The sequence below is a fragment of the Miscanthus floridulus genome, chromosome 11 (genome assembly GCF_019320115.1).
Source record: "Miscanthus floridulus cultivar M001 chromosome 11, ASM1932011v1, whole genome shotgun sequence".
NCBI classification, from domain to species: Eukaryota; Viridiplantae; Streptophyta; class Magnoliopsida; order Poales; family Poaceae; genus Miscanthus; species Miscanthus floridulus.
This window is the reverse complement of record NC_089590.1, coordinates 88,298,142-88,369,914: the sequence shown is the minus strand read 5'-3', so window position 1 is coordinate 88,369,914 and position 71,773 is coordinate 88,298,142. Positions and strand designations below refer to the sequence as shown.

General features: G+C 49.9%; 1 protein-coding gene and 1 pseudogene across 1 annotated transcript; one reads left to right on the top strand and one right to left on the bottom strand.

Annotated features, from left to right (window-relative positions):
• The first annotated feature begins 19,394 nt into the window (after positions 1 to 19,394).
• Positions 19,395 to 22,714, top strand: LOC136492392 (G-type lectin S-receptor-like serine/threonine-protein kinase B120; annotated as a pseudogene).
• Positions 22,715 to 49,865: 27,151 nt separating this feature from the next.
• On the bottom strand, positions 49,866 to 53,361 carry LOC136491525 (transcription factor bHLH112-like). The gene is made up of 7 exons (XM_066487850.1): positions 52,810 to 53,361; positions 52,128 to 52,656; positions 51,886 to 52,005; positions 51,576 to 51,641; positions 50,885 to 50,950; positions 50,647 to 50,703; positions 49,866 to 50,496 (listed from the first exon to the last, which is right to left on the bottom strand). The coding sequence occupies exons 1-7, from the start codon at positions 53,157 to 53,159 to the stop codon at positions 50,341 to 50,343; spliced, it is 1,344 nt and encodes a 447-aa protein (XP_066343947.1). The 5' UTR covers positions 53,160 to 53,361; the 3' UTR covers positions 49,866 to 50,340.
• Positions 53,362 to 71,773: the final 18,412 nt, after the last annotated feature.

Sequence of the window (71,773 nt, the reverse complement as noted above, 5' to 3'; positions counted from 1 at the left end):
GAAAGATGGAGAATGGCATTGGGGGTTAGATGGTTCAGACTAACCCCGAAATAACCAAGAAACTAATGAAGGAAGGCGGAAGTAGGAAGACAAAGTCCAGCGCGGACAAAGGAAACAAAAAGGACAATCTCACCAGGACCCAGAGCCGGAACCCGATGCTCGCCCGAAACTCTCCATTCAGCGATGACTTTGCTTTGGATCAAGCCATCACTAACGAGCTCGCGCAGCTGGTCTTCGCTTGTTGTTGGAGTCGGCCAAACCTTCTGAGCTGCCCTCATGGCCACGAACTCCTGGTTTTCAATCAAAGACAGGGATGACTCCTCGTCCACGAAGGTCGCCTGAGACTTGCTTGCGGTTTTCTTCTTTCCCATGAACTGGCGGAAGCAAAAAAGGCGCTAAGGAAGATGAAGCTAGAATGATGGTGCTCGGGTGATGGCGACAATGACGGCGGCGGATTTCTGAGAACTAGGGTTTAAAGGCAAGAGCTGGGCGACAAGGGAAAGGAAGATAAAAGGTCTTTAAATAGATTTCTCAGTAATACAAACAGCCCACAAGGCCCGTTAAAACACAGTGTGGGAACGCAACGGTCCATTTACCGACGTAGCTAAAACGACGGAGGGCACGAATCCTCACAACGGTAAAAACCAACGGGCAGATTTCAGACTTATCCGTCCAACGCCACGGCAGGATTATCAGATTGATACAAGAACAACCCATCAAACCAAGAAGAAAGAAAGAAGAAAGAAAGGGCTACCTCACGAGGAACAAAAGAACCCGATTATGTAAGAAAGAACTCGGTAGTCTCATGAACGACAGGGATCACAACAGAAAAGTCAAAGACAACTCAGAAGACAAGATTCGTTACATTACAAGCGACTTCAAAAATAGAAGATTACAAATCTTACAAGACCCAACGAACTCAGCACCACGAAAAGCAAAGTAGCAAAGAGGAACACGGACACGACTAGGCTCTGGAACGACTACGTGTCCCAAATTGCTACTCGGAAGGACAAACCGCCATCAGTTACACTGTTTTCTTCAAAGGACGGACGCAGTGCATCCAAGGCGATAATCGACAGCACGGCAGGGCAACATGGAGCATAGAAGACCGGCAGGCATCTGTCTACCCAAGACCGATGTGATGCTGGATATGGTGTTGATCTGCACCGGACGGTCTCAAGACAGGCGACGAGGATCAACCAAGAACTACCGGATGAAGGAACGAAGCCCACATCACAAGACTTCCTCCAACTACCACCACGTACATCCTGGCACAATGCTGTCGCGGGATCAGCCTACCTCTAATCCCTATCACAAGACTTCCTCCATCTACGACAAGACACACAGAAACTACAAAACATGCCCGGGGGCTGCTCTACTTCACAAACTACCATGTTCATGACCACCAAGGTTTCAACAGAATATCCAATGAATGAAAACAAGCACTCAGGGACAGTATTTATAGACCAAAGGATCGGCGCACATGGACTAGGAGTACCAACAAAATAGGCCTAACAAAGGACACAGTGAAAAGACAGGACACAATAATGGACGACTCAGGCGAGAGGAAGCGGTACTCGAAGATGGGCATATTCGGAAGAATATACCAGCACAGTACAACCCGTGAACAAAAGGCATTTACACTCAACCACCACCATACAACTACATCTGACAACAGCAAAACTATCAAAGAATACGCCAAAACCACGCATCCGAGTTCTTCCTGAACAAAACAACACGGATATACGCTCGGGGGCTTGGCCAGCATCATAGCTTAAACAACACTGAGCTAGGGAGCTCGGCCTTCATTTTCACCTACTTCCGGAGGCTCGGAACCAAAGACAAAGGACCAAGAATACAAGAAACTCAAGACTACAACGACGACACATCAAGACTCTTCATCCGACTTCTTTTCTAAAAATAAGAACTCGGAGAAAGCACGGGGCCGTAGGAGACCCTCCAACTTTTGCAAACAAAAGCAAGAGGCTCGAGGGTTACACTCAGTGAGTGCAATTTTTTGACATAAGCTCGGAGGCTGCTTACCGCAAAACTACTCGGATGATGACATAATCCAAGTCTCGGGGACTACTTCAGAACACAAATTTTCAAACAACATAAAGGATCAAGACCCTCCAACTTTTTGTTCCAAATAGCAAGAGGCTCGGGGGCTACACTCAGTGAGTGCACTTTTTCTTCGAAAAAGCGCACGTCACCAATAGGCTTCCTCAACGCAGACCACTTCAAGACATTACGGCAAAAAGAACCCGGAACAAGCCATGTTCGAGTTCTTTTTGATAAAATTTCAACGAACAATCAGAGCAACTTTAAGACAAGATCCTCCAGCTCCTTGTTCCAAATAGCAAGAGGCTCGGGGGCTACAACCAGATGGATGCACTTTTTCTTCAAAAAGCACTCACCACCCAAAGATCCCAAGAAGCGCTACAAGGTTTCACTCCAGAAAACGCTCGGATGACATTTTGTTACTACTCAACAAGACTAGAAGGAGCAGAGCGAGATTTTCAGAGCTCAACCATGAAGTGCTCGGGGGCTTGTCGATGCGGGACCCACAGGATACCCCGCAAAGTAGAAAGAAGATCTAATCCAACTAGGATTCTTCCCATATAATCGTAGTAGTAGAACTATTAGGTAATCCTATTAAGAAATCTCATTGTAAACCGACTAGGACTCTGGCCTCCTGACTATATAAAGGAGGGCAGGGCTCCTGAGAGAAGGACAATGGGACAACAAAAACACTTGACAATCAATCCAACGCAAAGGCTAAGGCCGACTGGACGTAAGGTTATTACTCGATCTACGATCGAGGGCCTGAACCAGGATAAATCGGCTGTCTCTTGCGTAAACCATCGAGTTCGGCATACGCCGAAGCCCGAACATACTGCCCCGGGTACCCCTGTGGCAGGCTATCGGTGGTGAAACATCGACAAGGCCCTGGAGGAAGTTGGTCACGTGCACGCGGCAACGATGGCGGCCTCCCGAGTCGGCATGGCCACATTAGCCTGCCTCCGATGTACCTAAGGCGAGCACCGACACAAGGGGGTGCTAACTTGAATCGAACTAAGACTAAGTGTAGGGACTTACCACCACACGTGCTATACAACGGCGGCGAGATGACCAGCGATGAATACAACGCCAAATTGGCGATGGCCAAGGCTCGTCCGGCTTGAGGAGAACAGCACCGTCAAGCTTACTGCCTAAGCCACCCACGATCACGAAGCGTTGCGCTGCGGAACCTGATCTAGGCGATTAGGAAGAGAGAAAGAGCGGCGGCTCTGCGCACGGCGCGGATGGAAAGGTCACCCGAGCGAACCACATGACTTAAAATAGGGCGAGACCGACCGGGGAAAGCAGCACGCACACGTGAGCATAGTCGGGAGACGGGAAGGTTTGGCGCGACGTGTATGAATTAGAGCGGCCCGAACCGGACAGAGTTCGCCGCCGTCGGCTAGCGAGTAAAGGCGAGGCAGCGAGGTGTCCATCATCACGGTGACCGGGACCCGATGACCACGACACGGCGGCAGTGGTATATGTCCAAGGCTGGACACGGTAGGTAGGTCAAGCGGTAGAGCGAGCGCCACGAGAGCCGTGCGACGTCGGCCGTTGCCTCCTCATGCCCTGGCGCCCAGCACGGAAACCAGTCACCATCGATGGCTCGCGCTCGCCGCGACAGCAGGGCCAGGACACGCAAGGCCTAGGTGGCACAGCACCGGCCAGCACACGAGCTGCCAACGATCGCCACCCGGCCACGGCGACCCTGACCTCCAGTTCTAAACTGAGGAACGATGCCACACACTCTTTTTAAAGCGGTTCAAAAACCACTTACTAAAGCGACGAAGGCTCAACCAACTACATGAACCTAAAATCCACACCAACAGCTATCCAGCGAAGCAATCATCGAGACTAAAGAGCGACTAGAGAGGGAGAGAGGAGGATGCCAAGGTGATCATGTCGCTTGAGCAATGGCATGTTTAGACCAAGGGTATTTTCGACTTTTCACATATGCAATTTGACACCGTTAGAGCCCAATCTGATGGCAGTGGCATGGAGGTCAAAAAAAAAAAGTTAGAGCAGTGGCGCTGAAGTCCACTAAACTTTTTCAGAGGCTTACAGAAAATTACAATCTTTTTTAATGGCTCACGAGAAATTGGCAATGGCCTCGGCCCCCAATGCCGATGCTCGCCGTGCCCGACCGCGGCAAGCTATTATCCCTTGGGAGTTTGGAGCTCCGCCTGACGGTAACCTGATTCTCTGCATCTCCCTCTTCCGTCCCGGTTTACTTCTCAACCCAGCCTGTTTCCTTGCGCAGACCAGCAGCATATCACTGCTTATTGCAGTTCGGTATCAAATGTCAATTATTCACGTTTTCACCGTGCCGTGCAAGGTGCAAGCCCGGAATTTCCTGTTCATTGATTTCTGTGCAATTTCCAGCTAGCTGGAAGTATCTTTGTAGATTGATGTGGTACTAGCACGATCACACACAAGCCAATGCTTTTCTTGGTCTGTAATTTTCCACAGTAGACCTGTCGCAATGCTGAATAATCCACTGATGGCTGTGCTAGAATGACAGCTTTGACCTATGCGGCGGCGAGTGTCGCATCAGCTATTTTGTCACACGCATCTTGGATTTCTTCGGGCATCGAATCTCCAAACTTGATGCTCTTGCTGTTATCCTATGTTTCTACAGTCAGGAATAACCGAATAAATGTATCCCTTCATCCTCAGTATACACCTGAAATCTGAGCTTCAACATACGACAACCGATGGCACTATCCTCAGTCTAATTTTTAATTAGCGAGCTGGATTGTTCCCCCTTTTCCATGTGAATTTGACAACTGACCAGCATCTGAGTTGGAGGGACAGAAAAGTCTGAGCATCCGTGTCATTTTGTACTCCTTGGAGTTAACTGTCCGAGGGTTCAGTCTTAGCTACCATCGTGCTATCTCCTTCCTGTGTTCTCCACAACCATATACCAACTTGCCAAGGAAGGCCTGCTAATGGCCATGGCTTACCTCCCCATTTTCGTGTTCTTGTTCATGGCCGTCTTATGCCAATCCGATGACAGGCTAACACCTGCAAAGCCACTCTTGGAATGGGACACAGCCATACTGGAGAATAGCCACATGGGGTGGTGTCGGGGACCAATGCTAAGGTATCCGAAGAGAAGGAGCTAATACTCATCAACACTAACTCATCAAGAGCGGTCAAGAACACGACTACATCTTTTGGTGGGCTCCGCCTCGTCCGACCCCCAAGGGTTGGGTACACCTCAGGCTGACTCCCGAGGGTTGGCCCAGCCTTGTCCGACCCCCGAGGGTTGTTTCCGCCTCGCCCGACGTCTGGGGTCTGGCTCCGCCTCGCCCGACCCCCGAGGGTTGTTTCCGCCTCGCCCGACGTCTGGGGGCTGGCTCTGCCTCGCCCGACCCCCGAGGGTTGGGTATGCCTCAGCTGGCTCCCGAGGGTTGGCTCAGCCTCGTCCGACCCCTGAGGGTTATTTCCGCCTCGTTCGACATCTGGGGGCTGGCTCCACCTCGCCCGACCCCCGAGGGTTGGGTACACCTCGCCCAACGTCTGAGGGTTGGCTTCGCTTCGCCCGACGTCTGAGGACTGGCTCCGCTTCGCCCGATGCCTGAGGGCTGGCTCCGCCTCGCGCGACCCCTCAGACGCGGTTCTTAACGGAAACTCACGCCGCCGCCAACCACTAAGGGCCAGAAAGTACTACCCAAGGTCAAACTTCTGGCATTTGTCATTCCAGGGGACTCACATCGCCCATAGTGATGGACACGTGATCACTATGCTGCCCACTCCCTGTACGGCCGCTGACCAGCACGTTGGTTCGCCGCACCGTCCGCCGGGGCGGAGCAGGACATTACTACCCGCTAACAACGCCAGGGCATGGGCGTGTTAGTGGACAGGCGCCCATCGTGGGGCTGTCCCTGTCGCCACCTGCCATGTCAACGGGCTCGCATGGAGGAAAAGAAAGGCCCGACGACCCTAAAGGACTTCTTTCGCCCCTCGTTCTCCTTAGCTCTCCCATTTGTAACTTGTGCTTTCCCTTAGCCTATAAAAGGGAAAGCAAGACGTCCCACTAAGGGGCATCGGTTCACCGCATCGCATATCACACCACATCACAGCAGAACCACAAGCATTGAACCTCGAACACATAGTTGAGTAGCGACCGATCTCTCGGCACCAATTCAATCTTTCCACTAGAGACTTGGAACATGTCCATCTCTCGCCCGTTTGTAATCTCTACTATGAACTTTTCAGTGCTAGTAACACGAGCAGCAGCAACGAACTAGACGTATGGACATTCAGCCCGAACCAGTATAAACCTTGTGTCCTCTTAGCACACTATCCGGGCCAAACGCGCAATAATACAAATTTACTCGGTGTTTACTCGAAACACCGACAGTCAATGTTTTCCTAAACGATATACGGTCTTTACACGGTCGTCCTTCGTTTAGCGTTTAGGCTGTTTACACGGTGTTTAAACGAAGTTAAACGATCTAAACGGTTTTGTACTTTTAAAAAAATACATATAATTATATATGTGCATGTAAAAAATCAAGTATTCTAGCATTTATACATATTTATCCGAGTAAAAATCAATTATTTTGGTATGTATATATATTTATGCATGTGAAAAGAACCAAATATAGATATTTATGCATGTAACATATCAAGTGTACACATTTATAAATATATTGAACTTAAGTATACAAATTTATTCATACAAAACTGAACTAGATTTACCTCGTGTTCGCCTAAACAGCCGTTTGAACAACTGTTTAGCCCGTTTAATGTTGTTTATCTCCGTTCCATTTAGACCATTTTCCCCATTTTTTTGACCATTTAAACGATCAACCGTTTAATTTTCATTTATCCCCTAAACAATACTTTACCATCGTTTACCGTTTACTGGCCATTTAAGCTAACACTGCCGACAGTTAGCGCGCCAGGTAGGGGCCTTTTGCGCGTCACGACATCAACACCAGGCCTCGGATGGCTAATCACAACATCAGCTAGGTCCCAGACACACACATGCACTTCAGGGACCTGGACTTCATCATCATGGTGGGAGGAGAGTTAGCAATGGCTCACGCCGTCATCCAACCTCTCCCCTCCGTTGGACTCGATGCAATCGCCGAGGCATTTGAGGAGCTACGGCTGCATGCATCGGGGGCCCATACCCCTAGAAGCAACCAACTCCTTGACCCACTTGATTGTCACCATAGACAAGTTTACAAAGTGGATAGAAGCTCGGTGGATCTCCGCGATCAAGTCCGAGCAAGCCGTGTTGTTCTTCCTCGACATCGTCCATCGCTTTGGAGTCCCAAACTCCATCATCACGGACAACGGCACACAGTTCACCAGAAGGAGTTCCTCTGATTCTATGATGAATACCACATCCGGGTTGATTGGGCCACCGTCGTGCACCCCCGAATGAACGGGCAAGTCGAGCGCGCGAACGGCATGGTCCTACAGGGCCTCAAGCCTAGGATCTTCAACCGGTTGAATAAGTTCAGCACACGATGGGTCGCCGAGCTTCTCGTGGTACTCTAGAGCCTGAGGACAACCCCCAGTCGAGCAACCAGCTACACATCCTTCTTTATGGTCTAAGGTTCTGAGGCCGTCCTCCCGACCGACCTTGACTATGGAGTGCCAAGGATCAGAGCGTACAACGAACAGGGAGCCAAGGCGTCCCTCGAGGATGCCATGGACCAGCTGGATAAAGCACGCGATGTTGCCCTCCTCCGCTCAGCCAGATACCAACAGGCGTTGTGACGGTACCACAGCCATCGAGTATGGGGACGAGCCTTCAACATCAGAGACCTGGTCCTCCACCTCGTCCAGAGCAACATAGACCACCACAAGCTCTCCCCGCCATGGGAGGGACCATACATAGTTGCGGAGGTGCTCCGTCTAGGTGCCTACAAGCTCAAAACCATCGACGGCGAAGTCTTCGCTAATGCCTGGAACATCGAGCAGCTATGTTGCTTTTACCCCTAATAAACACACACTTTCTCTTATCAGTTTTGTTAACAAACTCCCCAATCTTTTGAGACATCCGACCCCAGCAACGGTAAAGGGTTGGGCCTCACTCGGGGGCTGATATGAGCATATCTGTCCGGTAAATATTCTCTGTGCATGCCCCCCATTTCACATTAATGCCTAGGAGCTAGGTTTACGGGAACAAGCTTTGAGTATAACTGGTCGGACTACGGGAAACCTGCACCCCAGTAGCTACGGTGTCTTTGCTCACCAGCGTGATCAGAATTGGCTCATCCACACTCTGAGCTTTTACAACCTTAACAACAAAAAGGGTCGGAATGCACTAACTTTTTATACAAAAAGGGGAGAAGAGCTAAGAAGCCATTTGCTATATCGAAATTCAAGAGCTTGTCCATTTGTTACAAGTTTCTCCGCCTGGCTTATTTGCCTAACTAAATTCTTGCGCATGATGTTCTCATCCTTTATCTCCGCAGGAAAGTCTTGTCTCAGTAGGTAACACAAGTCTACCGGATGGCTTGGCCACTGCCAAGAAATGGGTAGGGAGCAGACATGATCCCGCTCATATCTAGGAGAGGCTTCCCAAATCCATCACTCTTACCATCGAGGTAAAACCGGTGCCTAGGTCGATCGAACGGCTCAAAGCCGCCGCCGAGAGACAAGCACCTTGACTTTACGCATTAATTTCGCTACTGAGTCTCCGACCCTAGCAATGGCAGGGGGTCAGACATCGCTGAGGGGCTAGCGAGAGTGTCTATTCGCTAGACATTCTCTTTGCCCGGCCCCTCCTTACGTTAAAACTGAAGGCACGGTGTGCGGGCACAAACTTTAAGTAAACCTGGTTGGACCGCTTGGACCCTACGCCCTAGCGGCTACGGTGTTTTTGCTCACCAGTGTGATCAGAGTTTTTGTCTCCGCACCCTGAGCTTTAGCCTCCACCTTCTCAAAAAGGGTTTGGAGGGGCCTACCTGCGGAATCTCCATCGAGGAGAGGCCGATAGGTCACCCAAGTCAATCGAACGGCTCGGGCCACTACCGAGAGATGGATAGGGAGCAGTGGGATACCCCATGTAGGTTGCGTCGGCTCCATCATGAATGTTGGACCCAGACCCCACATGGACATATCCAGTAAGAGCTCCCCAAACCCGTCACTCGAGCCATCGAGGTACCTTTATCGACCCCCACCTTTTCTTTTCCATTGCATGGTTAGTGTGGGGGTATGACCCCGGATACCCATGGCAGACCACATGGGCTGTGCCCTTAGGGGCGGCCCAGCTGACAAGACAAATCCTTGCGGGGCATGATTCTGGTCGGCGCCATCTGCAAGGCATCTAGAAGATATCCTGAAGATACTACGAGATCTATTAGGATATGTATGATCTCAAGATTCCTGTAATCAATTATTACTTTCCGGATATCTCTCAGATCTAACCGACTTGTTACCCTGCTCCCCGGACTATATAAGGCGGGCAGGGACCCCCTCCAAACACATGAAATATCATACGATAGCTAATACAAACCAACAGACCACAGGAGTAGGGTATTATGTCATACTGACGGCCTGAACCTGTCTAACTTGTGTGTCTCTGTTGCCTTCTTGTTCTTGATCTCACGCTCCCCTGCCGATCAATCTACCTTCATGGGATACCCCTCGGAGGACTGCCGACGATATTCTATTGACAGTTGGCGCGCCAGGTAGGGGGGTGTGTGTTGTTTCCTTGTCGAACAAGATGGCTTTTTTCGTAGGCTCTTCGTCCCTTCCGTAGCCTGGCCAGATCTTCATGGTCGGATCCATCTCGTGGGTCATCAACACTAACGGAGTCGGAGAGCTCCTTGAGCCAGCGCAGATCGGTTCTACGCCGACCACCTCCGTACCTGCAATGGTAGATCCAATCTTAGAACCACTTCTGAGGTCGCCTTCATCAACGACCTGCCGCCCGCTTCCTCGCTACCAGAGGAGGCAGCTTGACAATGATGATCCGATCGAATCCATCGATCGGGTCAGTCTAAAGCTCGCCGATTGCCTCTCCATCGCCAAATTGGCCCTGGACACTTTGGTTTAGTGCCGACCACCCTTCGATCCAAATCTATCAGAGGCTGCTCAGAAAACTCTAGGAGTTGCGGCTTTGCCCTTCGGGCTCACCAACGTCGCCGCTACTTACTAAGATGCCCTGAGGGGAAAATCCACCGACCAGGTGGGAAACGCTCATCCGCTCGCCGACCAGCTCGCTATCCAGCCTCCACCAGCCATCAACATGCTACACATAGGCCAGTGCCTCGGAGCGTCCCTCCAAACCACCCCAGAGGAAAATCCGGGCTTCAAGTCTTAGGGTTCTACGGAGACCCTCGCCGAAACCTTCATCGAGCAACTCCTTCTCCCACCCTTCTAGGGTGGCATGATCTTCAACGTTAGCGTCGACAGCCCTCCTCGGAATGGTGAAACCAAGGAAGAATGCCTCACACGTGAGAACCGGAACGTCAATCGCGCGCAGCGACGAGAAAATGAGGCAGCCATTGTAAGGGCCGAGGTTGCTCAAAATAATTGGCTCGACTCACAAGGAAGGCCACTCCCACTCCACCACGACCTCGACGAAGAGTTTCTCTGTGTTGACGGCCATGATGTCTTCAAGACTCCAAGCGCCAATCTGGCAGTGGCCACCAATGAGCTCGCCCGCCTCCCGCAGACACCCGAGCTCGCCAAGGTCGCCGCCATGCTTAAAGCGGCACACTATCAGGTCAATGAGATTCACGAGGATCAGAGACCTTCATGCTCCACAAGCATGATTTGCCAATCAGCTGCGCCGAGATCCAATCACCACCCTAGTCAGAGCCGTTTTGCCGACCAGTCACTGCCTCTCCAGGGGGGAGCTAGGGGACACCATGTCGAACACCATCACCAACACGACCAGGAGGTCGAATAGGACGCTCGAGTGCACCTCAGCAACCTTCAGGATGCACGATGGCGTATCAAGCAACGTCGCTTCGATCACCATGAAGACAAAGTACGCCGTTGCCAGGAGTAAGAGCAGGAGTACGGAAATCTAGACTCAGCTCTTGAGCAAATCGGTGCTGGCAACGCTGTAGCCGACGTTGACCACAACCCCGAAGGGCCCCTAGTGTTTATGAGGGCGCTCCGAACACTTCAATGGCCCCATGGTTTCAAAATCACTGGGGTCAAGCCCTACAAGGGAAGGATGAATCCAACACAGTGGCTACAAGCTTATGCCACCGCTGTCCGTGCCACCAGAGGAGACACTAGCATCATGGTGAACTATCTCCCCATCATGCTCACGCCACCCGCTATGAGCTGGTTTACTAGCCTTGCCCCAGACTCCATCGGATCCTAGGAAGAGCTCAAAAAAGTCTTCACCGACAACTATATGGCTACGTGTACTCGGCCGGACACCAAGCATGATCTCAACCGCATCAACCAGAAGCCGTCCAAGCTCCTCCGCATACATTCGACGCTTTTTCGAGATGAGGAATTCTATTCCCAACATCATGGAAGCTGAGGTCATCACCGCCTTCACTCGAGGACTCCACCATCGTGAGCTTCACTCCAAGTTCAACCGCAAGCCACCCATAGGCATTGGCGAGATGATCACTACTGCCAACCAGTACGCCGACACCGAGGAAGCCGAGGTGCGCTTCAATGAGGATGCAGGCACCCTTTGCCCACCTCACCGCTACGACAACCGCCCTGATGACCGACGCCACAACGACTGCCGCTTCGACGACCACGGTTACCATCGTGACAGCGGCAATGATCGAACAGAAGGACCAAAGCCTAGCCAAAATCGCCGCTGCCGGCTAGACCACATTGTCGCTGCCGTTAGTCAACCGCATGCCAAGCGCAACTATGACAAATAGTACCAAAAGATCCTTGATGGCCCGTGCCCTCTTCACAAGAATGCCAAACACAAGATGAAGAACTGCCTCAGCTTGGCTAAGGAGTTTTAGGACAAAAAGCTAGAAGACGGCGCCAACAATAGAGCCGGAGACCGCCGACCACCTAGGGGCAACAACCATGCTTTCTAGGACCATGACAAGGTGGTCACCATAATCATTCAACCATTCTCATGAATGCATTCATTCATTCATTCACACATTCATCCCGTACATCCAAGCATTGCATATGCAATTGCTGCATCACAATGCTTTGCGTTGCGTCATGAAGCGATAGTCGTCTCATTCAATATGAGCGGCGACCGACTGAGGTTCAAAGGCTAGCCCGCGAAGGGCTCAAGGCCGCCTCGCATCAAATAGAGCCAGGGGAGAAAACCCAAGATGAGCCCTAGCGGCCTTGCCCAACCCTGCTCAGAAGCAGACAGAGACATCTCGACCTTTCTCGTTCAATTCTAACCTCGAGCCATGCCCACATAATCTCCATCGAGGAGAGGCCAACGGGCCACCCAAGCCTATCGAATGGCTCAGGCATCTATCGGAAGGCGGGTTAAGGAGTAGTGTAATGCCACATGAGGGCTCTGCCGACACCGTCAGCGAATGATAGACCTAGATTCCATTTGAACATGGCCGTTAGCGAGCTCATCGAGTGCGACACTTGAGCCATCGAGGCAAGTGTCATTAGCTCAGTCCCTCTGGTTGTGGAACCCGAGGATAGGGTGACACATGAAACACGGCTGACCCCTACCAAGCCCCATGGGGCTTGGGGGCTCGAGCTGCCTGATCCTAGATTAGAAGACCAGGGTTTGAAGGCCAGCCCACGGAGGGCCCAAGGCTGCCTCACGTCGAACAAGAGCCAGGGGAGAAAACACAGATGAGCCCCAGTGGCCTTTGCCCGACCCGCCTAGAAGCGAACAGAGTCATCTCAACCTTCTTTTTTGATCCTAACCTCCAGCCGAGCCCATAGAATCCGCATTGAGGGAGCATCTGTTGGAAGGCGAGTTAAGGAGCATTGGAATACCACATGAGGGCTTTATCGACCCCATCATGAATGACGGACCCAGATTCCACTCGAACATGCTTGTTAGCGAGCTCACCGAGCGCATCACTCAAGCCATTGAGGTGAGTGACGTTAGCTCAACCCCTTTGGTTGCGAAAACCTCGGACGGGGCGACAATCACAAAGATGAACCAACCCTCGACCGAACCCCTACTACACATGGGGGCTCGAGGAAAGTTGGACTTGTAAGGAGACTAAATGCGTGGTCGCAGAACGATAGTTCAGATCCTAGGGAGGGGGTACGTGCGAATACAAGAGATGCTTTTTCCTACTAGTTTCGCTATCCTCTCCTCGATCTTTAGTGACACCCGACCCCAGCAACAAGGTGACGGATCTCACTCGAGGGCTGATAAGGGTATAAATACACCCTTTTCTGAAATAGTCACCACACCTGGCCTCTTCCTCATGTTAAACCTAGAGGCAAGGTCTGTGGAAATGAACAACTTAGCAAGCCTAGTTGGACTGCAAAGAAACCTACGCCTCGACGGCTATGGTGTCTTTGCTCACCAGCATGAACAGAGTTTCCCTCCTACACCTTGGGCCTTACGGTCTTAACGAATGGAAGGGTCGGAACGAGTAAGCTCCTTTTTCGCACATAAAAAGGGAGGAAAACAAATTCAATCAAACGAAACAAAATAACAAGTTTGTTTTTTACGATACACAAGGGTCGGCACTTGTCCGCTGATTACAATAATGATCATCCGACCTACTTGACTAACTAGCCCCTTTGGGGGAGAACTATGTCTTCTATCCTATATGCTATGTCCCACGAAAGAGGAGCCACCGCCGTCTCTATTTCATCTAGCTCATGGGCTTCGTAGCCAGACACGAAGCCGAGGATCATAGTCTCTAGGTCAATGTTATCTGCGTAGTGGGAACAAGCAATTGCAAAGGCTTGGTTGACCCCGGCGCGAAGGGCACCCCTCTCGAGTTGGCGCACCCGTGCCGTGATCTCGATGGCATGAGCCGCGAGCGAACTGGTCCCCTCCGATCACACTACCTCTAGGTTGTTGCAGACCACTCTGAGGGCTACGCTCAGGATACCAAGCTCATCACTCTCTGCCTAAAGGTTTCTCCTTGCCTCGGTGAGGTTCGTGGCCAGCCTGATAGAGACACCCTCGGCCTCTAGCCTCTAGGTTGTTGTGGTTCCAAGCTTGGCCTGGAGGGAGCCAATCTTCTACTGCGCGTCGTCGCGCTCTCGGACGGACTGGTCGCGCTCCTCATGGACCATGCCATGCTCTGAGTGGAGCCTCTCTATGGTTTGGAGTAGCTCATCTCACTCCTTGTGTAGCTAAGTGACCGCCTCGGCATCTAGACTCACCCTCTGCTCTAGGGCCATGAGCTTCTCCTCGGCTCCCAGCTTCAGCTTCCGCTCCCTCTTAGCCTCGGCTAGAAGGTCGAGGATCTACCGGTAGGTCTCGGTGTCCCTCTAGAGTAGCTCATCCTGCTCCCTCCTGACTTTGGTAGCCTCCTCGTCATCTTGCTGCGCCCTTGCTGACAGGGCCTCGAACGCCCTCTTGGCCTCGTCCGCATGCCGATGGGCCTCGACCTCCCGCAGATGGAGACTGTTTGCCTCCTCGGTAAGGGGAGTCAACTCGAGTACCCTCTATCGGGCATCAACAAGCTAGGCGGTCACATCCTCGCGTAGCCATGCCTCTTTGATGAGGTGGTCCCAACTCTCCTTCTGCTGCGAAGAAACCGAGATTTCTCCCTGCTGTGAGCGATAAGGGACTGAAAGGAGATGAGGGTCAGAACACAAAAAAATACATAAAGGAAGAAGAGGGCGAGAGGCAAGATCAAGCGAATACCCGGCCAGTGGAAATGATGACTTCGCATAAGGTGCCCCTAGCATGGTCTAAGGCTTCTAGCGTGGCCACAATCCCCATGTCGAGGCTCTCCCACTCCATGCTCTCGACGGCGTTGTCGAGGGTGAAGAGTGTCGATGTCGGGTCCTGTGGATTCGTCCACCAGAGCAGAGGCTCATCCTATGCTGGCGAGTGGCTCCCTCCTGACGTTAGGGCCAGGGACGATTCCCCACTGGTCCTCTCCACCACCACTGTGACGTTCGGGGACCCCTCGGCCGTGTCCCCCTTCGTTCGGCCCACGTCGGGTGCCGTTGCTTGGGCCGCCTATGGCGCGGGTCGCACCGCTGCCTCAGGTGCTGCCATGGTAGCATCCGGCTATGGCCCACCCGTCACAGCCGCTGCTGCCACCGCCTGCATTGGTGGGGCCTCATTTGGCTACATCATCCCCACCGGGGTTGGCGCTAGGAGCCTGGTCGGAAGCTCCGTCTGCCCTATCATCGGCAGTGGTATCACCCCCCATCGCCAGTTGCTCAACGACTTCTAAGGGCGTCCTTTGAGCCCCTGCGCCCGCTTGTCCCGCCGAGGGCACGAGCGCCACCGTGGACGGCGCCTGACCACCCGGCGACGTAGTCACACCGACGTCGCTCCCACCGAAAATGGGTGCGACATCAACTGATGGCTACCGCCTCACTTGAAGGGCGATGCTCTTCTTTGGCACCAGAACCAAAGGGTTGTGCTGCCTCATGATGCTGCAAGAAATAAAAGGCATAAGTCATGATAAAAATAGAAAAAAATAGAGAAACATAGAGGAGCTGGTGACTTACATCGGCGCTGTTGGGCGGCAAATATGTTTGGGGGGCAAACCCCTAGACCCTTGCCCCACCTCATCGGGGCGGGGCCATTTTGAGCCTGCCCCCTACTCCCGAGTAGAGGGGCTCGCTTCCCTTGCATCTTGGGGCATGACGGTGGAGCCACCCGCCTCCGCTAGCACCTCGGGCATGGCGGCAGATCCGCCCACCCCTGTTTGCCCCTAGGGTAGGCCAATGGTCTGGCCCATCTTCGCCGGTCCCACGGGTGTGCCCTCCCCTCCATGGAACGAGAAGGGTCATGACCCCTATAAAGACGAGTAGATACCTGTCAGCACATCCTCGCTCTCTAGGTCATTATGCTCGGTGTTGTTGACTACCTCATCATTGTCTTCCTCATCATCATCGTCGTCACTGACGGTGTCCTCCCCTCGCTCCCGCGCCCGCAATCTCTTCTGCCTCTTCTTCCTCTCATCCTCATTCACCTTCCTTAGCCGCTCGGCCTCGGTGCGATTCGCCTCCCTCATGGATGGATCCCTCGGCAACAGAGCTGGGTGATCCATGAGGACGAGGTCCCTCAGCTGATCCCCCAATCTCAATGTTAGTATCAAGGGGTAGGGAGTTCAATTGAAGAGGAAGCATGAGGAGGGAAAACTTACAAAGATGATGTAGCCCAGTTCCTACCGCATCGAAGGGTGCCCCAGCACCGGATACACAAAATCAAGGGGAGCGCTCGCGTCATCTCGTGAAGGCTCCATCGCCTCCTTGATACGCTGCGTGACTTTAGAGGGGGACAACGCTCCCTCGACAAGCACCGTCACATCGAATGATGCATCGGGTGCCACCGCGTACAGCGGAAGCGCACGCCTCATCAATAGCGCCACCCTCCTCCTATGGTAGGCCCCGATGATGCCTAACCCCTTTAGGCCCCTCTCCTTCAAGATTTGAATGGCAGTGAGGTGGCCCCAGATCTTCTTCTTGTCCTTCTCTGGGACACCCCACTTCCTTCACGAATCCGGGGCCTCTTCGATTAGGCGCCTGATGAACTTTGGCAGGGAGGCGTCTACATCGTTCTTGAGATAAAACCAATGCGAAAGCCACCCCTTGTTGGAGGTCGATAGACGCATTGATGGGTACTCGCCGACCCGATTGTTCTAGAGGTGGATGCCGGCGCATCCCATCGGCGTGTTCAGCTCCTGCTTCTTGTCTCTCTTCTTCTGAAGGGTGATAACGAAGAAGTGCCACCACAGATCAAAGTGGGGACTGATCCCTAGGAATCCCTCACACAGGGCGACGAACACCGCCATATGCCGGATTCCATTGGGATTGAGGTGCTGCAACTCGATCTTGTGGTAGTGCAGCAGCCCCCAAAGAAACCTGTGAGCTGGGGTGGTGAGCCCGCGCTCATAGAAGTGCGTGAATGACACGATGTAGCCGTCGGGTGGCGACGACACGTCCTCCTCACTAGGCAGCAGCCACTCCTCGGCCGTGGTCCACGCGTAGAGAAGACCGTGGCGGACAAGGCCCTCCATGCGCTAGAAGGTGATGTCAGAGCGGCACCACGGATCCATTAGAAGATAGGGGTGGGTGGATGCAAGCTCGATGGCGGCTGGGATGCGGAGGCAGGAACACTAGGCGATTGGCGATGGAGGCTATAGATGTGAAGGCAAGGAGGCAAGGTATGAAACCCTGGGGGTGAACCCTTTGGTTTTATAGGGGCAACGGATATGAGGAAACCAATTGTCCGCCTATATCTTCGAGCCTAACACGATCTACCATAATGTCACGCCACGGGATATGCGCACGCAATCCCTATCCTTTCCGTCGAAAGACTCGCTGGACATTTTGCCTCCTCGGGTGGACCAGGACTCGTTACGAGTAAGAGGAATACGGATCAAAAATGCCTCTACGGCCCGTCTGGGCCCAGGAGTTCGAAGACTGGCCCATCAACTGATTTGACAGCCGTCCCAGGCACCCTTACAATAAGGGATGGAAAGGGATGGGCCCCCGCAAGCGGCCAGTACTTAGGCACACGAGCATCATGGGCATCTCGGCCCTCGATCAAGTCTCAGCCAGACTAACCCTGACCAGATCCCCATGAACGGGATGTCAGGACCCCAATCGAACTATCTAGCTAACAAACCATCAAATCTTACGGCCACACCCACAAAGGGTCTGACCTCAGCTAGAAGGAATCGCCGTCCCCAGGACACGCCGTGGGCAACAAAAGAAGGCTAGGGCCCTTAGAGTCCCCCCTTTCAAAAAAAAAACCACCAGGTGTGCCCGCGCGCACCCACTGGCAATTCAAAAAACCCTCCGAAGGAGTATTCTACTCCTCCGCAGGCTCGGGGGCTACACCCACTGGCAATTCGAAAAAACCTCCGAAGGAGTATTCTACTCCTTCGCAGGCTCGGGGGCTACACCCAACGGGTGCGCTCGGGCGCACCCACTGGCAAGTCAAAAAATCCCCTAGGCAATTCTACTCGAATCGCTCGAAGGCTCGGGGGCTACTGTCGGGGACCAATGCTAGGGTACCCGAAGAGAAGGAGCTAATACCCATCAACACTAACTCATCAAGAGCGGTCAAGAACGCAACTACATCTCTTGGTGGGCTCTGCCTCGTCCGACCCCTAAGGGTTGGGTACGGCTCAGGCTGACTCCCGAGGGTTGGCTCAGCCTCGTCCGACCCTCGAGGGTTGTTTCCGCCTCGCCCAACGTCTAGGGGCTGGCTCCGCCTCACCCGACCCCTGAGGGTTGGGTACGCCTCGGCTGACTCCCAAGGGTTGGCTCAGTCTCGTCTGACCCCCGAGGGTTGTTTCCACCTCACCCGACGTTTGGGGGCTAGCTCCGTCTCGCCCGACCCCCGAGGGTTGGGTACGCCTCGGCTGACTCCCGAGGGTTGGCTCAGCCTCATCCGACCCCTGAGGATTGTTTCCGCTTCGCCCGACACCTGAGGGCTGGCTCTGCCTTACCCGACCCCTCAAACGTGGTTCTTAACGGAAGCTCACGTCGCCGCCAACCACTATGGGCCAGAAAGTACTACCCAAGGTCAAACTTCTGGCATCGTGCAGGGAGCGATCACATTTCAGCATGACCCGTCCCAACGACATGTCATTCCAAGGGACTCACATCGCCCACAGTGACGGACGTGTGGTCACTATGCTGCCCACTCCCTGTACGGCCGCTGACCAGCACGCTGGTTCGCCGCACCGTCCACCGGGGCGGAGCGGGACGTTACTACCCGCTGACAACGCCAGGGCATGGCCATGTCAGCGGACAGGCACCTGGCGTGGGGCTATCCCTGTCGCCACCTGCCATGTCAGCGGGGCCCGCACGGAGGAAAAGAAAGGTCCGATGACCCTGAAGGACTTCTTTCGCCCCTCGTTCTCCTTGGCTCTCCCATTTGTAACATGTGCTTTCCCTTGGCCTATAAAAGGGAAAGCAAGGCGTCCTACTAAGGGGCATCGGTTCACCGCATCGCATATCACACCGCATCACAGCAGAACCACTAGCATCGAACCTCGAACACATAGCTGGGTAGCGACCGAGCTTTCAGCACCCATTCAATCTTTGCACCAAAGACTTGGGACCTGTTCCTCTCTCGCCCGTTTGTAACCCCTACTACGAACTTTTCAGTGCTATTAACACGAGCAGCAGCAACGAACTGGACGTAGGGACACTCAGCCCGAACCAGTATAAACCTTATGTCCTCTTAGCACACCATCCAGGCCAGACGCGCAATAATACAAATTTACTCGTTGGTGTTTACTCGAAACACCCACAAGTGGTGAATTGGTACATGGCATATTCCAAAACAACACAAGCTTCATGATGTACCAAACAATTGTCGATACAGGAAACGGGTATTATCTGCAACTGACTGTGCCTGATTGGTCACCTAGCATACGCTTAACTTTGGATTACACAGGCATGTTCACTTTCCGAAGATGGAACAACAACACGTCTTCGTGGATAATCTTCAACCAATTCCCTAATCCATCCTGTGACAGGTATGCCTCTTGTGGCCCATTTGACTACTGCGATGCCACAGAATCTGTTCCAGCATGCAAGTACCTTGATGGGTTTGAGCCCAATGGTCTTCATTTTTCCAAAGGATGTCGGAGAAAGGATGAGCTGAAATGTAGTGATAGAGATAGATTCTTAACCTTACCCACCATGAGAACTCCTGATAAGTTCTTATACATCAAGAACAGAAGCTTCGACCAATGCACTGCAGAGTGTAGTCACAACTGCTCATGCACAGCATATGCTTATGCTAACCTGCAAAATATTGACACGACGCTGGATTGGTCGAGGTGCTTGGTTTGGATGGGGGAACTTGTCGATATGGAGAAATTTAATAACGATTTTGGTGAGAACCTGTATCTTCGGAGTCCCAGCTCACCTGGTATATACTTTTCCTTGTGCACTTATTCATTTTATAGTCTCATCAATGTTCGCGATGGGTTGCCAATTCACATATGGATTACTAAATATACTAGTGCTACTAAATCATGCTGCAGTGACACTTGCCTGTAATTGATGCTGCCTCAATCAGTCTCAATTCTACGCAAGACCATCTAGGCACCAATGCTTTCCCTTGCTACAGTTGCAAATTGTGTAAGCAGCGCTCTTCAAAAAAATTGAACCACACTAGCCACAGTTTTCACTTTTGTCATTGTATATATGATCAGTCTTCTTGTAGTCCTGTTCAGTATCACCAGCTAAGTCTGCCTATTGTCCATGCAAAAGGTGCCATGTTCTCCAATTCTCTATTCTACTTCAGGACCATGTCACATGTCATTTAATTCATCAGAGTATGAAGATTTACCAATTCATCTAAGGTTTTTAATACTCATGTACCTGTATACTACCTTGTGTTGGGGAAATGCCCCAGCCCCCCAGGATGTCTAGACAGTGTATAGTTGCACCACAGAGTGGACAGTGACCCTCAAATACCATGGCATATTAAAGGAAAGAAACTCCAAGATACCCTCATATATGTATATTATAATGAAACCCCTAGGAGTAAGGTGGTAATTCATCCCATCCCTTCTCTCTATAATGCACCCTCCAGAGGATAAGGGGGTTTGATACCTTTTATCGCAATTCAACACTCTCATACTCTCTTAGCTCCTCTCCTCACACTATCTCCATGCTTGGAGGGCTCTCGGTGTTATCGTCTGTTAGGGGTTTTTTATTCCCTAAAACCTAGTTTGATGCTTGCAGAACAGCAGAAGCACCAGAGCTTCAATTAATCTCAAATGATCACAAAGCAATAACTCTAGTTTTAGTGTTGGAAATAATTTTAGATTTGGTTAGAATGAAAAAAAATCATGGAAAACCACTTTCAAGAATTGTGTGGTGATAGATTTGAGTTTTGACAATGTTATTCTCTTTGTGGACTACATTTGTGCAGTTAGTAAGAAGAAGAGCATTGTATTGAAGATTGTACTCCCGGTTATGGCTAGTTTGCTTCTTCTCATAACATGTACATGGCTTGTATTCAAGTCAAAAGGTAGGATACTACTTCACTTTTCAGAGTGCAGTGTTAATGAGGTACTCATAAAAAAGGATACTGATATCAATATGTCCATTCCTGCCAGGCAAACACAAAAGCAAGAAAAGTCAGTATACACTGCTACACTTGGATGCTTCCAACAGGTTTGAGAACGAAAACTTGGAATTTCCATCAATTGCCTTAGAAGACATCATCATTGCGACAAACAACTTCTCTGATTATAACATGCTTGGAAAAGGTGGCTTCGGAAAAGTTTACAAGGTAATTAGAAGTCTTAGCTTGATAATTTCAGTAGAAGAAATATTGGTTATCTGGCTCAATCGACAAACGGTGACCTCATGTAGGCAATGTTGGAAGGTGGCAAGGAAGTAGCTGTCAAAAGGCTCAGTAAAGGTTCTACACAGGGGGTCGAGGAATTTAGAAATGAAGTAGTTCTGATTGCCAAACTGCAGCACGGAAACTTAGTTAAACTTCTTGGTTGCTGCATTCATGAAGATGAGAAGTTACTGATATATGAATACTTACCAAACAAAAGCTTGGATGCCTTCCTTTTTGGTACGTTCTGATTTCATTTCACATATTACGAAACAATTTTAGACTAACTGAAATTATGACTCACAATACATCATTTCACACTAATCTTGGAAGATGTTGCAAGAAAATCTGTGCTTGATTGGCCATCCCACTTCAAAATAATTAAAGGTGTAGCACGAGGACTTCTTTATCTCCACCAGGATTCAAGATTAACGATAATTCATAGAGATCTCAAAGCAAGCAACATGTTGTTGGACACAGAAATGAGTCCCAAGATATCAGATTTCGGTATGGCCAGGATTTTTGGTGGCAATGAGCAACAGGCAAACACTACTCGAGTAGTTGGAACATAGTAAGTAATTCGTCCACAAGCCAATGTTTAACATGATAAATATATATATATATATATATATATATATATATATATATATATATATATATATATATATATATATATATGTAGTTTAACTAATTCAAAATGTACATCCCATTTCTTTTCTTCTCTGAAATGGTTCAAACAGTGGTTACATGTCTCCTGAATATGCTATGAAAGGCTCATTCTCTGTCAAGTCTGACACCTATAGCTTTGGTGTTCTACTGCTGGAGATTGTAAGCGGCTTAAAGATCGGCTCACCCCATCTGATAATGGACTCTCCAAACCTCATTGCTTATGTAAGTACAGATGAATTCCTGACTATTGAACATCTCAAAAACTCTTTTGGTGACTTGACCAGAACTCAGTTTCATTGGTTCAGGCATGGAGCTTATGGGAAGATGGAAATACAAGGGAATTTGTGGACTCATCGGTTTTGGAGAGTTGTTCACTTCAGGAAGTTATACGATGTATTCACTTAGGTCTTTTATGCGTCCAAGACAATCCAAATGCGAGGCCACTCATGTCATCCATTGTGTTCATGCTAGAAAATGAAACAGCCCCACTTCCTACCCCCAAAGGAACCTGTATATTTTACTATTAGGAATTATGAAACCGATCAGTCAAATCAATACATGCGAAGATCGCTGAATAACATGAGTATCACAACTCTAGAGGGGCTTTAAATGTTTAGTTTCATTGTTCGTTATTTTGGTAAACCTTTTTACTGTGTGCTGCTGTACAATTACACTAGCCGTTCAGGTTTGTACACAGAAAATGTTCCATTAAATATGTTGTACACCATCGGTGGTTGTATTAATATATTATCGAGATTGTAAAGTTCACTAGTTTTTACAACTGTTTCCGCATGTCAAATGGAACACGGCTATCTGATCATGTGTGTATCACTCACTACTCACTAGTCACTCCTCTGCTGTTGCTTTACCTGTAAGAATTTCCTGCTTCTTGGATTTATCTGGCAGTCAATGAGTGTGAAACTATGAATCGGTGACTTCTATCACAAGAAAGCTGGTGAAAATTTCTTTGTTCTCTCTGAATTTGCAAGCAACCATCATCGTTTTTACTGCTACACATCTTATTATGAAGAAATGAGCATTGTATGGCGTACAGTTCTTTTATCGTAATCTGGTGCTAGGATGTGAGTTTATTTCCCTATTGTTACACTGTTTTTATTCATGCTGAATGCCCCTGTTAACAACTCTCCTGCTGCAGCAATGGGCAGAGAAGGGAAGCAGAGGAAGGAGAGGAACAGCGCAGTTGGGTTCAAGTTTGCTTTGTATCCGCACGCAGGCGGTGGGCTTGGTCTGAAGACGACGATGCGGCGACGGATACAAACGGGTTAGCTCTTCTAGTCTTCTGGGCCTTCTTGCTCGTGACGACGCCAGCCCAACACTCGTACCTTCCTTCCCGCGCTTCCTACCATCATCAGACAGGTGCTGGCTGCTAACAGGCAAAGTCGCAAAGACACTTCCACTGAATGGTCGTTGGCAGGATACAGTCATCTGCAGTCACTGCAATCGCTTCTATGAATCGCTACGATAGTTTGTGTCGGGTCGTGCAGTGTTTTTTTTTTTTTTTTTTTTTTTTGTAATTACGACTCTGGGTAGCTTGTGTTCACTCCTTCACGGTAATGGTTCACTCTTCTACCTCTTAATTGAAAACGTGCAATAGCACAGTCGCGAAAAAAAACTTAGAGCCAGTCTAAGTGTCGGTGCAGAAAGTGACCAATAAGTAAATATTTGTAGTTTTATCGTACGTTATGATCGGATGTGGCCTAGCACTCAATGACACAGGGTTTATACTGATTCAAGCAACGTGCCCTACGTCCAGTTTGAGTCGGTCGATGACTTTATTCCTGAGCCCAGGTGCTCGAAGTTTACAGTGGGGTTAAAAAAGAGAGGAAGAAAGATGGGGTACAAGAGGTCCGGTCGGACTCCGGTCGGAAGGGCCGAGAGTGACGGGAGCCCCGCTATGAGCTAAGTGTTCAAGCGTGTGCTTGTGGTTCGAGCCTGACGGTTCTGTGGTTGTGTACTAGTGAACTTGATCGATCTGATCAATCTAGATCAACTTGAATCTGTTGGGAGATAGCGCATCCTCTTTTATAGATGAAGGGGATGGCCTTACAAGTGAGAGGGAGAGAGTACGTATGCTACTGAGTCTTGTTGCCACGTCAGCGGGTACAAGATGATGGTAGGCCCCCACAATACTGTTGATGTCAGATGCACGTAGTAGGTGGTGTTGTCTTCTTCGAGTATGGCAGACGTCGGCGTCTGCTAAACTGTTGATACCTAGAGACATGCAAAGTTTTTTACCATGCTTGCCCGGTACGATAAAAGTCGGCGCCCACAACACTATCGATGCCCAGAGGCATGTGGGGGCCTCACCGTATGAGAGTTAATGGCGCCCACAATACTGTAGGGGAAAATATCGACGCCTACAACACTGTTTAGGCTCTGTTGTGCCAGAGAGGTTGCAGAGTACTATTTCTACAGGTGTACAGAGTATGGTCCCCGGTATTAAGGTTTGACTTGTGCGCCCTGCCTTACTTTCTCTGTCCGTTTCCTGGTCCTTACCGAGTGGGCGTCCCCGGTCGGTTGGTCCCAGTCGGCTCTGATTGTGACAGTCGGAGAAGAGCAGTGAGCAGGGTTTTGGCGTACCCCGGTCGGAGACGTCGGATCGGAGTCAGAAGTAGTGCTTTGGCCAGGCCTTCCGATCGGAGAGGCCGTCCAGAGGAGGGCTGGAGATCGAAGTGAGTGCTTCGATCGGAGAGGTGGGCCGGAGTCAGAAAACGGGCGCCGCTCCTCCTCGGCCACACCTTCCGGTCGGTGATTGGATCGCCCTTCTGGCCTGTTGTTTAGATACTTGGGCCGGCCCATGAGTTGCGCGTTGTCTGCTTGTGCCGAGCCTTTGTTGGGAAGTCGGTCTGCGAGGGACCCCGGGTTTATGAACCCGACAGGAGCCTCCAAGCCCCCGGGCGATTCGGACAGAATCGTCTGGGGGATTTTTATCTTGACGACGGGTGCGCGCGAGCGCACCCGTAGGTGTAGCCCCCGAGCCCCCGGGCGATTCGGGCAAAATTGTCTAGGGTTTTTTCCAACGGGCGTGTGTGCGTGTTTTTTACTTGAGACAGAGTCATCAACCAAGGCGTCGTTGCGCAGCCGAGGTGTTTTAGTTTTGAGATCGGGCGAGGTAGAGCTCGTGGATCCTAGCGTCGGTGCGCGCCATGGGATCAGGCGAGACAGTTAGTTTAGGGTCGGACGAGACGGAGTTCGCGGGTCCTGGCGTCGGTGCACGCCATGGGATCGGACGAGTCAGAGTCGCGGATCCTGGCCTCGGTGCAGCCTCGCACAGCCGAGGTAGTTAGTTAGTTAGTTTAGGGATCGGGTGAGCCAGAGCTCATGGATCCTGATGGGGCAAGTTCGGGGTTGTAGACCCAGGCGTTTAGTGTGCAGTCGAAGCATAGCCGAGTGGATGAGGCGAGTTTGGGGTGGTAGACCCAGGCATTTGGTGTGCAGTCAAAGCGTAGTCGAGTGGATGGGGTGAGTTTGGGGTCACAGACCCAGGCGTTTTCGTGTGCATTGAGCCCTCGAGCCCAGTTGGGCTTTTGGTAGGGGTCGGTTTGAGTTGTGTGCATTACCCCATCCTCGGTTTCTCACAATTGGAGGGGCTGAGTTTTGTCGCTTGTCCCGTTTGCTCGGGCTCGAATGACGCGCTCGGTGAGTTCGCTAACGGATATGATCTAGTGGAATCTGGGTCCGTCATTCGTGATGGGATTGACATTCCACTGCTCCTTTACCTGCAACCCGGCAAATGCCTTGGTCGTTTCGGAGACCGACTCGGGTGGCCAGACGGCCTCCCCTCGATGGAGATTCTATGGAGTTGGCAGAGGTTTAGGATCTAACGAGAAGGTTGAGATGACCCTGTCTGCTTTGGGGCAGACAGGGTGAGGGCCGCACGAGGCTCATCTGCGTTTTCTCCCCTGGCTCTGTTTGACGTGGGGCGGCCTCGAGCCCTTCGTGGGCCAGCCTTCGAACCTCGATCGGTCATTACTCATGTCGAATGAGGCAACTGCCGCTTCATGACGCAACACAGAGCGTTGTGATTGAAAGGTCCTAATATGGCTAGAGGGGGTGAATAGCCTATTTAAAAATCTACAAATCAACTAGAGCAATTTGATTAGTATGACAAATAGCGGAATGCAAACTTGCTCTAGCTCTACAAGGGTTGCAAGCCACCTATCCAACAATTCTAGTTGCAATGATTAGTACACACATAAATTACTATGATAAAACTCATTAAGAGCTCTCAATCTTGCTACACTAAAGAGCTCCACTAGATGAACTTAAATAGCAAAGCATGCTCTCAATTCTAATTACACTAAAGAGCTTGCTACAACTAGTTTGCAAGAATATAAGAGAGTGAGTAGGGTGATTATAACGCTGTGTAGAGGGATGAACCAATCACAAGATGAATATAAACCAATCATCGGGAGAATACCAAATGGCAAAAGACAACCGATTTTCTCCCGAGGTTCACGTGCTTGCCAACACGTTACGTCCCCATTGTGTCGACCAGCACTTGGTGGTTCGGTGGCTAAGAGGCGTTTCACAAACCTCGTCCACACAATAGGACAATGCAAGAATCTACCCACAAGTGAGGTAACTCAATGACATAAGCAATTTACTAGAGTTACCTTTCGGCGCTCCACCGGGGAAGGTACAAGTCCCCTCACAATCACCGGAGATGGCCACGAACAATCACCAACTCGTGCTGATCCTCCACTGCTGCACCAAGCCGTCTAGGTGGTGGCAACCACCAAGAGTAACAAGCAAAATCCGCAGCGCAACACGAATATCAAGTGCCTCTAGATGCAATCACTCAAGCAATGCACTTGGATTCTCTCCCAATCTCACAAAGATGATGAATCAATGGTGGAGATGAGTGGGAGGTGTTTGGTTAAGCTCACAAGGTTGCTATGTCAATGAAAATGTGCAAGAGAGTGAGCTTGAACCGGCCATGGGGCTTAAATAGAAGCCCCCACGAAATAGAGCCATTATACCCCTTCACTGGGTACTGATCAAGGTGACCGAACGCTGCTCCTTAGCGTCCAGTCGCCCGATGGTGGCCATGTGTCTCTTGTGTTCAACGGTGAACGTTTGATCTCAACGGTCGAAATGTTGACCGGACGCTCCGACAGAGTTGACCGGACGCTAGACCCTCAACGTCCGGTCGTTTACAGTAAGGGTCCAAAACGTATTTTTGCCGATCGGACACAGCCCAGCGTCCGATGCTTAACCCTAATCATTGTGCCATCTGACAACACAACCGGACGCAGCCCTTCAGCGTCCGGTCGCTGAGCGACCCAGCGTTTGGTCAATTGACCGATGCCAGCATCTTCGCGACCAACTCCATTTCACCTCTAACTTCTTCACCCTTGCTCAAATATGCCAACCACCAAGTGTATCACCTTGTGCACATGTGTTAGCATATTTTCACAAATAATTTTATGGGTGTTAGCACTCCACTAGATCCTAAATGCATATGCAATGAATTAGAGCATCTAGTGGCACTTTGATAACCGCATTTTGATGTAAGTTTCACTCCTCTTAATAGTATGGCTATCTATCCTAAATGTGATCACACTCACTAAGTGTCTTGATCACTAAAACAAAATGGCTCCAATATTTTTTACCTCTGCCTTGAGCCTTTTGTTTTTCTCTTTCTTCTATTCCATGTTCAAGCATTTGATCATCACCATGCCATCACCATTGTCATGATCTTTGTTATTGCTTCATCACTTGGAGTAGTGCTACCTATCTCATGATCATCTTGATAAACTAGGTTAGCACTTAGGGTTTCATCAATTAACCAAAACCAAACTAGAGCTTTCAGTGATGCATCTTGCTGCATGTGCGATGCTTAGTTCCCGAGCCCCCGGGCGGTTCAGGGCCCGAATAGTCCGGGGGCACGGGCGTATGGAATGAATACGTGTATGGATGTATGAAATGATATAAAGAAATAGCGAGGGTTGGTAGTGTTACCTTGATGACTCGAGTGACAGGGTTTGAAGAGCTCCAGTCAAAAATATCCGACCGGGACCGTGCTCGTTGTTCGTGACAGAGTCGGCATGGCCTACATAGAGCGTCCCTTCGCTCCTTACCTATCTCTCGGTGTTATCCTGAGTCATTCGATCGACTTTAGGAAGCCCGATGGTCTCCCCTAGCGGAGATCCCAATTTGGATTTTTCCAAGTCCCGCCTGAGGATGCGGAGAGCTACCCATATACGGTGGCGCTTTGGTTCTTGTGCCCGGCATGCGGTAGTGGTTGGCATGCAGTAGTGGTGGGCCATGCCTAGGCCACGTCCCTTCTGATCAGGAGTCGTTCCGTCGGGCAGGGCGCGTCTCATCGGTCAGGGTGCGTCCCATCTGCATTAAATGGGAAAGAGAGAGGGTTTTTCGCTTCGCCGTTTCGATTTTCCCAATCGGTGCGCCTTCCCCAACTGTTGCACCCTTTTCCTTAAGTAGGAGAAGGGAGAGGGTTTTCACCCCGTTCTTTCACCTATTCCCCATCTACCGCCTCCTCTCATTTTACTTCTTGATGAGAGTGTCTTTGAGAGCCGTGGCGATTCCTAGGAAAGAAAAGGGAGAGAGCAAGGGAGAGGAAAAAACTCACAAATCATTTTATGAACCCAGAGTGAGATGTCAGACTGGAGGTCATCCATTGTGAGGCAGTTGGTGTTGAAGGCCTTCACCGTGAAGGGGTTTCTGCCGCCAAAGGAGGTGGCGCACTGGAGGGCTCCTGGGAGGGAGGAGTTTCCGCAAGCTTGGCCTGGGGAAAGGTCCTTGTTTGGTTTTGGTAATTGAGTGACAACTTAGGTGGACTAATTGTGTTTATGTGAGATACACAGGTGATTAGTCCACAGGTACATGTGTGTGAGCAACATATGCCATGAAGGTGAAAATGGCTTGGAGATGTTGCAAAGCTCACACATGTGATGATGAAGGAGCTTATTGCACATGAGACATGACATTGAGTCATGTGATCAAGGTGGAGAAGATCAAGACAAGACTTGGCTTGATGGACCAGTTGCAAGCGTGAAGGGCAAGTCAAAGGCTTTGGAGTGATGGACCGTGTGGCGGTGAAGCTTGAGCAAGACTTGGCGCCGATGGACGATGGCAACGGTGAAGAGCAAGTAGAGTCAAGATCGATGAACCAATATGATCATGTGATGATATGAAGTGGATCATATCATTGTTGATCGTGTTGGTGCATGTGTTGCATCGACATTGAAGGAGATGGAATGGAATGCGCAAGGCAAAGGTATAACCTAGGGCATTTCATTTCACCGGTCATAGGTGTATAGAGAAGTTTATGACCGGGTTTAGGATAGATGGCCATACTATCAAGAGGGGCAAACTTGTTTGCATATCGGTCATCTAGTGCCACTCAAGTGATCTAACTTTGCATTGTCGCTAGGATCGAGTGGCGTGGCAAGTTGAGTGGCTAACATCCTTTGGGAAATGATTGTGAAAATGCTAACACACATACACATGGTGGTGTACACTTGGTGGTGTTGGCACATTTACAAAGGAGGTGGTGTTTGCAGGGGTGAGATGGGTTTGGGTCCCTCTCTCCCTCCCACCGAGCTTGTGAGGCGGGATTCGACGCTTTTGGGAAAATGGAATGCCTATTTTCTATTGCGCCAGATACAAATTCTTGTGGTTAGCACACTTGAGCAAGGGTGAAGAGAATGGAGAAGATGCTGGCGTCGGTCAACTGACCGGACGCTGGATCTGAATGCACCGGACGCTGGCAGGCTGCGTCCGGTCGCGCTGACGTGGAGTGTAGCAGTAGCTGGAGTGTGACCGGACGCTGGCTGCGTCCGATCGCGTTCGACCGGACGCGTCCGGTCATGCTCGGGAGCTTACTGGAAACGACCGGACGCTGAGGGTCCAGCGTCCGGTCAGTTGAGTGCTGCTGCGTCCGGTCAGGTCAAGTGACCGTTGGAACCGGGACACGTGGTCGTCTATGGGCGACCGGACGCTGAGGTCCAGCGTCCGGTCAACACGACCAGAGCGTCCGGTCGGCCCGACCGTTGCCCAGTGAAGGGGTAACGGCTAGTTTAGCCCTTGGGGCTATAAATAGAAGTGGCCCTCGGCCATGGCTGGTGTGGAGCACCTTGGGGGACTTTGTGTCCATGCTTGAGAGTGCTTAGGAGCCCTCCATCACACATATACTTGATAGTGATCATTCGATTGTGTGAGTGAGCGATTCTAGTGCGATTGCATCGTGAGGTTGCATCGAGTGGCACTAGGTGATCGAGTTGCAAGCTGGTGGTGCTTGTTACTCTTGGAGGTTGCCACCTCCTAGACGGCTTGGTGGTGGTCTCCGTCGAAGCGCGCAAGAAGCTTGTGCGGCGCTCCGGAGAAGTGCTTGTGAGGGGCATTGTGCTCGCCCCGCGGGAGCCACGAAGAGCAACTCTAGTAAAGCGTGTCATTGAGCTACCCTCACTCAAGGGGTAGGTTCTTGCGGCGCCCAACGTGTAGGCTTAGCGGGTGATGCTAATTAGCCGCCGAACCACCAAGTGAGCGGTCGACACTACGGAGACTAGCGTGTTGGCAAACACGTGAACCTCGGGAGAAAAATCATCGTGTCAACCTTGTTCTTCCCGTTGGTTTGCATTCCCATTACACAAGCTTGCAATTACTTTTTTACATATTAAGCTTGTGTAGTTGCTCTTGTAATTAGATAGCTTGTGTAGCTTGCTAATTACCTTTTTGCTTGTGTAGCATAGAAGTAGCTCCCTTGCGTGGCTAATTTGGTTTTAGTAACCTTGTTAGTCACATTGCTTAGCTTGTGTAGCTAAGTATTTGCGCTCTCTAATTAGGCATTGGTTGCCTTGTTATTGAGCATTGCTAGTGAGCTTAGTTAGCTTTGTGCTTTTGCTTACTAGCATGTGTAGGAGCTCCCTTGTCGCTTAAAGTACTAGTGGCATAGGTTTATGTAACCTTGCTCCTAGAATTGTTTAGGAGAGCTCTAGCTAGTCCGGCACCTTTGTTGCATAATTGTTATCTTTGCAAGGTGCTAGTGAACACATATAGTGGGGTATAGTCTTGGCTAGACCAATAGTTTTAATTCCGCACTTGTATCGGTTAGCCGACGCGATTAAGTATTAGAAAAGACTATTCACCCCCCCCTAGTCGCCATCTTGACCCTTCAAGTGGTATCAGAGACCGGTCTCTCATTTGTGGTCTTCACCGACCCGAGAGGATGGCGTCTAATGGGCTAGATGTTTGTGAGGCACACATTTTTTATGGCACAAACTTTGCACTTTGGAAAAATCACATGCTTGATCATTTTCGTGCAAAGGGACCTAAATTTTGGTGGGTTGTCACTAGTGGTCTCACCCATGTCTTGGATCATAGAACTCTAACCAAAGCTCAAAGAGTTCTCTATGAATTTGATGCAAATGCTTGTTGTTTTCTATTGGATGCTTTACATTTTGATTTGATGAAGCAAGTAAACTACAAGGGGACCGCTCGTGAGATATGGGACTCCATCAAGGACACCTTCGGTGATTCCTCCACATGGGATGATGGAAAATTCAAGAAGGAGGATGAGCCTAAGAAGGAGGTGCATGAGTGTGTTGAGCATAACCACAATTTGGTGATTGTGGAAGATTGCTCCACCTCATTGTCAAGTGAGGATGATGATGATCAATCCACTACAAGTTCACTTGACAAGGTTGATGATGATGCCACAAGTGTTGCAAGTGATGATGCTACCCCATGCACACTTGATGGTGATGATGGTTCATGCTCAAGCCATGATGATGCTACTACAAGCCCATCCACTACACCACATTGTCTCATGTCACAAGGTGACACCAAGGTATCAAATGATGATGTGGTTGATCATGTTGATTCATATGATGAGCTTGTTAGTAGACTTGCTAGCATGACCATGTCTTTGGAAGATGAGAAAGCTAAAACAATGAAATTAGAAAATGAGAACTCATTTCTAAACAACTCTTGTGAAGATCATAAGAAATTACTTGATGCATATAAATCTTCACTTGATGAGCTTAAATTGAATCATGAGACACTACTTGCATCTCATGATGAATTATTAGAAAAACAAGCTTCTCTCATTAAAATATTTATAAAGAAACTTAAAAATAATGAGAGCTCATCACATGGGTCAAATGATCAATCACATGTTGTTGCTAACCCTTATGATGTAGGCAAGAAGTATGTATCCACCTCTTGTGATGATTTATTAGATATGCCATGCTCTTCACATATAGATGCTTGTTCTACTTCTATGTCTTGTGAGACTAACCTTTTGAAGGAGAACAATGAGCTCAAAAATGAAGTGAAGAAATCGAGCAACAAGTTAGAGAGGTGCTACAACTCTCAAGTCACCTTTGAGCATATGTTGAAAACTCAAAGAAACTATGGTGACAAGTGTGGCCTTGGCTTCGAAAATAAGATGACAAAGGGCGAAAGAAAGAGAGAAAGAAAGATAAAGAAGCTACATCAAAGAAAGCTCTCTCACACCATGTGCTACTGGTGTCATGAAGCGGGACACCTTACAAATGGTTGCCCAAACATTGAGAAGATCAAGAATATAAAAGAAGAAGAGAGGCTAAAGCATGTCAAGTGCTTCAAGTGTGGCACTTGGGGTCATCTTACCTCAATGTGCCCAACCAAGAAATTGGTGAAGCAACAAGTGAAGCCTCAACTAAAGCCACAAGTTGAGCAAAAGAAGACACCCCAAGAGCAAATCAAGATCAACCAACATGATGGTGATGATTTGATGATCAAGAAGAAGAAAACAAGAAGGGGTGAAAAGGCAAGGCATCCAATGAAAATTCAAGATGCCAAGATGATGAGCAAGAATGATAATGAGAAGAAAGTCTATGCTCACATCAAGTGCTTCAAGTGTGGAAGTACGGGACACTTTGCCTCTAAGTGTCCTAACAAGCTTGAGAAGAAGGCTCAAGCAATCCATGAGAGGCAAGGCAATGAGAAGCACCACATGAGCAAGGAAGAGAAGGCTTAATCAAAGAGAAAGTGCTACTCATGCTGGGAAAGGGGACACATGGCACATTCATGTCCCCTAGGTAAAATTTCTAAGCCTATTTCAATTGATGATCATGATATGCTTAGAAAGGATGGTAATGGTACCACATTGGTTGCAATTGCAAAATATCCTGCTATTCATACTAAGGCATTGCCTAAGTATGTTGCTCCTAACTTGAGAGGACCCAAAGTTGTTTGGGTACCATCAAAAAGTGGATGAATGTGTGTAGGTACCATTGGCATTGGAGGCTTGATTCAATTATCTTCATAGTGATCATCATATATTGAATCAAGATATGAAGCTTAGTGCACATGCAATCCCAATGCCATGACAAATTGAATGAAGTCCAAATATGCTACAACATACAAGTGTAAATTTCAAGTTGTGGTGATTTATTGGAATATTTGATGACTTGCAAATAATTGAGTTGAAGCTTGCTAGTTGGATGATCATGAGCTAAGCAAGGTATATCTCTAGTTGATCATTTCATTCGGGTGCATATGAGTTGATTGAATTAGATAAATATGCAATGTTGCTTGCTATAAGATGTTTGAATGAATAATTGCTTAGTAATTAAGTTTGGATTGATTTGTGTTGGATAAATTCATAAGATGACTTTTAGTAAGTGATTTGAATGGATATATGTCTTATGGAAGTATTCAAACAAGTTAGTATCAAGTTTGATTCATATTTGATGAAGTATAGCTCAATTGCTTGAAATCTGTCCTATATTCAAAATCTGAGCTAGCTGTGATCATAGCCATGTTTGAGTAATCAAATCTTATTGGATTGGCATGAAAATTTGTGTACATGCTCTAGACTTATGGTATGAGATGCTGTAGAAATTTCATGGAAATTGGATAAGAAATGCTTCGGTTTTGGAGTGGTTCTTGTCAGCTATAGTGCAGCAGCTTTCAGCATGTACCAGTGGTGGAAGAATCAAAATTTGGCAGTTCATATGAGATCAAATGAAGCTCATCTCCACCAAATTTCATGGTATTTGGATTTGTACTTTGAGAAATATGCTTAGTTCTTTGGAGAGTATAGAATCTACCATAAAAGTGACAAGTATTGGATTGATCTAGAGTCACTTTGATTGAAAGGTCGTCAAGTTGGAAACATGTTTACAAGTGTTTGAGGTACCTAAATTTGGTTTTGAATTGATCTAGAAGCATGACAAGATATGAGTACAAGGCCATTTGATTGAGAAGTGTACTTTGCACATTTTTGGTACTCAAATTAGAAGATCAAGATCAAACTCAAGATGAAGATGAAGTTTAAGTTCCAGTGACTATTGGAAATCTTTTGGTAGAAAGAAAAGAACTTAAACAAGAAGAAAGAAAAGGACTTAAAGAAGAAATCAAGGTTACTCATCAAGTTAAGTCCATCATTTGGATCAATCAATCAAGTCATTTCAAGTGAGTATCAAGAATGGTTCTTAGAGAGAGGTCACTTCTCCCTAGTGTAGGGGCTTGCCGCCTATGTGTAGGTGAACCAAGTGTGGTACTTGGAAGGCTAACATGGAAGTGGTGATCCGAGGAACATTTGAGATGCTTAGTTGAAGCAATCAAAAGGATTGATCAAGAAAAGCAAGCAACACCCAAAAGAGAGATAGTTATTTCAGGTGGTATTTCAAATAGTTCTCTCATGAAAGCAAACATCAAAAGAGAAAGCAAGTCAACCACAACAATAAAGTGCACTTGATCATAAGTGGTATTCATTTCATATAGGTGAAGAATAGAATTCAAATTGGTATCTATTGGTCTTCACCAAGCTTTTAATTGGACTTCACATTGCTATTGGAGTAATGAATTGGAATCTATGTGACTATCCTCTACTCCAACATAGCAAAGGTATCATTGTAATGTGCATGATCATTTCATCCCTTACTAGTATGCGGTTAGTGCATATAGTACATACTTCATAAGATCATGCATTACAAATGAAATGTTTGAAATTCATAGCCTACCACTATTGCTTGAATGATTACTTGATCTAGTGGTTAATATATGAATTTGTTCATGAGCTAGTAAACCCAAGTACTTGACTTAATTTGGATTGCTAAACAAGTGACAAGTACAACATTGGCAAGATAACCCTTGCAAGAGGTGTGAAGAAGCTTGTCATTGGTTCAAACCGGACTTGAAAGCTTAAGCAAATCAATTTAGTTCAAGTCACATAAGAAGCTCATGATAGTGATAAGAGTACAAGCACAAGACAATAATGCAAATGGATATCTAGTTTGTATGTTTCAACTCACAAGTGATATCCTATAAGTGGTACTCATGAAGATAGCAAATGTTCAAGAAATGGTCTTTATTGATAAATCAAACAAGTGGTTCCATACTAGAAGATTCTTTCAAATGGTATTCACTTCCTACAAGTGGTATCTATACATAGTAGATGATGGTTCCACAAGTGATCCTCAACTTTAAGTGATCATCAAATGTAGAATGCATCCCTCACCTACAAGAGCTTAAGTGCATAAAATGGATGACCCATGTATAGAATGATAAGATACATGTAATACAAGTTACAAGTTCTAAATGGTATCTACTTGTGGTGTCATTCCAATATTCAAGTAATGTCCATCAAAGATGCAAGTCTCAACCATCTACCCCAAAGAGCATACCTTTGCATCAATAAGAAACACACCTTTTATGGAAATTGATGACAAAGGGGGAGAGATTGTACAAAGATATGAAGCTTGATTGAATGGGAGAGAGATTGTACAATGGGAGAGATGAGATACAAAAGAAATAGAGGTTGGACATAGACAAAGAGGGAGCAACATTGAAGAAAAGAGATGGATCAAAATTCTTGGACAAGAGAAGCACACAAGTAGGGGGAGCAAGCTCATGAACTTTGATTGATTGCATTTGATATGTGCATAATCATGTGCTTGCTTGCATTGCATAAGTTTTTAAATTCAATATGCATGCTTGTGTGGTGTATGCTAGTTGTAGAACTTGGATGATGATTTGATAACTGGCATGCATAGGATGATAGCTAGACACTTGGTATGCTTTTCAAGTAATGCTAGTACCTTGCTTTTAATGTTAATCTCACAAGGTATCTAGTGTTTTATTATCAAGTGATATCTAGCTAACCATGGTGCTAAGGATGAACTTAAAGGTACAACTCCGATTGGTACACGCTTCAAAGGTTTATTCTATACACCTTAGCATCATTTTGTAGTATTTACTCTCCCATGTTTTTCAATCTATGCATATGTGCAAGCTTCAAATGAAATACTCTAGCACATATGTAGGGGGAGCTAATACTACCATTTTGGGTTTATGGTACTTGTCCAAAATCATTTTAACATGGTAAAATTGCTTGGGCAAGCAACATGAATCCAAAAGAGCTTAATTTATATATCTTTGTAGAGTTGTCATCAATTACCAAAAAGGGGAGATTGAAAGGTCCTTGTTTGGTTTTGGTAATTGAGTGACAACTTAGGTGGACTAATTGTGTTTATGTGAGATACACAGGTGATTAGTCCACAGGTACATGTGTGTGAGCAACATATGCCATGAAGGTGAAAATGGCTAGGAGATGTTGCAAAGCTCACACATGTGATGATGAAGGAGCTTATTGCACATGAGACATGACATTGAGTCATGTGATCAAGGTGGAGAAGATCAAGACAAGACTTGGCTTGATGGACCAGTTGCAAACGTGAAGGGCAAGTCAAAGGCTTTGGAGTGATGGACCACGTGGCGGTGAAGCTTGAGCAAGACTTGGCGCCGATGGACGATGGCAACGGTGAAGAGCAAGTAGAGTCAAGATCGATGAACCAATATGATCATGTGATGATATGAAGTGGATCATATCATTGTTGATCGTGTTGGTGCATGTGTTGCATCGACATTGAAGGAGATGGAATGGAATGCGCAAGGCAAAGGTATAACCTAGGGCATTTCATTTCACCGGTCATAGGTGTGTAGAGAAGTTTATGACCGGGTTTAGGATAGATGGCCGTACTATCAAGAGGGGCAAACTTGTTTGCATATCGGTCATCTAGTGCCACTCGAGTGATCTAACTTTGCATTGTCGCTAGGATCGAGTGGCGTGGCAAGTTGAGTGGCTAACATCCTTTGGGAAATGATTGTGAAAATGCTAACACACATACACATGGTGGTGTACACTTGGTGGTGTTGGCATATTTACAAAGGAGGTGGTGTTTGCAGGGGTGAGATGGGTTTGGGTCCCTCTCTCCCTCCCACCGAGCTTGTGAGGCGGGATTCGGCGCTTTCGGGAAAATGGAATGCCTATTTTCTATTGCGCCGGATACAAATTCTTGTGGTTAGCACACTTGAGCAAGGGTGAAGAGAATGGAGAAGATGCTGGCGTCGGTCAACTGACCGGACGCTGGATCTGAATGCACCGGACGCTGGCAGGCTACGTCCGGTCACGCTGACGTGGAGTGTAGCAGTAGCTAGAGTGTGACCGGCCGCTGGCTGCGTCCGATCGTGTTCAACCGGACGCGTCTGGTCATGCTCGGGAGCTTACTGGAAACGACTAGACGCTGAGGGTCCAGCGTCCGGTCAGTTGAGTGCTGCTGCATCCGGTCAGGTCAAGTGACCGTTGGAACCGGGACACGTGGTCATCTATGGGCGACCGGACGCTGAGGTCCAGCGTCTGGTCAACACGACCGGAGCGTCCGGTCGGCCCGACCGTTGCCCAGTGAAGGGGTAACGGCTAGTTTAGCCCTTGGGGCTATAAATAGAAGTGGCCCTCAGCCATGGATGGTGTGGAGCACCTTGGGGGACTTTGTGTCCATGCTTGAGAGTGCTTAGGAGCCCTCCATCACACATATACTTGATAGTGATCATTCGATTGTGTGAGTGAGCGATTCTAGTGCGATTGCATCGTGAGGTTGCATCGAGTGGCACTAGGTGATCGAGTTGCAAGCCGGTGGTGCTTGTTACTCTTGGAGGTTGCCACCTCCTAGACGGCTTGGTGGTGGTCTCCGTCGAAGCGCGCAAGAAGCTTGTGCGGCGCTCCGGAGAAGTGCTTGTGAGGGGCATTGTGCTCGCCCCGCGGGAGCCACGAAGAGCAACTCTAGTAAAGCGTGTCATTGAGCTACCCTCACTCAAGGGGTAGGTTCTTGCGGCGCCCGACGTGTGGGCTTAGCGGGTGATGCTAATTAGCCGCCGAACCACCAAGTGAGCGGTCGACACTACGGAGACTAGCGTGTTGGCAAACACGTGAACCTCGGGAGAAAAATCATCGTGTCAACCTTGTTCTTCCCGTTGGTTTGCATCCCCATTACACAAGCTTGCAATTACTTTTTTACATATTAAGCTTGTGTAGTTGCTCTTGTAATTAGATAGCTTGTGTAGCTTGCTAATTACCTTCTTGCTTGTGTAGCATAGAAGTAGCTCCCTTGCGTGGCTAATTTGGTTTTAGTAACCTTGTTAGTCACATTGCTTAGCTTGTGTAGCTAAGTATTTGCGCTCTCTAATTAGGCATTGGTTGCCTTGTTATTGAGCATTGCTAGTGAGCTTAGTTAGCTTTGTGCTTTTGCTTACTAGCATGTGTAGGAGCTCCCTTGTCGCTTAAAGTACTAGTGGCATAGGTTTGTGTAACCTTGCTCCTAGAATTGTTTAGGAGAGCTCTAGCTAGTCCGGCACCTTTGTTGCATAATTGTTATCTTTGCAAGGTGCTAGTGAACACATATAGTGGGGTATAGTCTTGGCTAGACCAATAGTTTTAATTCCGCACTTGTATCGGTTAGCCGACGCGATTAAGTATTAGAAAAGACTATTCACCCCCCCTCTAGTCGCCATCTCAACCCTTCACCTGGCGAGGTGGTTTCCTTTCTCGCCTTCCATGACCGTGGGTTAGGATACCCCGCGCACTGGTTCCTACGTGGACTCTTCAATGAGTGGGGTCTGGAGTTATAGCACCTCAATCCAATGGGGGTGCTGCGCATCGCTGTCTTCATTACCATCTACGAGGCCTTCCTCAGGATGGAGCTGCACGTGGACTTCTTCTGGCGGCTGTTCTCTGGGCGAGCTTTGCCAGTGGGGAATCCGCCCGAGGTCGTGTCGGTGGGGGATTTTGCCCTACAGAGGAAACCAAGCATGGGAGGCTCGTATCCCACGTACATCCCCTTTGACTCCAACCAGGGGTGGCACGAGGAGTGGTTTTATATTAGGAATCCGGTGGAGGCGCCGTTCTCGGTGTTCACCGATAGGAGGTCGGAGAAGCAGGATAGTTGGTCATGGGGCTATTCCCGTTGCGAGAAGAAGAAGGTGGAGATCATCGAGGAGGAGCTCCGGAAGCTTGTGCGGCGCAGACTTGATGGGGTGCAGGTGTTCCACACCCTCTACCACCACCAGGTTGCTCCATTGGCGGAGAGGTCACGGCCGATGTGGAGGTACGGCGGCCCGTCAGATCCTGATCATGCATCGCCGGAGGAGCTACCGGACGATGAGGTTTGGAGTCGCCTCAACCGGGTGCTACAGCGGAAGAGATTTGTACAAAGATATGAAGCTTGATTGAATGGGAGAGAGATTGTACAATGGGAGAGATGAGATACAAAAGAAATAGAGGTTGGACATAGACAAAGAGGGAGCAACATTGAAGAAAAGAGATGGATCAAAATTCTTGGACAAGAGAAGCACACAAGTAGGGGGAGCAAGCTCATGAACTTTGATTGATTGCATTTGATATGTGCATAATCATGTGCTTGCTTGCATTGCATAAGTTTTTAAATTCAATATGCATGCTTGTGTGGTGTATGCTAGTTGTAGAACTTGGATGATGATTTGATAACTGGCATGCATAGGATGATAGCTAGACACTTGGTATGCTTTTCAAGTAATGCTAGTACCTTGCTTTTAATGTTAATCTCACAAGGTATCTAGTGTTTTATTATCAAGTGATATCTAGCTAACCATGGTGCTAAGGATGAACTTAAAGGTACAACTCCGATTGGTACACGCTTCAAAGGTTTATTCTATACACCTTAGCATCATTTTGTAGTATTTACTCTCCCATGTTTTTCAATCTATGCATATGTGCAAGCTTCAAATGAAATACTCTAGCACATATGTAGGGGGAGCTAATACTACCATTTTGGGTTTATGGTACTTGTCCAAAATCATTTTAACATGGTAAAATTGCTTGGGCAAGCAACATGAATCCAAAAGAGCTTAATTTATATATCTTTGTAGAGTTGTCATCAATTACCAAAAAGGGGAGATTGAAAGGTCCTTGTTTGGTTTTGGTAATTGAGTGACAACTTAGGTGGACTAATTGTGTTTATGTGAGATACACAGGTGATTAGTCCACAGGTACATGTGTGTGAGCAACATATGCCATGAAGGTGAAAATGGCTAGGAGATGTTGCAAAGCTCACACATGTGATGATGAAGGAGCTTATTGCACATGAGACATGACATTGAGTCATGTGATCAAGGTGGAGAAGATCAAGACAAGACTTGGCTTGATGGACCAGTTGCAAACGTGAAGGGCAAGTCAAAGGCTTTGGAGTGATGGACCACGTGGCGGTGAAGCTTGAGCAAGACTTGGCGCCGATGGACGATGGCAACGGTGAAGAGCAAGTAGAGTCAAGATCGATGAACCAATATGATCATGTGATGATATGAAGTGGATCATATCATTGTTGATCGTGTTGGTGCATGTGTTGCATCGACATTGAAGGAGATGGAATGGAATGCGCAAGGCAAAGGTATAACCTAGGGCATTTCATTTCACCGGTCATAGGTGTGTAGAGAAGTTTATGACCGGGTTTAGGATAGATGGCCGTACTATCAAGAGGGGCAAACTTGTTTGCATATCGGTCATCTAGTGCCACTCGAGTGATCTAACTTTGCATTGTCGCTAGGATCGAGTGGCGTGGCAAGTTGAGTGGCTAACATCCTTTGGGAAATGATTGTGAAAATGCTAACACACATACACATGGTGGTGTACACTTGGTGGTGTTGGCATATTTACAAAGGAGGTGGTGTTTGCAGGGGTGAGATGGGTTTGGGTCCCTCTCTCCCTCCCACCGAGCTTGTGAGGCGGGATTCGGCGCTTTCGGGAAAATGGAATGCCTATTTTCTATTGCGCCGGATACAAATTCTTGTGGTTAGCACACTTGAGCAAGGGTGAAGAGAATGGAGAAGATGCTGGCGTCGGTCAACTGACCGGACGCTGGATCTGAATGCACCGGACGCTGGCAGGCTACGTCCGGTCACGCTGACGTGGAGTGTAGCAGTAGCTAGAGTGTGACCGGCCGCTGGCTGCGTCCGATCGTGTTCAACCGGACGCGTCTGGTCATGCTCGGGAGCTTACTGGAAACGACTAGACGCTGAGGGTCCAGCGTCCGGTCAGTTGAGTGCTGCTGCATCCGGTCAGGTCAAGTGACCGTTGGAACCGGGACACGTGGTCATCTATGGGCGACCGGACGCTGAGGTCCAGCGTCTGGTCAACACGACCGGAGCGTCCGGTCGGCCCGACCGTTGCCCAGTGAAGGGGTAACGGCTAGTTTAGCCCTTGGGGCTATAAATAGAAGTGGCCCTCAGCCATGGATGGTGTGGAGCACCTTGGGGGACTTTGTGTCCATGCTTGAGAGTGCTTAGGAGCCCTCCATCACACATATACTTGATAGTGATCATTCGATTGTGTGAGTGAGCGATTCTAGTGCGATTGCATCGTGAGGTTGCATCGAGTGGCACTAGGTGATCGAGTTGCAAGCCGGTGGTGCTTGTTACTCTTGGAGGTTGCCACCTCCTAGACGGCTTGGTGGTGGTCTCCGTCGAAGCGCGCAAGAAGCTTGTGCGGCGCTCCGGAGAAGTGCTTGTGAGGGGCATTGTGCTCGCCCCGCGGGAGCCACGAAGAGCAACTCTAGTAAAGCGTGTCATTGAGCTACCCTCACTCAAGGGGTAGGTTCTTGCGGCGCCCGACGTGTGGGCTTAGCGGGTGATGCTAATTAGCCGCCGAACCACCAAGTGAGCGGTCGACACTACGGAGACTAGCGTGTTGGCAAACACGTGAACCTCGGGAGAAAAATCATCGTGTCAACCTTGTTCTTCCCGTTGGTTTGCATCCCCATTACACAAGCTTGCAATTACTTTTTTACATATTAAGCTTGTGTAGTTGCTCTTGTAATTAGATAGCTTGTGTAGCTTGCTAATTACCTTCTTGCTTGTGTAGCATAGAAGTAGCTCCCTTGCGTGGCTAATTTGGTTTTAGTAACCTTGTTAGTCACATTGCTTAGCTTGTGTAGCTAAGTATTTGCGCTCTCTAATTAGGCATTGGTTGCCTTGTTATTGAGCATTGCTAGTGAGCTTAGTTAGCTTTGTGCTTTTGCTTACTAGCATGTGTAGGAGCTCCCTTGTCGCTTAAAGTACTAGTGGCATAGGTTTGTGTAACCTTGCTCCTAGAATTGTTTAGGAGAGCTCTAGCTAGTCCGGCACCTTTGTTGCATAATTGTTATCTTTGCAAGGTGCTAGTGAACACATATAGTGGGGTATAGTCTTGGCTAGACCAATAGTTTTAATTCCGCACTTGTATCGGTTAGCCGACGCGATTAAGTATTAGAAAAGACTATTCACCCCCCCTCTAGTCGCCATCTCAACCCTTCACCTGGCGAGGTGGTTTCCTTTCTCGCCTTCCATGACCGTGGGTTAGGATACCCCGCGCACTGGTTCCTACGTGGACTCTTCAATGAGTGGGGTCTGGAGTTATAGCACCTCAATCCAATGGGGGTGCTGCGCATCGCTGTCTTCATTACCATCTACGAGGCCTTCCTCAGGATGGAGCTGCACGTGGACTTCTTCTGGCGGCTGTTCTCTGGGCGAGCTTTGCCAGTGGGGAATCCGCCCGAGGTCGTGTCGGTGGGGGATTTTGCCCTACAGAGGAAACCAAGCATGGGAGGCTCGTATCCCACGTACATCCCCTTTGACTCCAACCAGGGGTGGCACGAGGAGTGGTTTTATATTAGGAATCCGGTGGAGGCGCCGTTCTCGGTGTTCACCGATAGGAGGTCGGAGAAGCAGGATAGTTGGTCATGGGGCTATTCCCGTTGCGAGAAGAAGAAGGTGGAGATCATCGAGGAGGAGCTCCGGAAGCTTGTGCGGCGCAGACTTGATGGGGTGCAGGTGTTCCACACCCTCTACCACCACCAGGTTGCTCCATTGGCGGAGAGGTCACGGCCGATGTGGAGGTACGGCGGCCCGTCAGATCCTGATCATGCATCGCCGGAGGAGCTACCGGACGATGAGGTTTGGAGTCGCCTCAACCGGGTGCTACAGCGGAAGCCCAAAGAGAAGGTCGATGGAAAGCCCATACCTCTTAATGCCTCGGTGGTATCCAAACTGGTATGCTCCTCTTTCTTTACTTCATGTTCTTTTTCCCCTTTGCTCTCCTACTTTTTTGATTTCTGAGTTGCTTGTTTCATAGGGACTTGATGCTTACAGGTCCCGGCCGCACCTTCCGAAGGGGCTGGAGGGCGCGGCTCGGCAGGCCACCTAGAAAGAGGCAGCGGACGCTAGGAAGAAAAGAAAGCCGAGGTGGCTCAGCGGAAGTATAAGAAGGAGAAGGAGATTACCCGGCGCGTGAAGGCTGAGGAAAATAAGAGCGACATCGAGTCTGAGCTCGAGTCAAAGGATCCCATAGATGTGGATGACATGGTTTTCTCCAAGGAGGAGGAAAGTTGAGAGGTTGTTGTGACCTCGGTGGAGCATTGTGACCCTACGGCGATGTCTGCTAGCGGTGAGCAAGAGGCGGAGAGGAGCGCCGAGGTTCCCGTGCTGAGGAAGCATGCTACGAGCGCAGATGTCGTCGACGAACAGGAGGCGAAGCGGACACGGTCACCGCGCCCCTTGGTGGCATCGCCAGTCTCGTCCCAGCCTGCTACGGGCGTGGCCGAGCAGGCCAAGCGGTTAGAGGAGTAGGCCTGCACCCGTGCGTCGCCGGAGCCAGTGCTAGTGCGCGACTCACAGCATGAGGATGCCCCGCCAAGGTCTTGGTTTTAGAGTCGTGCCGCTTACCTCCCGTTATGTTTTTCTTTGTTTCTTTTCGGTCTTTTGCTGTTGAGTCTTTTTGGAGTACGACTGACCTATACTTTTTGTGAGTGGCCAGACGATGATGGGGCTAAGCATTGCCCCAACTTCGGTGCAGGAGGTTTGGAGGCCCACCCTGCAGCATGTCACGGCGAGCGGCGGGGGGAATAGGATGGTGGCGGTGAACCCTTCCCTTCCAGGGGTGGTGCTCCCCGGGTCAGTTGCTAGCACGGCGGCATGGGGGGCAATGGTGCTGGCGGTGATCCCAGTGGTGACGGTGGAGGCTTCGCTAGTGGTGTCCCTTATGGCCCCTCCTCCACCAGCCACGGTGGAAGAGGAGAAGGAGACCGAGACCCCTACCACATCGGGCGGAGGGCTGCATGGCTCACCCTCGTGGTCAGAGCTAAAGGTGCTGGGGGAAGACATGGCCGGGACGGAGTTAGAATGCCCGTCGATGGCCTGCACAACCGAGGTGGTGGAGATCCCATCCGTTGATGAAGCGGATGACGCGGTGGAGCTGCCGGTGCCATTGCAGGAGCTAGCGGTGGTTCAGTCGGAGGCTGGGCACTCCAGTGGGCTACTGGAGGGTGATCTAGAGTGGCCCTACCCTGAGGACCCATCAAAGGTGCGGTTCGTCCTTCGGGATTCCTAGGAGTCTCAGCTCTAGGACATCCTTGCGGGGAAAGGACTTGCCATGGAGTCCAAACTCGCCAACCTATTGGTGAAGCTCGAGGATGCCTAGGAGCGGGTTAAGTCCACCCAGCAGTTAGTCAAGGTTGACCTATAGCTCGTCGTGGAGGTGAGTTTCCCATATTTGTCCTCGACCTCTGAGTCTCTTGTTGGTTGCCTCAGCATGCTTGCTTTTCATTTTTGTAGGGTCTAAAGGAGATGTCGTCTCGTAAGTCCCGCTTCCTTTGGATGGAGCATGCCCGGGTGGCTAATCTTGAGCGTCAGCTAGAGTTCGCCCGCCGTGAGTCCTAGGACCGGGCGACCGAGGTGACCGCGGTGTGGGCGGAGGAGCAGCGTGCAGCGGAGCGGGCGACCATCGCCGAGCGGGGGCTTGAGGTGGCGAAGGCTCGCCAGGCGAAGACCGAGGCGGGGTTGTGGAAATCCCTGGCGGACACCGATGTGGCGCTCCAAAAATCCCTGGAGACCCTTGAGTCAGAGCTGAGCGCCTTGGTGTCGGAGCGGAACACCCTAGAGTCGGCGCGAAAGGCCCTAGAGTTGGAGCGAAAGGCCCAGTCGGAGGTGGACTAGGAAGTGCTCGCGCTTTAGGGCCGGGTGATGGGGACAGAGGAGGCGAGCGCCCGGCTGCGCGAGCAGGTGGCCCGATAGGTGGAGGAATTCTCCACCCTTGAGAATTTCCGCCTTGGTACGTACCCTTTCTATTTTTCGTCACATTGGTTTCTTCCTTCAGCCTGTTTCTGAGCTTGTCGCCCTTCTTCCAGAGCTGGGCGGAAAGGTGAAGTCATTAGAGCGGGACTTGGAGACAGTCAAGGTGACTTTTGGCCGGAATGCAGAGGAGCTGGCCAAGTCCCTTGAAGAGCGATGTGCTCTCAAGGGGGAACTTGACCAGATCCGTAATGTTTCCCAGCTTGTCATCTCGGAGGTCTTCAGGTCGACGCCAAGTACTAGTGCGTCCGCCGTCCAGCTGGTGGAAGTCCTGGATGAGGTCCGGGCCTTATCACAAGTGGGTTGTTCTATGGAGCGTCGAAGGATATCCAATCACTCGAGGAGAGCTTGCTGCCGCATGCAAGGTTGGTGGCAGAGCAAGTCTTTGTGCAGTGGGTGATGGATGTCCATCATGAAGACATGGCCAGAAGCGTGCGTCGGGAGGACGTCGCCTAGCCTACGGATGGCACGGAGCCTGGGTCGGAAGTGGACATCGTCCCGCCTTTAGCCGAGCTGAATGTGGTCCCATCGGGGAGTGAGCAGCCCGAGCCTTCGCCGGTCGTACCGACAGCAGATGCTGCCAAGCCACCCCAATAGCTTGTAAAGTATAAGTAGTTTAGTATATGTAAAAAGTTTTAAGTTCGTGGGGGAGCCCCCATGTAAACGTTCTTGTGTACTCAATGACTACAATCGGTTTTGTTTTTTGTGATGGAGTCACTCCGTTCAGGGAAGCTTGTCTCTTCCGTTCCTTAGTTTTGCCTTAGCATAATTTTGTTTTTTATTCTTTCTTTCTCGTACTTGCCCGTTCGTCCCATAGGCTGCAACCTTAGGAGCCCGGGGCGTGGCCCACGAGGCTCAGCTGCTCGTAACCATAGGTACAGGCGGGGTGCGATCGGTTAGAATATTTTAAAGCAAAGCTACATAAGGCAATTTAAAGGAATGAACTACCCTTTTGTTTAGGTAGGAAGGAGTTTCACCATATGATAGTAAATGAAAAAGAGAGGTAGTAGTGCACCCTCGTGGAGCCCCCGAGCGACCCGGGCCAAAAAGTGTTCGGGTCAGAGTGCTCTTATAGGAGCAAACGCTAAGTAAACAATGGTAAGACTGATTTTTAGGAGAAGAAACGACATAGCTATTCCAAGCGTTTGATGGTAGGCGCCCACAATACTATTAAATGTCAGATGCACGTGGGAGGTGGTGTTGTCTTCTTCGAGTATGGCAGACGTCGACGCCTGCCAAACTATTGATACCTGGAGGCATGCAAAGGGTTTTTACCATGTTTGTCCGATACGGTAAAAGCCGGCGCCCACAACACTGTCGATGTCCAGAGGCATGTGGGGGGCCTCACCGTATGGGAGTTAATGGCGCCCATAATACTATAGGGGAAAATATCGACGCCTACAACACTGTTTGGGCTCTGTTGTGCCAAGGAGATTGCAGAGTACTGTTTCTACAGGTGTACAGAGTATGGTCCCCGGTATTGAGGTTTGACTTGTGCGCCCTATCTTACTTTCTCTGTCTGTTTCCTGGTCCTTACCGAACGGGCATTCCCGGTCGGTTGGTCCCAGTTGACTCTGATTGCGCCAGTCGGAGAAGAGTAGTGAGCAGGGTTTTGGCGTTCCCCGGTCGGAGACATGGGGTCGGAGTCGGAAGTAGTGCTTTGGCCAGGCCTTCTAGTCGGAGAGGCCGTCTGGAGGCGGGCTGGAGACCGAAGTGAGCACTCCGGTCGGAGAGGTGGGCCGGAGTCGGAAAACGGGCGCCGCTCCTCCTCGGCCAGACCTTCTGGTCGGTGATTGGATTGCTCTTTCTGGCCTGTTGTTTAGATACTTGGGTCGGCCCATGAGTTGCGCGTTGTCTGCTTGGGCCGAGCCTTTGTTGGGAAGCCGGTCCGCGAGGGATCCCGGGTATATGAACCCGACACTAAGTGTCTAACACAGGCAAAGACACTTCCACTGAATTTCAGAAACCACATTCAAGTTTTTAGTTTTCGTATTGACGCTGCATCTTTCTCCGATTCATTCAGAAAATATTTTCCGTTCCACAAGTAGCAATATCAAACTAGGTTTTCTAATACTCTGAAGAAAACACCTTGTAACTAGCTGAATCACTGGTTCGTTTGCATGGTTTTAATTTGTAGCTTATTTTAGCCTGTCATGAAAACTCTGAGATCTTAGAGCAACTCCAAGAGAGGAGCTATCTGTGTTGTGGGGTCTATTTTTGGGTATTTTCTGAAAAAAGTAGGGTCCAACAGCCGTTGCTCACGATTTCCTAATTGCTTTGGTTATAGTGCCCCATTTGTTCAGAAATTCTTTTTCAAAAGATGATGGTCTCAAAGAAATTTTCCATTTCAACAGTCATGTCTTGTAGCTTGTAGGTGTTGATCACGCCATCGAAGAACTAAGAAAAAGAAGTGCTGAATTGTACTTCGGTCTCCTGCAAGACTGGTGGAGTTGAACTGTTCTTGCATATGATTGCATTATGAGTTCACCGTATTGGGTTTACCATTTCACTAGCTCAAGAGCGTCAAACGGTCAAACCGCATGTTAGTACATGTATCTTTCATGTTTCATTCATGCAAGTGAAAACAAGCTAAAGTCTGAAAAATGAAAAGTCAGTTCATTTTCTTCAAACTTCAAAATTCAGTTAAAGATACAATGCACTGCATCTTTACACACGTCAACAAATGCAGATTTGGTGTTACTAATCTAACTTTAAGTAACAATATTCACAACGCACGCACACTCAACCCTATAAACACACGCATGCAAACCTTACCCCTATGAGACGAAGTCACCACAGGCGTCTCGTTGTCGATAAGAACGTCCCCTACCACGGAGAACCTAAGGTGTTACTAAGACTCTACATGCCCTTTCACGGTGTGCAACTCTCCTACATGTTTAAGAAAAAAATGCATGGAGTCTAAAATATATCCCCAATCCCTTATATTTGGGGGACAAATTTTAAATGCTTCTGTCCCCACTATTATAGAATTGATGGATGTTTATCTAATCATTCACAGTCAGGGTTTTCAATTTCGGTAGTAGAAAATTTCAGCCACCCCCGAAGTTATCGAAATTCATGAAATTTGGCTAAATTTCGCCGAAATTTCACATAAAGTATATTTTTTTCAAAAAAAATAGATCTAAACAAATATTGCATGATTTATGACTACACATCTATTGAGTAGAAGAATATGCAACATAAACAATAGAAAATATGAGTCTAGATTTATATAGCATATGTATTAGTGTATTACAAAAATTCAGATTTTTCTTTTGTCCACCACCGAAATTCGCGAAATTTCATCGAAATTTTGAACCCTGGTCACAGTAACAGTACACACAAGGCCATGGCAAGCAAATTTCTTATCATAAAACATTCTTTAAAAAAAGAGATCCAACCTAGGAAGAATTAGGTAGTATTTCATTAAGAAGGTCATAAAATATACTCTTTTGCTAAAGTTATATGTTACTCCCTTCGTCCCAAAATATAAGTGCCATCATGGTATTCATGCCGGTCAAACTTTTTTAAGTTTGACTAGATTTGTAGAAAATATTATCAATATTTTTATCTTCAAAAAAGTTTAGTATGAAAATAGATTCAATGATTTATTTACTGATACTAATTATGTACTATAAATATTAATATTTTTATATATTTATTACTCAAAGTTAAAAGTGTTTGACTCCTCGAAAAATAAGAACAACACTTATTTTGGGACAGATAGGGAGTATATGATATGATCAGCATATGCAAAACTAGTTTGTCGGAGATTATATATTACATACAAGCGTCTTATACTTATGCAGTAATCCGACGTATCAGATCAAGCTGGAGCTTTCCATCGAGTTAGTTCTCCATACCGAAATGAAGAGAACTACTCCTATTTGCTTGGGTAGCATTGCCATTTTATTAGAAAACTGATAATCGGTATTAGTTTACTTAGTATAGAGATGTGATATACTATAAGAGACCAAGAGCACAAACTTGTGCATTAGAAGACGTATACTCTTACAGTCTTACATCAATTAATATGCATTTGTGTAGTACGTGTCCACATCATGATATAAAACGTACTGCAGCAGAATATATATGCCTATGCAAAAGTTAAGCATGCGCTGATATCCACTACGGAATTGGAATAATTTAACCTCAAAAGGCACATCTGCACAAATTCTTGAAGCTGATACTTGTAATATCAAAATATATATGTGGTTTAGATTCAAAAGAGAAGCTAGCCAAAAGCGTGCTCCGATCAATCAAAGAGATGCCACTTTTTATTTGGTAGTACAATCAATAGAAACCTGCTACACACTTTGATCCATTCCATCGTCACTAGTTTAAACTAGATACCATTACACACATCGATCTTTAACAAATCCTTCCTCAACTACCCAATGATGCAACCTAACAACCAATCATAATTAGAAGCTGATGACGATCAGTAGAGAGTTGTTGTGTCCTCTCAAATATATATTAGATGATCTCTTATTCCCTGATGATGGATAGATGAACCTGGAGAATGAATCCAAGTCTTCAAGGACTCATTCCAAAGGTTCATCTCTAGCTAGTAAGCAAGCTCAGTCTGCAATCCCTTTTCATTGCCAGAGCTGCTGCATGCTTAGTACTACAGTTACGAGAGATAACGAACCATGACCATACACTGCTAGAACTAGACTAAGAAACATGGATATATATGATCAGGCCAGGTCGATCGATCGATCTGTGGTAGCTAGCTAGTTGCTCGTTCGACGCCTCTGATCAGAGCTTTGGAGTACGTCTTCTTCTACCTAAAGTTGGCAGCAAATGGAGTGCTCCACACGAAGTCGACGGGCACCGCTGGCTACCGCGAACGTGCTCGATATCGGGACCAGGCACAGCCCCCGGCCCTTGAGCGATACCTCGCCGGCATGGCTGTCGTCCTTGGACTTGTCAGGACTTGAGCTCTGAAACCAAACGCACGCACGCATATAAAGCCATCAGCACACTTGAACAGTTGATTCAGTTCAGCAAGTACCATGATCCATCACAATGAAAAGGAGAGCAAGCAAGCATGCAGCTAGCATGCACGCTTGCACAGTGACACTGGTACCTACCTTCAAGTGGGGCCCTTGATGATGGCCGTTGTTCTTCAAGTATGGAGCACTAAGGACCTGCAGAAAACAAGGCGCAAACAACACAATGTCAATGCAGCTAGCTCTGGTCGATCGATCAGTCCCCTTCTGATGATTCGTGTGTAGAAAACGTGCGAGAGCCGGTGCTTCAGGCTTCAGATGTGCTATGATTAATGGTGTGGAATCACGGTAGTATTCGCACACGCACACAAACACTTACACCAACTTGGTCGTGGAGGAACTTGATGTACTCGATGGTCTCATGGAGCACCGATGCCGTATCCGTCTGCACGCGCATCGAGAAATAAGCAGGTTTTAAGAGATTGTGCATATATGCCATGTTCGCTTGGCAGATAAACCATGGCTGAAAGTACTGTTGGCTGATCTGTTGTGAGAGAAAAATATTGTTCGTTGGCTAAAAAAGTACGGCTGATTTGTTGTAAGAGAAAAATATTGTTCGTTGGCTAAAAAAATATGGCTTATAAACCAAGCAAACATGGCGTAGATTTGAGGTTAGATCTCCAAAGGAGGAGAAAAGGAACATGTCTTTTGCAGGGACGGAAGATGTTAGATGTTGGCAGTACTACATACTCCCTCCGTCTCAAAAAGAAGGATGTTATAGGATACGTGTAAATCAAACTTTCTCAACTTTGACTAGATTTGTAGAAAATGTGTGCAACATTTTTATCTCTAAATAAGTTTATTATGAAAGTACATTCAACAATCTATCAAATTATATTAATTATGTATTATAATATTAATATTTTTTTATATATAATTGGTCAAAGTTAAAAAAAATAACTTCTCATAAAGTGAAAATAACTTCTATTTTGGAACGTAGGAGTAGTTCCGAGCACTAGCTTTGTTTGTAATATAGTCATCAGTAGTCATCAAAAGCTAGCCTCCCTCACCTTTCCAAAAGGAGCGACTAGTTGTTGGAGTGCAGTGACCCTGTCCCCTAGCTTCTCCTTCCTAACCTGAAATGCATTGCACGAATGAAAAATGATGCACAACTTCATCAGTTATCTAAGACTAAGATCCATCTGGGGTTTAATTTCAATCATGCATATGCATGTTCTATAGATAAACATCAACATCAAAAAATATATGTAATGAGGTGAAGTTCGTTCAAGAAAACCAATGCAAGTTGAGTACTACTACTACTAGCAGCTTCACCGTGGGTAAAATAGAGCTAGCTAGCTAGGTTTCTCTACTACGTACCTTGAACGTTGGCAACGGCGGCGGCGTCTCGAGCCTAGATTTCTTGAAGGCCGGCTCGCCGTTCGCCTTCTTCTTGGTGATGATTGAGCTAGCAGACTCTCCTACTCCTTCCAACGCAGTCTACACAGACATAACCACACCAAGGTTACTCATTACGTCTAGGTCTAGCTAGCCAATGTTGCCGTTGTCTTGAAGTAAATGTTTGCATCTTAGTCCTTAGATGTGTATATATGTATACCTACCTTTAATGCAAGGGTTGCTGTAGTGCGCGCCGCCGGCGATGGTTTGACAGAGCGTACGCTGCTAGCTTGGTCAGCTGCCGCCGGCGCCGGCGGCACGCCGAACCCAGCAGCAGAAGGGTTCCAGAACGGCGCGTCATTGGTGAACTGGAGTGCCTCCCTGGTAGCACCGGCCGGTGCAAACCTCGCCTGGCCCATGCCCATCTGCTGGTACTGATCATACTGCTGGTACCCCGGCAAAGACTGCGACTTCGCCGCCGCCGCAGCCGTCGGCTCCATGAGGCTTCTTAGCAGAGACGACTGGAGCCCGTAGGGCGAGGTCGGCGACAGGAGCAGCTCGGATCCGAAGGTGGACAGCATCTGCTGGTGGTCCTGCTCTTGGTGATGGTGACCTTGCAGGGCCAGGTCTAGGTTATTGGATGAAGGGTTCATCAGGCTTGATGCCGTCATGAGGCTCTGCTCAGTTGTTGAGCTCATGTCCTGCTGGTGACCATCTTGCAGAAACCCATGCAAAGTAGTAGCGCCACTGCTCCTGTATTCGAACGCATATATATACATAGATTTCAGAGCCATGTGATAGTATTTCTACATCATCATATGATAAATACTAGCTATAAATTAAGATATATTTTCTGGCCACCCAATCGAGCCTATATTCTATGAGAATTAATACAATCAGACTTACATATAGGGATGGGTCCAGTCAGTGTAACCAGCAAGAGGCTGCTGCACCACGGCGGTTCCGACGCCGGCAGGATCCGTGACGCCGGCCGGTTCTTGGAAGGTCACGGAGCTGTTGTTCCCGGGCGACTCCGATGAGGCGGTGGTGGCCGCGCTCTTGACCTTTGCCCCCTCGGCCGCCAGGTCGTAGCTAGCAGCCAGGGCGGACGACCACGTGGTGAACCCGGCCAGCTCCGTCGAGCACGTCGTCGCGGGCACCGCCGTATTCCACCAGCCGCCATGAGGGGCAGCGCCGGCGCCGACGCCGTTGTACATGGCTGGAGCGGCATGCAACATCTCAGCGTGATCCCCCATGTCGGCCGATCGATCTGCTGCTCCGTTTCTTGGCTAGCTGATGATAGATGCTGGTGCGCACGCGTGCGAGGGGCGGCTAGCTTGGCTAGCTACTAGAGAGTGTGTGGTGAGTGCTTGCCTAGCTTATTGGGTTGGGCAAGCCGCAAGCTTGCAGAGAGGGGAAAGATAGCTGAGCTGAGCTGAGGAAGCTGATGAGTAGTGGAAAGGATGGGGATATGTGGGCTGTGTATATATAAACCGTTTGGAAAGAAAGGGGATCGGAGGGGAGAATTTCGGCTGGCTTTCTGACCGGAGCTGCTGCAGCTGAGCTTAACCGGCCGCAGTCGTTAGGCGGTCTTCCGGCATTGCGTCAGATAATTCTGGTGCAACTGATCATGATCAGTCGGTAGTTCAACGACCCTAAGTGTAGTAGTACTACTGCTACTGCTTCTCTGCATACATTGAAAAATGCAACTTTATTATTCTTAGCTTTAGTTTAGCAGGTAGTGTTACTTCGTTTGTCTCGTAGTAAGTTACTTCTTAGGACTAGGGTTCATCAGAAAAAAGAAAACATAAACCGGGTCAAAAACAACTAAACAACAACCGATTGGTTTGAGACTCTCACTCTCAGCACTTGAATAACAGCCAATTAGTTTAAGGTAGTATTACTGTGTTTGTCTTGTAGTAACTTCTTAGAGCATCTCCAAGAGACTTTTTGCATGGTTTTTTCTATCACAAAATTTAGACAACAAATAAAAAAAATCATGCTCCCAATAGACTTTAAACCACTCACTGTCTTTTCCGTTATTCAAAACCCCCTTCTCGCTCTCCATTATGGAGAGGCTACATCACCCTCTAAAATAAATATATGGCAGTTCTCTCGTGAATATTTTTCACAAAAGAAAATTTATGGTAAGCCATATTGGAATATAGAGAATGAATGAAACTTAGAGAGTCCGTTGGAAACATGTTAGAGATATATACAAAGAATTCATGAAATGACTATTCAAATAGAGATATAAAGGCTGAAATTTTGAGAGGCTCTAAAAGTTCCTCTTAGGATTATGGTTCATCTGCGAAAAAAGGGATAAAACGGGTCAATAAAAAAACTACACATCAACTAATTGATTTGAGACTCGTCAACACTAGAATTTTTTGGCATTCGATCATATTCCAACCATAGACGTCCTTTGCACCACACCTGAGTTCCGATCATCTTCCTCCACTCTGGTGAGGTTAGGGTTTTACAAGGGTTTAGGGGTTAATTTAAGAAGTGGTGTTTTCACTGATACTATGACCTTAAAGAGAGGACCGGTGGTGACAACCCGGTCTGGCAGAGGTGGGAGGTGCAGGGTGGAGTGGTGAGGTGGCGACGATCATTGAGCGCAGGAGGTGGAGGAGGAGGCCAATTGGGAGGTGTACTGATGTCATGGCGAGGGTGTCACAGTGATAGCCCTAAAAGCTAGGTTAGCATGTTGAACTGGCGATGGGGAGTGCAAGGGATGAGGAAGCTCGACGAGATGGGTGTCATTCGTGCTTAAGCTTGTTGCCATAAAGAATAATACGGTAGAAATTAAATGGTTGGAGATAGAAGATTCATTATAATTTGGGTTGAAAAGTCGGGTGTTATGTGATCTTGAAACATTCCACTATACAATAGATAGGGTGTGTTCGATAGGGATTTTCTAGAGTGTTTCTCTCCAGACAGTAAGAATCCCTACCACTGAAAATTGCTACATGGGAGAAGAGAATCCTCGCCAAATGATTATGGGATTCGGGATTCGGAACCATCAGTATTTTTTGGATTCAACATAGAATCAAGAATTGGATAAGCCAAATTTGAGAATCAGAATCATTTTCACTCATGAAACGTTTCTTCGAGAAATCGGATTCCTATTAAACACACACTCTAGGACTTTGCCGTCCATGTATGCTTTGGTCGCATATGTCGCATAAGATAAAATAAAAAAAGTGATTTGCACAGAAAATGTTTTGAAAACAAATGGTCATATTTCACCTTGTATAAGCATGTGTTGCGCTTTGCACTAGGTGAGTTATCACTTTACACCAACTTCTAGCACTCACTAGGACAAAAGTGGTCCTGCTTGGACTGTATGTCAACCATACATGTGGTTTAATTAATAATATGACAAGTGAGCTTGATATTTCAAGAAATTTGATCTTTGTCATGGAAAAAATATAATGGTGATGATGAGGATTAATTTTTAATTTCAAAATGTGGAATAAAGCATGATATATATATATATGGTTACCTCAATTCATGATTTCTAGTCAAATACATCAAACTGATACATTATGGCTTCTCTGAAATGTTTTATCTACAAATTATACCTTTATGACTACCATTTGAGAAACATATCCTCCTCCTCCTCCTCCACCACTGTAACACCTCCGGTGTTATGAGCTCACCTAGCACCTAGGTTAGACCTAAGGGGAATCAGCCAATAAATTTTTAGGTTTTAAAAAAACACGCATGGAATGACGGGTGAGTCTTATGTGGTTCGTTTTGATGGACTAAACTGAATATCTGAGTTAATTCATTTAGTGCGTAAAAGGTATTTAAAAATGTCCGATAACGATTCTAGCAAGTAAATGGCGAATTGCTTGTTTTGTGGGATTGAGCAAGAAAATAATTTTTTATAAACAAAAATAAAATATAACTTGTGATTGGTACTTAAATAAAAATTTGAAGTGCAAGTTTAATAGATGAAAACGCAACTTATGTTTTGGAGAACGAATATTGTTAAATAGGGTTTTTGCCAGCTCAAAAATAAAAATAAAAATTTAAAAACCATCTTCTCGCCTCAACGATAAAAATCGGAAATTATATTTTAAAGCGTTGTTTGTGGTGATTTGTTTTGCCCAAAATAATTACATAACACCCTAATATTTTGTTCCATGACTTCGTATGGAGTATGAGCTATCGCGTGAAATATTTATTGGTGGTAGTGGATAGGATGTAGATCTTTTAAAATTGCCGTAACAGGTCGTTGTTCACATCCGCGTCGCGTCGTCTCACGCGCAGGCACGCAGCCAGCAAAGCCACGCGACGCACATGTGTTCAACTGCTGCATGATCTCTCGCATCCTTGCTGCTGCCGCTGCTGTCCTTGCCTCACTGCCATCCAGGCCACTTGAATACGGTGGTGCGTCCCTCTGCTCTGAATCCATCAACCATCCAAATCATTCGCGTCGCCCTGCCCCACGCCATGTTTAAGATGTGGGTGGCGAACCGCACATGGCTTCTCGCTTATCCTCTTGCGCCGTACTTCCCTGCTTTCTACCTGTCGTCGCCCGGCCACCACGCACGAGCGAGCGCAAGCCCCATGGCTCTATGACTCCGCAGCGTTGCCTTACCGAGCCTCCTCCCATTGTTGTGTCGCGCCTCCCGTCGCCGTTGCCGGTTTTCCCCCACGCGCGAGCGCGCCTGGGCCGCGTTGCCCATGCCGCTCCCCCTCCGTGCCGTACCTCGCAGCACCATCGGCGTCGTCCGCGCCGAGCCACGGCTTGCCACCGCAGAGCGCCTGGCCGGATCACGACCTCCCGCACCTGTGGCCGAGACGGCCGCAACACCTCACCACCTCCAATCGCTCCTGCTGCATCGTCGCCCGGTCCTCGCGTGTGCGCGCGAGTCCCACAGCCCTACGCTGGACCTGCTGCTCCACTGCGCTACCCTCCCGAGGGTCTTCTCCGCTATCGCGGTCGCGGCCTCTGCACGCCGTGCTTGTGGCCGGCTGCTGCTCGCACCTGCGGCCGTGCCCGCCACCCGAGCCGTAGCCCCCCCCCCCCCCCCCCGCAGTCGACTACGCCATGTTCGCCGGTCCCGAGGAGCCCACCCTCACCACCACCGCGCCCCACAGCAACTCCACCACCGCTGCCGGTGTCCGGTTCTCCACCATCGCCATGCCACCCTCCATGCCGAATCGGTCGCCGGTCCGTTCCCCTGTCATGCTCTGCTTGTGAAGAAGACGAGAGGGACCGTAGGGTAAGAATAGAATCTTTTAGCGGTCTCGATGCGGAATCAGTGACTCACATAAATAGTTTTTGTGTCCTATGGGTTGATTTAAGGAAAGTACAGGGGCCTCATCGCTAAAGTACCGCCGCCGCCTTGCCCTGGCCGTGTGGGCCGACCGGTCGCCACCGCGCCTAGGCCGTTTGCACCCGCGTGCTGGGCCGGCCTGGTGCCGCCCGCGCCTGGGCCGCATGCTGTGCGCCTGCGGGTTGAGCCAGCTCGCCGGTTGTGGGCCACGTTGAGGCCGCGCTCGCCGTGGGCCGAGTGGGCCGTGGTGCTCTTTTCTTTTCCCATGAATTAGTGAAGATTTCCTAAAATAAATTATGCGTTGATTTTGTTATTTAAATATAAAATCATTTAGGAGTCCAAAAATTGTGGAACAAATTTCGTTGAGTTCCTAAAATCATGATCTATCTATTAGCGTAATTGGTTCATCTAGTTTTAACATGTTTCCAGGGTTGCTCTAATTATTTTAAAATGTTTAATATTGTTAAAATGTGAACTTGTGGGAAATTTTGTGGGGAAATAGTGATAGTGTTGACCCTAAAAATTTTATAGTAACTTACTAATATTATTAGCTGCTCAATGCAATTTTTGTAGCACTAGAATATTTAGTTTGCTAGATAAATAATGATGCCCTATTTCGAATAAAGACTAAATTGATTGAATGAAATAAAGAAACACCTTGGAATTGTATAACTAAAACACTTGTTGGGAGATGACACCTTTCTCGATGATGTTGATACGTAGATTAGTACGTTAGTCATTAGAGCTAGCATGTTAGTTCATAGTATGTACTCTGTTTTAAGAGTTGTTGTTGCCTTGTTAATTATCTGTTGCATCATTTACGTCAATGCATATCATATAGGTACGATGATGGATCAACGGATCAATTGAAGGATGATTAGGAACCTGAAGATGGTGTAATGGTATTCTCTTTAGGAGATGATGCAATGGGCTTTCTATTCAGTTGATGGTGGATAATCCGAAGATGCAGATACTAACTTTTTGGTATATATCTTTCTGAGACAAGCCCTGGTGCATAACCCCTACTTTTCTGTACTTTAAATTATATTTGTGCATTAAGTTTAAGGAGTTGAATGAAACCCGCTTTATATATATATATATCATATGAGTCTTACTAATATGCCAGGATTATGTAGATTGCTATGCTACAGGACTCCGATAAAAGTCGAGTGATTGCCTATCACTCGTGAGATATAGGAAATATATTATTGGTGTTACTATATTATTATCACTCATGATAAAATGGTAAAAGAAAAAATAGAGACCAAGCAGGGATATGGTTTGGGTATTTATAGGTGTAAGAGGTTGTGTCCTGCGACCAACAGAGCATAGCTTGGTTACACTATTTCCTTGTCTGTGTCGGTTAAGGACCGTCCGTTGCATTAGAGTCAAGGCAAGTCACAGATTTATTATTCCGAGCACATACATGGGTATGGGCATAGGGAAGACTTGTTACTCTCTTGTCATGGGTTCTAGCTCTTTCCGAACCAACTTTCAGGGTGGTTTTTGTGTGGAGGTCCTTGCACCGCACTGAGTTCGGGACTTAGGGGTGGGGGCTTAGAGTCCAAGTTTGGACAGGGACCTGGACCCCGTGATAGGAGGGTAGTGGGTTGGTCCTGCTTGTGCATGGGGTACAAGCGGGGCATGTGTTTCAGGGTACCCAGCTAGGCTCATTGATTCATGAATCACCGTCATATCGGTGCGACTTGTCCATAATCTAGCACCATAGTAAGAACTAGAAGATGAAAGATGGTAAAATGAATCTGATTGCTTACCTCATGCTTGAAAGTAGCACATGTGCTTATGTAGAATGGTTAGCTAATGAACTAATGATGTTCGCTAATAAAATTGAATATAAGGACACACGCTGAGTAATGCTTCCTGCAGATGCATTAAACCCACAAGCCAGATAGCCTTGTATATCCTTAAAGTCTTTTCTTTCCTCCTGTCGGGTAAGTCTTGCTGAGTACAATTGAGTACTCAGGGTTTTATTTCCCCCTGTTGTAGGTGACAGGTGGATGCTAGAGTTGACCCTTGTGTGTGGATTGCTCCTGGTGGGCTAAGAGAGGATTCCTTTACGCTGCGATCATAGTTTTATTTATAACTCTCACTAAATGGTTTTATAAATAAAAGTTTTATAATCCATTGTCATAGTTTATCTATCAATGCTTTGTCATGTCATGCATATATATTTATTTCTGCTGTAATTCTGATCACATATTTATATTCCGCTGTTAACTTAAATTGTTCATAACTCTGATAACATGTTCATATTCCGCTAATATAAATAATAAATATTATACTCTGATATTACATAGAAAGTGATGTAAGAAATGGTTAAAATGTTGTAAGCTTTATTCTCTCATTTGTGATCTTGATAGAAAAATATGGATTTTTGGGTTCTCCCTTGGGGTGTGCTCGACGGAACTACGTAATTTGGTGTCCTTCCTTGAGTACTTAGTGTCTAATTGAAGACGAGTACTCCTGGGAGGCATTAGATTAGACGGTTCTACCATAGGTGGTATCAGAGCATAAATGAGGAAATAAAGCTTCAGAACCTCTTTCTAAATAAAATTTGACAACAAATTCTTTTCAAAAGAATAGGACATTTGTATGCAAAGTTATATAAGTAGCCGTATTACTATGGTTATGTATCTAGGATAGATGGCACTCTGCTGACTTAGGTAGGCTTAATCAAGTTTTCTGCAGGTACACTGACCTCGAGCATAGTCCGATAGTATCGACTAGCTGTAGGAAGAGAACTGTCGGTGTTTCGGACCAGGGATCCTCAACCGACTAGTGAATTTGTTCTGCGTGCTCCCGATTCCGGATGGTGATGCAAAGAGACACAAGGTTTATACTGGTTCAGGCAATCGGTGCCCTACGTCCAGTCTGAGAGATTGAACTTGTATTCCTTGCACCGAAGTGCTAGTAGTAGGGGGTTACAAGCTAAGGGAGAGAGAGAACTAGTCCCAGGTCTCGGCAGGGTGTCGTGTAGACCATCTGAGACGTTGCTCTCAAGCGGCTGGAATGTGTGCATGTGTGTTTTTTTGGTCCCCCCCTAAGTGGCCCTAGTCCTCTCCTTTTATAGTTGAAGGGAGGGCAGGGACGGTACATGTATTACTATGCGGCATCGTGCCAACAGGGGCGGCATGTCCGAACCCTGTGGCTTATTCCTGTGGCAGCGTGGCCATCGGAGTAGTCTGTCCTGGGAGTAAAGGGGCAGCGTGGTCGTCACATCAGGTCCTGTGCGTCGTGGGAGCCCAGGGAGTGTCTCGGAGCAGACGTGGCGGCGAACGTGCAAGCCACGGTGGACAGATTGTGCGCGAGGCTGAGGCCTGGTCAGTGCCGAGGCTTATACTGCGGTGGGGGTCTCGGTAGGCACGAACCCCGAGACTGCCGAGGCCCTGGTGTACAGTGCCGAGGCCTCGAGCGGGCGGCGGGTCGTGGGCACAGTGGTAGGACATAGTGGCCGGTAACCCCCGTCATACCCTGTCCCAGGCGCTGATCGTGGGCATAGTGTTGGGACACAGTGGCCGGTAATCCCCGCCGTGCCCTGTCCTGGTCGGTATGGCGCTGATGCGACTTCGGGTCGTGTCGGCCATTCTGTGACGTTGAACTGTTGTCTGGCTAAGATTGCGGGAGTGGTTGAAAGTATTAATGAGACGTGACGCGCTGTCGGGAGGGTCGGCCGAGGTGGGGACGAGGGACCATGGACAAGCCGGCCTCGAGCGATACAGAGAATGCTCCTTGCTGAGGCCTCGCGTGAGACGAAGAATGTGGCCTCGCGCGAGACGGAGATTAGGCTCCTTGCCGAGGCCTCGCGCGGAAGGCCTCGCGCGATACGGAGAACGCGCCTCCTGCCGAGGCCTTCTGTGGAGAGCCTCGGGCGAGGCGGAGACGGCGTTCCCTGCCGAGGCCTTCCTTGGGGAGCCTTGCCAGGATGCCGAGACCTCCTTCTCGAGGCTCGAGGCGAGGAGGATGAGGAGCCAGTGGGCCTAATCGTGACGGGGAGGGGCCCACGACTTACCTTTTTTATTTTATTATTTTTTAGATGGGACTTGGGCAACCCATTTGATGTTTTGCTTGGGGTACCCCATTCTAAGGTACCCGACAGTAGCCTCCGAGCCTCGGGGGGAGTGCGTGCACTCTCCCTGAGGGTTTGCCGAGGCTGGGTCCATACCTGCTCCATAGGAATTGGGGTTTTTTTTTTTTGAGGTTCTGGTGGGTGCGCGCGAGCACACCCGCCGGGTGTAGCCCCCGAGCCCCTGGGGGAGTGGAGTTACTCCTCTAGGGGCTTTCTTCATTTCCGTGTCTGAATGAGTAGTTCTTATTGCATTTGCCAAGCCCCCAAGCGCAAGTTCGGGTTGCGGGGGTCTCGGCGAGGCTGCAGGGAAAAAGGCCTCTAGCCTCTGCGTGGAGCGAGAGGTTCGTCAGGGGTCCCCTGACTTTGGGTATGATCCTCACGCTTCCTTTCGCTTGGAAGGAGGGGTGGAATGTGCCAGGCTACCCTCGATGGGCACGAGCGTGGACACTTCCGGTGAGCTGTTAGCGGGTAGTCCGAGTGGAGGCCCGAGCCCCGTTCGTTGGGGGACGGCTAGTGGTCCAGGGACGCACTCCAAGAGTACTGGGGGGTTTCTCTAGTGGGTGCCGAGGCCACTCGTGGGCCTTGGTGGCTCGGTGCCTCCCTACGATGGGATCCCATTCGGATACTTCCCCGTCGGTCTCGGACATGACTTAGGACGCCTCGAGCGACCGTTCGCTCGGGTCTGGGCCATTCGTAGGCTCGCCCCGATGTCGTCCCTGACTCTGTTGCCCTGGGGCGGCTGTCGAAACCTTTTGGAGGCCCAGCCTTCGAACCCCTGGACCATAACAGGCTCGGCGCCCTTTTATCGTGTTTGTAGTGAAACTTCTAGCACGGTTTTGGACTGTTTGTCTTTGTCTTGGGTGTTCTGGCCCTTTCACCTGGTCTTCACGTGTCCTTTTCATTCGGACGGAGGGTTAGTTTGCCAAGCTCATTCTGGTCTCGGCGAGGTTGCAGGAAGAGCCCCTAGCCTCTGCGTGAGAGGGCCGTCGGGAGTTCTCCTGACTTTTTATACGCCCCTCGCGCATGAGGGTTTGTTTACCGAGGCCTCTTTGGGCGCGAGCCCGGGTCGTGAGGTCTTGGCATATTTGCAGGAGAAGCCCCCTAGCCTCTGCATAGGGCGAGAAGGCCGTCAGGGGTTCCCCTGACTTTTTATGCGATCCTCGTGCTTCCTTTTCACTCGGAAGGAGGGGTGGAATGTGCCTCGCTACCCTCGATGGGCACGAGCAGTGGCACTTTTGGTGAGCTGTTATCGGGTAGTCCGAGTGGAGGTCCGAACCCCGTTCGTTAGGGGATGGTTAGCGGTCCAGAGACACACTCCAAGAATACCAGCGGATTTCTCTAGTGGGTGCCGAGGCCGTTTGTTGGGCCTCGGTGGCTCGGTGCCTCCCTACGGTGGGATCCCATTCGGATACTTTCCTGCTGGTCTCGGACACGACTTTGGGCGTCCCAAGCGTTTTGCTCGTTTGGGTCTCGGCCTCGTACAGGCTCGCCCACAGTCGCCCCTGACTCTATTATCCTGGGGCGGCTGTCGAAACCCTTTGGGGTCCAGCCTTCGAACCCCTGGATCGTAATAGGCTTAGAGCCCGGTTCCTTCCTGTGAAAGGAACAGGCCGCGGGAAATATCTTCCCTATCGGCTCGGCCGCGGGGGGCGCGCCTTTTGAGGCAGTTTCGTGGGGAGGCGAAACGACGCCTGCTGCCGTAGTGGCCGAGCATGACGTGATGGATGGGACATAACTGTCCTCGCATTTAATGTGGGAGACGTGGGCGCGTGGGCCGCCGAAATCGGCTCGTGGTTAACCGCGCCGGACGGGGAAAACCTCCCCGATTTCATCGCCCGTTTGTTTCACCTCCCCCCTGCATAAATACCCGAAGAGTCTCGCCCCTCCCTGTCTTACCTTGCCTGCCACCTCCATTGAGCCATCGCCAGAGCCGTGGGTGCCGGGAAGAAGAGGAGAGAAGAGCGAACCTAGGGGGAAAGCGAGAAAAAAGCGAGAGCGTGGAGGGAGAGAGAAAAACTCACCGCCGTGCCCGATTCCTCCATCGCATCCATGGCTGGCAATGTTGTTGTTGTCAAGGCGGATCCTTGGGATCCATCGGATGTCACTGAGGAGATGCTCCAGTCGCTTGTCGACGGTGGACTCCTCCGCTCGGTGACAGACTCTAGTAGGCCGGAGTGGATTGCTCCGTATGGCGAGCTGGAGCCGAGGCCCCGCGACGGCTACGTCATGAGCTTCATCTCCTTCCACGAGCGCGGCCTCGGCGTTCCAGCGGGCCGGTTCATGCGGGCGCTCATGCATTACTACGGCGTGGAGCTCCACAATTTTAATCCTAACTCCATCGCTCAGGCGGCTATCTTTGTTGCCGTCTACGAGGGGTATTTGGGGATCGCTCCCCATTAGGATTTGTGGCTCCACCTGTTCTGGGCGGGGCATACTACCAAGCCGACGGGCACATCGGGCAAGAGGAAGGCATCGAGGGCCAGAGGCTGCACCCTCCAAGTGCGTCAGGACCGCCTGCATCTCTACATCTCGGCCCAACTCGCGTCCTCCAACCGCCGGTGGTACACGAGTTGGTTTTACCTCCGCAACGACGACGGAGGACTTCCCCCTTATACCGGGCGGATTGTGGGGAGTTGCCCGGAGAAATGGAAGTGGGGCGTCCTGAAGGTCGACCAGCCCAAGCTGGAGCCGCTCCTGGAGGGGCTGGTGAGGCTACGGAACCATGGCCTCACCGTCGCTGTGGTCGTGGCCGCCTTCCACCGCCGGAGGGTGCTGCCGCTGATGGCTTGGCGGCGGCGGCTGTTCGAGATGAGGCCGGGTGAGCCCGTCGAGGGCACCCGGATGTCTTCCTCCGCCCTCTCCGACGAGGAAATTCACCGTCGGGTGGGGGAGACGGTAGATGTGAAGTTGAGGGGTGGCAACCTGACCCCCTTCGCGATGCGTCCGTCACGGGGGTTCCTTTCGCTAGTAAGTCGAGCGCCGCCGTAGCCTCTGAACCTCCTCGATCTCCCTTTATCCTTCATTTCCTTATGCGCGTTTGTCGTTTCTTCAGGGGATGAGGGACGTGCGCTCCTCCCCGCCACCCGTTCCCGACGATGCGGGGCAGCGGGCGATCAACCACGCTCACGTCGATGCACAGAAGAAGCGGAAGGATGCTAAGGCGGCGAAGCGCACGAAGCATATCCTTGCGCGCGAGGCGTTGGATAAGCGCCGCCGCCAGCAACGGAAGGATGGTCTCCCGTTGGAGGAATCCCCGTCGACGTCATTGTCGACGGAGGCCTCGGACGGGAATGATAAGGGCAAGGGGGGGCGTGGCCCCCTAGACCACCTTCCAGACGTCGAGGAGGTGGCGCCCGGGGCGTCGGTAAGTAGCCCGGCACCCCCAGGAAGGGGAGAGGAAGCGGACCCGGGGCCGCCGGTGGCCCCCTTCCGGGGCTGAGGCCGACACGCCCGAGGCACGGGCGTTAGGCAAACGCGCCGTCAGCCCTGTAAGCTCGGCGGTCGCGATGGAGCCGATGGCGGTGGAGGCGGCGCCGCCGGCCCTGCCGAGGGTCGAAGGGGCACCAGGGTCCGCCGAGGACCGACCGGCGCCGATGGATACGAATGCGACGCCACTGCCGCCGCCTCCGCCGTTGTGGAGGAGGTTTGCTCTGGCGAAGCTGGGGCTGCCCCGTTCAAAGTAAGTGTCTTTTTGGCGAGGTTATGGTGTCTTCCATTCGCGTTTTTGGTCTCGTGCTGACCCTGTAGGTTGATTTTCTTTAGTCGGAAGCGGCCTATGGACGACCTCCCCTTGGCACCCCTTAAAGCGCTTAAGGCGAGCCCCGGCTCCTCTGCCGACTGGGTGGCGAAGGCACAAGCCGCCATCCAGCGCAGCGCGGCGTCGGCGAGGGTCGACCCATAGGAACCGGCTGCCCAAGGAAGGGTTGCCGAGGCAGCCCCTAAACGGTCGGATGGGGCCATCATGCCCTTTGTTGCCGAGGCTCCCGGGGCCTCTGGGGCTGAGGCGATGGGGGCCCCGGCGCCCATGACCGCCGAGACCGCAGTGTCCGCGGCCGGCGCTTCTGTGTCTGCCGAGGCCATAATGACGGAGGCCGGAGCCCCCGAGACCGCCGAGGTCATGATTGCAGAGGCCGGAGCCCCCGAGGTCACCACGGCCATCGTGACGGTAGCGGGGCCATCTGTGCAGGAGGCAGAGATGTCGGCGGCGGAGGCCTTGGCCGTGCCCTTGGCTTAGGGCCCGCTGTTGTTGCGGGAGAGTGCCCGGGAGACGGAGGTCTATCCGATCTCCTCCGACGATACTTCTCGGGCGCGGGAGGTGGTCGGCGTTGAGGAGGCCGATGTCGTGGAGCAACCGGCGCCGCTCTTAGACGAGGGAAGCTCGGCCCTCGTGCGGGTGCGACCCGAGCCCCGTGGGTGGGATCACCCGCGGGTACTGTGGTGGAGCCAGGATGACCCTGAGGGGGAGCCTCTGTTCGCCCTCGAGGACACGGCCGAGGGCGGGCGCTGGAGTACCTTCGAGCAGTACCACGAGCTGGCGGAGCGGTCGCTATGGACAGCGCTGTCCGTGGTGGCCGACGAACTGTCCGGAGTCGCCCAGGTTCGTGTTTTCCCTTTCTCGTGCGATGTTGTTCTTTCCTTGGTTTTGTTGCGATCAACGATCTTTGCTCTGCTTCCTCAGGAGCTCGAGACCCGGTCCCTTGGGAAGTCGGTCTTCCTTCGGCGGGAGAGGGGAATCTGGGACCAGCTTCAGAGGCAGAGGGGCCTTCTTGCCGATGCTAACGAGCTTCTGTTGGCCCAAAGCACGGAGGTGGAAGACCTCCGCCTTCGCTGTGCCGATGCGAAGGTCGAGGCAGCCACCGCCCAGACGTAGCTCGCCCCCTTGGCGGCATGGATCAAGGAGCTGGAGGAGGAGCTTACCCACGCCGTCAGCGATCGGGATGCCTTCAGATCCCGGGCTGAAGAAGCGACGGCCTCGAGCAAGGCCCTCGTCGGGCAGCTGGGGGCAGAGGAGAGTGCGCACCGGCTAACCAAAGGCGCTCTGAACGAGGCCCTTGCTACGGTTGAGGCCTCACGAATCGAGGCTGTGGTTTTGAGGGGGACGGTCGAGGGTGAGTTTGAGTCCCCTTGTTTTGTTTTCTTTCCCTTATGCTTGCTCCCTAACTTCCTTGTATGACGCAGAGCTGGGGAGTGAAGCTTCCAGGGCGGCCGAGGCCTCTCGAGTCGAGGCCCAGCGGTTGAAGGAGAAAGCCGAGGCCTGTCAGGCTAAGACCCGACGCTGGGAGCTGAAGGCCAAGGGTGAGCTCCGTGGGCTTCCGTCCCTAACTTAGGTTGTTTTTTCTTTGGCTCGACCTCATTCCATTTTCTGTGGTGCAGAGTTAGAGGCGGAGATCATTCGGGCTGCCGAGGCTTCCAGCGTGGTGCAGACGGTGCTCGAGACCGAGATCGGGGAGCACGAGGCACTAAAGTGTGCTGCCCTTTCCTCCTGCGAGGCCCTGGAAGTCGAGGGGGTTCAGTCGGGCAGCTCCCTTGGGAGCCGCTTGATTGCGCTGAGCAGCCAGATGCGCGAGCAGCTCCGAGGGGCGCTACACACGGGTGTCAAGCGGGCGATGGCCGTCTTCTCCTCTCACTACCTTGGCGTCGACCTCCTGGCCATCAGTGATGGCTATGTTCTGCCTGATGATGAGGAGGAGGCCCACGCGGTGGTCGCGAAGCTGCTGGAGGCGGCAGAAGGCCCTGGCACGGCGCTGGCGATGCTCTTTGAAGAGGAGGTGGTTCCTCCCCTACCATCTGCTGGCGCTGGAGGCCCTGAGCCTTGATCTGGGCCCCGGGGGCTATGTAAAGATAGAATAGGGGTTATTTTTGTACCATAACGTTTGTGGCCGTCGAGGCCTTTATTTCTGACGTATTTGTGTTTCTTAGTTGTTTTTTCTCATGTTTCCGAGCCTTTGCCCTCTGCTGCTCCTGATCAGATTTCGTTTGCAAAACACCCCTTTGGGGCCTAAGCCGTCCCTTGAGCGAGAGGTATTGAGGGAGTGCCATAGCCCGGGGGCGTAGGCCGTCTCATGACTCAACCGGCCTCTTGCTTAGGAAACAGACCTTGGTCCAAGGAGTCTCTACAAATGATTTGTCAGAGCCTGCTAGAGACTTGGCGTAGGAATTTTTTCGAAAAGCAACTAAAAATAGTGCGTGGGACCTAGGGGAAGTCCCCCATCTAGCCCCCGAGGGAGGCTTGGTTCTGCCGAGGCAGAGCCGAGTCTCCCTTATTGTGTTTATTGTACTGCCGAGACCTACGGTGGGCTCGAGGGGTTTCCCGAAAAATAAAGACCAACTAAAGAACGCTTTTTAATTGCATTTCGAGAAACGACATATACAGTGCTTGGAAATTTAGGGATAAAAGCGACGTAGCTGTTCTATGTTCCAAGCGTTGGTGAAGATTTCGCCCTTCTCGTTGGCCAGCTTGTAGGTCCCGGGCTTCAGGACTTGGGCGATGATGTACGGTCCTTCCCATGGCGGGGTCAGCTTGTGGCGACCCTTGTTGCTCTGTGCTAGCCTCAGCACTAGGTCGCCTACCTTCAGGTCTCGGCCTCGTACGCGTCGGGCCTGATAGCACTGCAGGCTCTGCTGATACTTGGCCAAGTGTAGTAGCACGACGTCTCGGGCTTCCTCCAGCTGATCGAGCGTGTCCTCTCGGGTTGTGCGGTTGCTTTGTTCGTTATAGGCTTGCAGCCTTGGGGAACCATATTCCAGGTCGGTGGGGAGGATGGCCTCGGCCCCATAGACTAGGAAGAAAGGCGTGAACCCCGTGGCTCGGCTCGGAGTGTTCCTCAGGCTCCAGATGACCGATGGGAGCTCGGCGAGCCATTTCTTGCCAAACTTTTTTAACCAGTTGTGAATTCTTGGCTTGAGGCCTTGTAGGATCATGCCGTTGGCATGCTCTACTTGGCCATTGGTCCTTGGGTGTCCTACGGCCAACCAGGCCACACAGATGTGGTGGTCATCGCAAAACGTCAAGAACTTTTTGTCGGTGAACTGCGTCCCATTGTCGGTGATGATGGTGTTGGGGATCCCAAACCGGTGGATAATGTCAGTGAAGAACAACACTGTCTGCTCGGATTTGATTCGATTGATCGGACGGGCCTCGATCCATTTGGAGAACTTGTCGATTGATACCAGTAGGTGGGTGTAGCCCCCGGGGGCCTTTTGCAGAGGCCCGACCATGTCGAGCCCCCACACGGCGAACGGCCATGTGATGGGGATGGTTTGCAAGGCCAGGGCCGAGAGATGTGTCTGCCGAGCGTAGTACTGGCATCCTTCATAGGAGCGTACTAGCTTGGTAGCGTCAGCGACCGCTGTCGGCCAGTAGAACCCTTGGCGGAAAACGTTCCCTACGAGCGTCCGAGGCGCCGCATGGTGCCCGTAGGCGCCTGCGTGTAAGTCCCAAAGCAGGGCTTGGCCCGCCTCGGAACTGATGCATCGTTGAAGGACACCTGAGGGACTTCACCTGTATAATTCGCCATTGTAGAGGGCGTAGGTCTTGGCTCGGCACGCAAGCCGTCGTGCTTCAGTTCGGTCGTCGGGAAGTTCCCCCCGATCAAGCCAATCGAGGAACGAGACTCGCCAATCTGCGTCCTGATCAGTCTGCGGAGGCTTGGTGCTAACTTCCATGACCTCGGGCTCGGTCGAGGGTGTCTCGGTAGCAGAGGGGGCATCGGGCTTTGCCATGGGTTCCCTAGGTGGGCCCTCCTCTGCTGTCGAGGTGCAGCCGATGGAAGGTTTGTGGAGGTCTCTAGCGAAGACGTTTAGGGGGATCGGGGCCTGTGCCGAGGCCATCTTTGCCAGCTCGTCGGCGGCCTCGTTGTACTTTCGCGCGACGTGATTTAGTTCAAGACCGTCGAACTTGTCTTCTAGGCGTCGCACCATCTTACAGTAAGCCTCCATTTTAGGGTCGAGGCAGTTTGACTCCTTCATCACTTGGTCTATGACGAGCCGCGAGTCGCCTTGGATGTCGAGGCACCATGCTCCAAGCTCGATGGCGACCTGTAAGCCATTGATGAGGCCCTCGTATTCAGCCACGTTGTTGGAGGCGGCGAAGTGGAGCCGCACCATGTAGCGCATGTGTACTCCGAGGGGTGAAATGAAGAGCAGACCCACGCCTGCCCCGGTCTTCATCAGGGATCCGTCGATGTACATGGTCTAGCACTCCATCTGAATCTGAGCAGGTGGCAGTTGAGTATCTGTCTATTCAGCCATGAAATCGGCCAAGACCTGAGACTTGATCGCTTTTCGAGGCGCAAAGGTCAAGGTTTCCCCCATAAGCTCGACAGTCCACTTGGCTATCCTGCCCGAGGCCTCCCAATTATGAACTATCTCGCCCAGGGGGAAGGATGATACCATAGTCACTGGGTGTGACTCGAAGTAGTGGCGCAGTTTGCGTCGGGCCAGGACCACGGTGTAGACTAGCTTCTAGATGTGGGGGTAGCGCGCTTTGGTCTCGGAGAGCACCTCGCTGATGAAATAGACAGGTCGCTGGGTAGGTAGAGTATGCCCTTCTTCCTGCCTCTCTACTACTACGGCGGTGCTGACCACTTGGGTTGTTGCGGCGACGTAGAGTAAGAGGGCCTCGTCCATGGCTGGGGGTATCAGAATGGGAGGATTGGTGAGCAGCCTTTTGAGTCTGTTGAGGGCTTCCTTGGCCTCGGGGGTCCAAGAAAAATGCTCGAACTTTCTCAAGAGTCGGTACAGAGGCAAACCTTTCTCGCCGAGGCGCGAGATGAAGCGGCTCAGGGCCGCGAGGCATCCTATGACCCTCTACACTCCCTTGAGGTCTCTGATTGGTCCCATGCTGGTTATAGTCAAGACCTTCTCTGGGTTGGCCTCAATGCCGCGTTCCGAGACTATGAATCCCAAGAGCATGCCTCGGGGGACCCCAAACACACACTTCTCGGGGTTGAGCTTGATGCCCTTCTCTCTAAGGCATTTGAAGGTTACCCTCAAGTCATTCACAAGATTCTTAGCCTTTCTAGTTTTGACCATGATGTCGTCTACGTAGGCCTCGACGGTCTGCCCGATGTTGTCGCCAAAGACCTGGGTCATGCACCGCTGGTACATGGCTCCTACGTTTCTGAGGCCGAAGGGCATCGTCATGTAGCAGTACATGCCAAACGGTGTGATGAAAGAAGTCGCGAGCTGGTCAGACTCTTTCATCTTGATCTGATGGTAACCAGAGTACGCATCGAGGAAAGACAGGGTCTCGCACCCTGCGGTGGAATCAATGATTTGATCGATTCGAGGTAATGGGAAGGGGACCTTTGGACAGGCTTTGTTCAGACCGGTGTAGTCTACACACATTCTTCATTTCCTATTTTTCTTCTTGACTAAAACGGGGTTAGCCAACCACTCTGGGTGGGATACTTCCTTGATGAACCCGGCCGCCAAGAGTTTCTGTACCTCCTCTCCTATGGCCCTGCGCTTTTCTTTGTCGAACCGGCGCAGGCGTTGCCTCGCCGGTCTAGATCTAGCTCAGATGTCTAGGGCGTGCTCGGTGACTTCCCTTGGTATGCCTGGCATGTCCGAGGGACTCCACGCGAATATGCCGGGGTTCGCACGGAGAAAGTCGACGAGCATGGCTTCCTATTTGATGTCGAGGGTGGCGCTAATCCTCAGCGCTCGGTCATCGGGGCAGGCGGGGTCGACCGGGATGAGTTTGATGGTTTTAGCGGGCTCGAACGCCCCTGCGCGACGCTTGGAGTCAGGCACCTCACCACTAAGTTGGTCGAGGTGGGCGATGAGGGTCTCGGCCTCTGCAAGAGCCTCGGCGTACTCGATGCACTCGACGTCACAGTCGTACGCATGTTCGTACGTGGACTCGATTGTGATGACACCATTAGGGTCTGGCATCTTGAGCTTGAGATAGGTATAGTTGGGCACTGCCATGAACTTGGCGTAGCACGGTCACCCCAGAATGGCGTGGTAGGCTCCCCCGAACCCGACTACCTCGAAGGTGAGGACTTCCTTGCGATAGTTGGAAGGGGTGCCGAAGCAGACAGGAAGGTCGATGCGCCCAAGGGGTTGCGTGCGCTTCCCTGGCATGATGCCGTGGAAGGGTGCGACATCGCCTCGTAGTTTCGACCGGTCAATCTCCAAGAGCTCCATGGTGTTGGCATAGAGGATGTTGAGGCCGCTGCCTCCGTCCATCAACACCTTGGAGAGTCGGGTGTTGCCGATGATCGGGTTGACAACCAGTGGGTATTGCTCGGGGTTCAGAATACAGTCGGGGTGGTCGCCTCAATCGAAGGTGATCGCCTTTCAAGACCAGTCGAGGTACTGGGGGGTGGCCACCTTGACCGAGAAGACTTCTCGGCGTTCCCTCTTACGCTGCCACGCTGTAAGGCCTGCCGAGGGCCCATCGAAGATCATGAAAGCATTGCGTACCTCGGGGAACCCGTCGTCCTTGTCTTCGTCCCGACCGCCGGTGCCCTTCTGATTGGCG

Excerpts from the sequence above, each read along its gene's own strand:
- LOC136491525 (XM_066487850.1), bottom strand. The coding sequence starts at position 53,159 with ATGGGGGATCACGCTGAGATGTTGCATGCCGCTCCAGCCATGTACAAC. Across the intron at positions 52,006-52,127 it reads CAGCAACCCTTGCATTAAAG|ACTGCGTTGGAAGGAGTAGG; the intron begins GTAGGTATACAT and ends ATGTCTGTGTAG. Across the intron at positions 50,497-50,646 it reads ATCAAGGGCCCCACTTGAAG|AGCTCAAGTCCTGACAAGTC; the intron begins GTAGGTACCAGT and ends GTTTGGTTTCAG.